Genomic DNA, 71,779 nt, shown 5'->3' on the forward strand with positions numbered 1-71,779 from the left:
ACAACACCACTTGGACTGATATACAATTGTATAAGAATTGGAGGAAATGGCACGCCTTGGATCATGGCAGCCCGCCCAGGATTGTCTCTTTGGAATTGTGTGGGTAGAAGGCCTAGTAAACAAAGGCAAAGAACTGATGAGACGACGGAATGTACTATAAATGGTTGCCTATGATTTCTGCAAATTTGAGTCGTTTATTAATCCAGAGTCCTGTGTGGATATAGATGTGGTTTTCGCTGGCTCCCCACATCTTATGTTCTTATAATCGGAAGGCATCTCGACTGGCCACCAGGACCATTCCGACCTTTGGACTCTGGTATAGTATGTTTGGGGTGTGAATGTGGAGTGAGTAAGGTTTGTTTTGTAATCAGTAAAGAGCATTTAGAGTATTATATACCAACACTGTGTCTGGTATCTGCTTGCTCCTCATCCCATAGGAAGACCTCTATTGCATGTCTAACACTATAGTCCCTAGGCAAAACAAATGATATATTTCCTGATGAATTAGTTTCTCATGAGAAGGGTCACAGAATCATAGAAGATTAGGGTTGGAAGAGACCTCAGAAGGTCATCTAGTTCAACCCCCAGCTCAAAGCAGGACCAACCCCAACTAAATCATCTCAGCCAGGGCTTTGTCAAGCCAGGCCTTAAAAACCTCTAAGGATGGAGATTCCACCACCTCCCTAGGTAAAGCATTCCAGTGCTTCACCACCCTCTTAGTGAATTAGTTTTCCCTAATATCCAACCTAGACCTCCCCCACCTCAATTTAAGACCATTGCTCCTTGTTCTGTCAGTTGCCACCACTGAGAACAGCCTAGCTTCATCCTCTTTGGAACCCCACCCCCCGTCATGTAGTTGAAGGCTGCTATCAAATTCCCCCTCACTCTTCCCTGAAGGGGGACAGGGAAGGAGGGTTGGAATCGGGGAGGGACATGAATGGCGTAACCATTTGAAATAATCTCCAGGATCCATCTGTCAGAGGTGATATTCTCTCAACTGCTGTGAAAAAGGGCCAGGTGCCTGTTAAAGGGGCATGACAGGTGTGTAGATGGCAGCTGATGTTGCAAGGAATAATTGTTCAGGCCCTCGACCAACTCGTCAAAAGTGCTTAGAAGAGGCGGTCTGAGAGGTCACGGATTCAGGTGCGGATTGCTTCCACTTTTGAGCCCTGGTCCTCTCACGCTGCTGCTCATAAAAGCACTGAAATAGTGGGTATTGAGGAGGTTGTGACCTGTGGTGTTGCTGAGAGGTATATCTTCTCTTCTGTCCCGCAGTGTAGATTCCTAGGCTATATCTACACTACCATGGTAAGTCGACCTCAGTTATGCTACTCCAGCTACCTGAATAATACAGTTGGAGTCGATGTAGCTTAGGTCTACACTGTACTGGGTCGATGGGAGAAGCTCTCCCGTTGACTTACCTTACACCTCTCGTTCCCGATGGAGTACCAGAGTCGAACAGAGAGTGCTCTGCCGTTGATTTAGTGGGTATTCACTAGACCCGCTAAATCAACACATGCACACCTGTGCATCGATCGCAGCAGTGTCAATCCCCTGGTAGTGTAGACATAGCCTTAGGGAGCACAATGTGGCCTGTGAATCCTTCAGAGTGTGGAGAGAAGAACCGGTCTTCTCCGTGAAGAGTTTTGGCCCTTCAAACTGGAAGTCTTCTGCAGAAAGGTGTAGCCAAGAAACCTGCTACTACTCATTACTACTGTCATGGAGACCAGGCAGGCCGCTCTATCAGCTACATCCAGTGCTGCCTCTAGCACAAGTCTGGCTATTAACTGACCCTCTCTGAGAATGGCCTGAAACTGCTGCTTTTGTGTCTCCAGTAAATGTTCCAGAAATGCATTGAGTTTCCCATAATTAGTAAAATCATATTTGGCCATTACAGTTTGGTAATTCACAGCTCTGAACTGTAATGTTGCCGACAAATACGCCGTCCTGCCAAGCCTGATCATATGGGGTCGACTTGGCATGACGTTGCTTGCTTCGTGCATTAACCACATCCACTACGATGAAGTTGGGTTGTGGATGTTGAAACAAGAAGTCTGCCTTTTGGGGAGGGATGTAGTATTTTTTTGGCTCTCTTGCTGGTTGGTGCAATGGAGGCTGGTGTCTGCCAGATGACTTTGGTAGGATCTAGAATCACCTCATTAATTGAGAAGGCAATTCTGAATGAGGAGGAGGTGTGCAGAATATCCATCCACTTGTGATGTGTATCTGCCACCTGCTGTAGGGGAATCTGCAGCTTATCTACCACCCTCTTGATAAGATCCAGAAAGTTCTTAAAATCATCACCTAGTGATGGGGGGAGGCATTACAGACTCATCTCGTGGAGATGAGAAGAAGTTTGCTGAAGGGGTAGCTTCCCCTTTGAGCCCTTCTTTCTGTTCTGAAAAAGCTTCCTCCTCCCCTGGCTTGGGGGCTCTGGACAGCTAGGCTGTAGGAGACCATCTGGTGGACTCTCTCTGAGAAACACTGGATGGCCGCAACATGTGGGATGTGTACGTCGCCCAAGGATCACAATACGGCCATAGGGGGTGGGAGGGCATGGGCAGTGGAGTTACCCCAGGGGGCCCATACCACGATCATGGGTTCGCTCAATGGACGGTGGGCCACAATGAGGGGCCACGAAAATGACCTCCTCCTGGCCACTGTCAGACTCGGCACTGAGTAACAGTGGCGCTGACTGGGGTATTGGTGGTACATGACCCGGTGCCAAGAGTGATTTTGGGTGCCAGGATGTGTAGGTACCAAGTAATGGGGATTGCGGTTCTTCCCCACCCATCAGGTCTCTTTTAGAAATGGTATGGTAATTGTCTTTCCCTAGGTACTGGGGCCACAGGTCTCCAGGGTACCAGAGCTTATGGGTGCTGGCTGGTGAGTCTTGCCCACATGCTCAGGGTTTAGCTGATTGCCATATTTGGGGTCGGGAAGGAACTTTTCTCCAGGGCAGATTGGCAGAGGCCCTGGCAGATTTTCGCCTTCCTCTGCAGCGTGGGGCATGGGTCACTTGCTGGAGGATTCTCTGCACCTTGAGGTCTTTAAACCACGATTTGAAGACTTCAATAACTCAGACATAGGTTGGCGTTTGTTACAGGAATGGGTGGGTGAGATTCTGTGGCCAGCGTTGTGCAGGAGGTCAGACTAGATGATCATAATGGTCCCTTCTGACCTTAACGTCTATGATTCTAACTACTACTTATGGTAATGGTGCAGCTAGGGAAGGGAGGGCTGCTTGCTCCCTTGGAGGTCAAAGGCCTGTTGAGGAGGAACTGAGGGAGGGTTCGCCCATGCAGTAGCAGCCTCGAGGCAGATGAGGTGTGAACACCAAGGGAGGAGAAACTGCTTCTGTAGTTGGATAGCCATTCACAGTCTTTGTTTAATCCTGATCTGATGGTGTCAAATTTGCAAATGAACTGGAGCTCAGCAGTTTCACGAGGGAGGGAGAGTACACATGTGGGCTCAACGAACACTGCTACCAAAAATCTCTGATTAGAGGCACAGGGGTGCACATACAACTATAGTAACTCCTCGCTGCAATAATGATTGTGGAGCTTGGTTGAGGTGGTGGAGTCAGGGGGTGGAAGAGGGTGGGATATTTCCCAGGGAATGCCTTACTGCTAAATGATGAACTAGCACTTGGCTGACACATTGCTCAAGGGTTAACATATTGGTGTTAATGTAGCCTCACACTCTACAAGGCAGCATGAATGCGGAAGGAGACACAGCATGGCAGAGAGAGACAGAGATACACACCGTGTGCATGTGCGTGAGAGAGAGAAAGAGAGGGAGAGACAGAGACATACACTAGGTGTGTGAGAGAAATGTGCATTTCCCCTTTAAGTACGTTGATTCCACTCTAAGTACACTGCCTTTTTAAGTAGATCAGCAAGCTGAGACAGCAGCTGCTGCCAGCAAGCTCCCTCCATCCTGAGCCCTGTCATGTCCCCTCCTCCCCCGCTCTTTGGAGATGGGGTACAGGAGTGGGGGAAAGGGGGACACCAGACATTAGCACCCCTCTTCTCCCCTGTTCTGCACAGCAAGCAGGAGGCTCCCGAGAGCAACTCCAAGGCAGAGGGCAGGAGCAGCACACAGCAGTGGGGGGAGGGACAGCTGAACTGCCCAACAATTGATAGCCTGCTGGGTGGCTGCTGCACAGGGAACTTAGGGGAGCTGATGGGGGGCTGCCGGTCCACCATGGTTCCAAGCCCCTACCAGCTAGCTCCAACGGGCTGCTCTTCCTGAAAGCAGTGGACAAAGCAGGCGGCTGCCAAATGACGTTATAAGGGAGCATTGCACAACTTTAAACAAACATGTTCTCTAATTGATCAGCAACGTAACAATGAAACAATGTTAACTATTGTTAAACAATTTTAAGTGAGGAGTTACTGTACAGTGGAGCACCCATATGGACACTACTTGAAGAAGAACCAGGGATGACTTGTCTGCTGAAGGTTTCTTAAATCAGGCCTTTAAACTGGTACAGTATAATAGAGAGACATTTTGATGGGATATTACACCTTGTTGTGACAACTGTAAAAAACAAGGGTGGAGCTGGCCATAGAGTTTTAAATTCTACCCCCAATAGTCTAATCATCAATAAAAAGAGACAGTATTTAGTAGACCTAACACCAGTAATAATCTGTGTCTTGGCTGTTGAATCTGATGGGAAACCCTCAGCTGGAGAATGAGAAAGCTGCATGAGAAACTGGGGTGATCAAATAAAAAGAAAGGTCATGCTTAGCCATGTAGCAGTGTTTGAACAGCATTTACAGGTCAACATACAGGTGGTGCTTTATACGCAGGAAGTGAGATGGCGGGTTTGCATCCTGAAATTTTTTTCAGCCTGCTACATGATGAGCATTAGTTTGGGGTTCTGGATGTAAAAAAGCTTTTTGATTTGAGAAATTATTGGGTTTTGCTACAGGTTGTATAGTCACAGACACACGTGCAAGTTTGAGCGCTGACTCTGCTTGATCACAACATGTGCAGACAATACAGATGTGCAGCTGAGATGCCCTAGCTGTATTGCAGGTAAACACTGTATTGCAGTGTTTAGACAGACACGTAGACTTGGCATCAGAAAAATAGGTTGAATGCCTGTCCTAAACTTTAGGTGCCAAGTGTCATCTCATATGAACACCGGGCACAAATGCAAATGGAGGAGTTTTAAGCAGTATTAGGCCCTGATCTCTGGTGATGTAGACAGTCAGCTGTGTTTTATGGACAACATTAGAAAGGTTGAATTATAAGAAAAGTATATATTTTATTATTTTGAATGCATGCAGGAGACAGGGTTGCATGTGCCTAAAGCCAGACAAATTCTGGGAATTTAAGAGAGAAAAACATCTATCTTTTTTAAGACCTTTATTGGAAAAAAATTTCCAAGACTACCCATTCATAGCACTCAAAAGGCTATGATGCATTGTGACATACTGGGGCACATTCCAGACTAGCGGAGGGCTATGTCACCCCTGCCCTGCAACCTTGGGTGCCTTACAATGTCTTGCTGTAGTAGCTCCCACCTGGGCTGTTCACAAATAGCCGTCCAGTATGCAAGCCACACCCTGAGTGTCTATGTGTAACTGCAGCCTGTCAGCTACACCCTTGCTCTAACCAGATTTGATTATACTGCAGGGTGACCCCAACACACCCCCAGCCCTGGATCTTCAAGAAATGTACATCCAGAAATATATGTCCTGTACTGCCCAGCACTCTCCTGGACAATATAAATATATTAAGACTGTTATTCATTTAAATTTAAGGGAATGATATGCCATCTTACTTCCTTAAAGTTACCCAGACACTTCAGTTTAAATACACTGGACTAGATAAAACAGTAAAACAAATTTATTAACTACAAAGAGATAAATTTTAAAGTGAATATAAGTAATGAGATATAAAAGGCAGAAATGGTTACAAGAAAAGTAAAGATAAAATGCTTACTTTTATCTATTTAACAAATTATATTAGTTGCAAAGAAAACTCTCTCACCACATGCTCCAACAGATTACTGACCAAACTCTCAGGTTAGGACCGCTTCCGTAGAGTCCAATGGCTGTTTCCTTTTGTCTTCTCAGGTGTGGAGAATGAGGTGGGCGGGAGGAGAGGGAGGGGTGCCTTGGGATATTGGTCCCTCCTGTTTATAGTTTCAGTCCCCTCTTGAAAAACATTTCCAGCTGGGTATCAGGAGACAAAACGTCCATGGGAAAGGATGTTCCCTGCTGATTTTTCTTCACCTATTTGAGCTTCTTTTGTTTTCTCTCCCTGCTTGATGACTCTGTTTACTGCTTAAATGCAAATTAAGGAAAGCACACATTCCTTCCATTGTTTAAGACAGACTTGCCTTTTGCCTGGGCTGTGGGATTTGGAACATTTGTTAATAACATCATACAGGGGAATCTTATAACTTCATATACAATGTTGCCACACAGATTTTAGACAATACTGATCAGCAAATTATGAATTTTCAAATATCTCAAAAGGATTCTTTGTACAAAGATGATTACAATAGTGTGTAGGGAGTGAATAAAGGAGTGTATTCTGTCACATGCACACTTCGTTGTTAGACAATTACCGACAGAAAAGATGTGTGCAGAACTGATCACTCATGATGGTAAAATAGTATTCGTGAAAGTTAAAGTCCTTAGGCATTCATTGTATAGGCCTGGTCTACACTACAGGGTTAGGTCGAATTTAGCCGCGTTAGGTCGATTTTAAAATTACTGTGTCCACACAACCAACCCCGTTCCCTCGACCAAAAGGGCTCTTAAAATTGACTTCTGTACTCCTCCCTGGCAAGGGGAATAGCGCTAAAATCGACCTTGCTGGGTCGAATTTAGGGTAGTGCGGACTCAAATCGACATTATTGGCCTCTGGGAGCTATCCCAGAGTGCTCCATTGTGACTGCTCTGGGCAGCACTTTGACCTCCAATGCACTAGCCAGGTACACAGGAAAAGCCCCGGGAACTTCTGAATTTCATTTCCTGTTTGGTCAGCGTGGTGGCAGCACTGGTGACCATGCAGTCCCCCCAGAATCACAAACGAGCTCCAGCATGGAGCGAACGGGAGACACTGGATCTGCTTGCTGTATGGGGAGAAGCATCTGTGCAGGCCGAACTCCCATCAAAAAGAAGAAATGTAAATATATTTGCCAAAATCTCGCAGGACATGTGGACAGAGGCTACAACAGAAGAACACAGCAGTGCCATGTGAAAGTTAAGGAGCTCAGGCAAGCCTACCAAAAGACAAAGGAGGCAAATGGTCACTCTGGATCAGAGCCCCATACATGCCACTTCTATGACCAGCTGCATGGCATTCTAGGTGGGGACCCTACCACTATCCAACCACTGTCCGTGGACACCTGCAAGGGGGGAATCTTACGCAACATGGAGGAGGATTTTGCGGATGAGGAAGAGGAGGAGGAGGAGAATGCGCAGCAGGCAAGCGATGAATCCATTCTCCCTGGCAGCCAGGAACTTTTCTTCACCCTGTAGCCAATACCCTCCCAAGGTGGGATCCCCAACCCTGAAGCCAGAGAAGGCACCTCTGGTGAGTGCACATTTGTAACTACAGTACAGGGTTTAAAAACAATAGTGTTTCATGTTTGATTTGCCCTGAAGAACTGGGATGCATTCGCGGCCAGTACAACTACTGGAAAGGTCTGTTCACATGTCTGGGGATGGAGCAGGAATCCTCCAGGGACATCTCCATAAAGCTCTCCTGGAGGTACTCTGAAAGCCTCTGCAGAAGGTTTCTGGGAAGGGCTGCCTTATTTCATCCTCCACGGTGGGACACTTTACCACACCAAGCCAGTAGCAAGTATTCTGGAATCATTGCAGCACAAAGCATGGCAGTGAATGGTCCTGGGTTTTGGTCACATTCAAGCAACATTCGGTCTATATCTTTCTGTGTTAGCCTCAGTAGAGTGATATAATTCATGGTCACCTGGTTGAAATAGGGGAATTTTTGTAAGGGAACAGTAAAAGGACCCCATTCATGCTGGGCTGTTTGCGCTTGGCTAAAAGGGATCATCCCAAAGAATAGTCACGCGGTGGTGGGGAGGGGTGAAGGGATCATCCCGGAGAATAGCCATGCAGCGGGGGGGAAGGGAGAAGGGATCATCCTAGAGGATAGCCACACGGTGGGGTGGGGGAAGTGTGTGCCGAACATCCACCCGAAAACCACAGCCCCTCCTTTTAAATGTGAAGCCCAAGCCATTGCTTGCTCTGGGAAAGGAGGGCGCTGAAGTTTGAAAACATTCTCACATATTATCAAGGCGTTAGAAGCCAAACCCGTGTACCCTTTGGCTTACCATAGCTGCCTGGAAACTGAATTCTGTTGCCCAGCCGTGTGTGATGTGTCACCATACTGGCAAGCGCTCAATATAAAAGGCAAAATGTGACCTTGTACCTAAAGCACATGTGCTGTCTGCTGTGAATTGCTTGATTCACTGTGAAAGAGTCTCCCTTTTGTTCTCAGAAATGTATCCTCTTAAATTTTATTCACCCTTTTTATCTCCCCCCAGGTACAAATGTTTCTATGCTCCCCCATCATCTCCGTCCCTGAGGAGATCGCAGATTAGAAGGCAAAAAAAACCGCACTCACGATGACATGTTTTCTGAGCTCATGCAGTCCTCCCACACTGATATGGCACAGCTTAGTGCATGGAGACATTCAGTGGCAGAGGCCAGGAAAGAATTAAGTGAGCACGAAGAACGGAGGCAGGATGCGATGCTGAGGCTAATGGGGAAGCAAACGGACATGATGAAGCATCTGTTGGAGCTGCAGGAAAGCCAAGAAGAGCACAGCCCCCGGCTGCATCCACTGTATAACTGCATGCCATCCTCCCCAAGTTCCATATCCTCCTCACCCAGACGCCGAAGAACGCGGTGCGGGAGGCTCCGGACACCCAGCCACTCCACTCCAGAGGATGGACCAAGCAACAGAAGGCTGTCATTCAAACAGTTTGATTTTTAGTGTGGCTACAATAAACAATGTGGCCTTGTCCTTCCCTGCTCCCCCACCCCATCCAGGCTACCTTGTCAATTCTCTCTCTTTTTTTTTTTTAATTAATAAAGAAAGAATTCATGGTTTCAAAACAATAGTTACTTTATTTCGAAGGGGAGAGAGTGGTTGGCTTACAGGGAATTAAAATCAACAAAGGGGGCAGGTTTGCATCAAGGAGAAACACACACAACTGTCACACCGAAGCCTGGCCAGTCATGAAACTGGTTTTCAAAGCCTCTCTGATGCACAGCGCGCCTTGCTGTGCTCTTCCAATCACCCTGGTGTCTGGCTGTTCAAAATCGGACACCAGGCAATTTGTCTCAACCTCCCACCCCGCCATAAATGTCTCCCCCTTACTCTCACAGATATTATGGAGCACACAGCAAGCAGCAATAACAATGAGAATGTTGTTTGCGCTGAGGTCTGACCTACTCAGCAAACAGCGCCAGAAAGCTTTTAAACATCCAAAGGCACATTCTACCACCATTCTGCACTTGCTCAGCCTATAGTTGAACTGCTCCTTACTACTGTCCAGGCTGCCTGTATAAGGCTTCATGAGCCATGGGAGCAAGCGGTAGGCTGGGTCCCCAAGGATAACTATTGACATGTCAACATCCCCAACAGTAATTTTCTGGTCTGGAAAGTAAGCCCCTTCTTTCAGCTGCTCAAACAGCCCGGAGTTCCTAAATATGCCAGCGTCATGCACCTTTCCTGGCCATCCCACGTTGATGTCGGTGAAACATTCCTTGTGATCCACCAGTGCTTGCAGCACCATTGAGAAGTACCCCTTGCGGTTTATGTACTGGTTGGCAAGATGGTCCGGTGCCAAGACAGGGATATGCGTTCCGTCTATCGCCCCACCACAGTTAGGGAAACCCATTGCAGCAAAGCCATCCAGTATGACCTGCACATTTCCCAGAGTCACTACCCTTGATAGCAGAACATCAATGATTGCATTGGCTACTTGGATCACAGCAACCCCCACAGTAGACTTGCCCACTCCAAATTGATTCCCGACTGACCGGTAGCAGTCAGGCGTTGCAAGCTTCCACAGGGCTACCGCCACTCGCTTCTCAACTGTCAGGACAGCTCTCATCTTGGTATTCCTGCACTTCAGGGTGGGGGAAAGCAACTCACAGAGTTCTAGGAAAGTGGACTTATGCACATGAAAGTTTCGCAGCCACTGTGAATCATTCCATACCTGCAACACTATGCGGTCCCACCAGTCTGTGCTTGTTTGCCTGGCCCAGAATCGGCATACCAGTGTATCAACCAGCCCCACTGCCGCCATGATGTCCCAATTGCCACAGCCAGTGCTTTCAGGAACGTCTGTGTCCATGTCCGCATCAAAATCCTCCTCGTGCTGGCGTCTCTTAGCCCAGATCTGCATATACTCCAGGATAATGTGCGAGGTGTTTACAATGCTCACAACAGCAGCGGTGACGGTGAACTGAGTGGGCTCCATGCTTGCCATGGTATAGCGTCTGAACGGGTAACCCAGGAAAAAAGGCGCAAAACGATTGCCTGCCGTTGCTTTCACGGAGGGAGGGGCGACTGACGACATGTACCCAAAACCACCCGCAACAATGTTTTTGCCCCATCAGGCGTTGGGAGCTTAACCCAGAATTCCAGTGGGCTGCGGAGACTGCAGGAACTGTGGGATAGTTACCCATAGTATACCACTCCGTAAGTCAATGCTAGCCACGGTAGTGAGGATGCATTCCGCCGACTTAATGCGCTTAGTGTGGACATACGCAATCAACTGTATAAAACTGATTTCTAAAAATCGACTTCTATAAAATTGACCTAATTTCGTAGTGTAGACATACTCATAGACTCTAAACTTTTCGCCTATGAAGCTTATCACCTGGGAGATGGGAGTTGGATGGTTGTGAAGGTATTTCCCATATCTTTTTTTAATACTTTAAAAAAACCAAAATTATGTGGGATCTATGTCACGGGTGGGGCACCGTGGCATTGACAGCATGTTGGGTAAATAGCAGAATGTCTAGATTAGTTCTGGGACAACCAATATAAGACATTTGACTTGCAGAAAGCACTTGTATATTATTGTCAGCAGGATGTTAAAATTTTGACATGGGCCTGCAGCCTATACAAAGAAGAAATCATGAAAATGACAAATGGGAGATATCATAGGCGCCGACTCTGTGAGTGCTCCGGGGCTGCAGCACCTATGGGGAAAAAATGGTGAGTGCTGAGCAACCACCGGCAGCTCCTCAATCAGCGCCTCCCGCTCCTCCCTGCACCTCCCACCCATTGGCGGCCCTGCGGATCAGCGATTCCCCCTCCCTCCACGTGCCTCCCACCTGCTGCAAACAGCTGTTTCGTGGCATTCAAGGAGGCTGGGAGGGATGGGGAGGAGTGGGGACGTGGCACGCTCAGGGGAGGGGGCGGAACTGGGCGGGAAGAGGTGGGGTGGGGGTGGAGCAGGGGCAGGAAGAGGCGGGGTGGGGTGGGGCCTTGTGGGAAGTGGTGGATTGGGGGCAGGGCCTGGGGCAGAGTCGGGGGTTGAGCACCCCATGGCAGTTTGAAAGTTGGCGCCTGTGGGAGATATTGCAGGGAAAGGTCTGGTAAATTCAGAGGTGTAAAGGTAAAATTGTTTATAGATGATTTCCAGTACATAACACTGGCATCTGTCTGCACAGTTACATATAGGTTTATATTTTTTACAGTCCAACACCATAGCACTTCTCCCTCCAGACTACTATTACAGACAAAAAAAGAGATATTTGACTCCAGCTATTCAGTGGCTGTTGTATACTGCACGAAAAGAAAATATTCAGATATTGCATGCATTACAGGATGGGTATAGACCCCTAGTTTCTGGATGGTTACACTGTCACTGACAGGGAATGTATGGCCTACGAATGTAATGGGTGTTTTTCCCGTGGCTGTGTCACTTGTTATTGTGAAAAAATGTAGAACATTACAATAGGGACAACTTTCAGGTTTTTTTATTACAAGAAACAGCTCATGACTGATTATCTAAGGGGTATGTAGTCAAAATCTCAGGGTGCATGAGTGGAATGTGATGATAGAAACAGATTGGGAGCTTTCAGATTTCTTAAACAAAGCCCAAATGACTCAACTTCTAATGCCTAAGAATGTTCTTATTGGGGGGAGGACTAATGCTATTTGCCTGTATTACAAACCTAAACCCGGGGAAGAAATCCACAATTATGATTTTATCAGTTTGTACCCTTTTGTAAAAACAACCAAAGAATACTGAACACTCCAAAATTGTTCATGACAAATTTGGCTCCCTCACAAATAATTTTGGAATTGCAAAAGTTAAAGTGCACCCCTTATAAGACATCCTTTTCCCCATTGTTACTTATCAGAATGGGTGGCAAACTTACATTCCTGGTATGCCGTACCTGTACAGAAATTGAGCAGTAGGAGACATGCACCCACACTTAGGGGACAGGGCCATCATGGGGATTTGCTGCACTGTGGAATTGAAGGGGGATATCAAAGAGGTATGTGGTGGCGAAAATCTATTAAATTTGGAATATTGAAAAAAAAATTGACAAACTCTTTTCTGAGAACATAAAATTACACCTTGTAGTAGGTTTGGGCCGAGGTTCGGCCCTCAGCGGGGCTGTGGGGTATCCCACCGCCTTGCTCTGGTCCGGCGGCAGTCTGGGACAACAGGCACACGGTTAGGGGCTCAGGCCCTGTCATAACCATTAAGGGAAGGGTAACAGCTGTCCTGTGTACAGTACTATAAAATCCCTCCTGGCCAGAGACTCCAAAATCCTTTTCCCTGTAAAGGGTTAAAAAGCTCAGGTAACCTGGCTGGCATCTGACCCGAAGGACCAATAAGGGAACAAGATACTTTCAAATCTTGGGGGGGGGGGGGGGAAGGCTTTTGTTTGTGCTCTTTGTTTGGGTTTTCGTTCGCTCTTGGGACTGAGAGGGACCAGACATCAATCCAGGTTCTCCACATCTTTCTAAACAAGTCTCTCCTATTTCAAACTTGTAAGTAAATAACCAGGCAAGGCGTCTTAGTTTTACTTTGTTTTCTCAACTTGTAAAGGTACCTTTTATTAGAGTGTTTATCTTTGTTTGCTGTACTTTGAACCTAAGACTAGAGGGGAGTCCTCTGAGCTCTTTAAGTTTGATTACCCTGTAAAGTTATTTTCCATACTGATTTTACAGAGATGATTTTTACCTTTTTCTTTAATTAAAAGTCTTCTTTTTAAGAACCTGATTGATTTTTCCTTGTTTTTAGATTCAAGGGGGTTGGATCTGTATTCACCAGGAGTTGGTGGGAGGAAGGAGGGGAATGGTTAATTTCTCCTTGTTTTTAAGATCCAAGGGGTTTGGATCTGTATTCACCTGGGAATTGGTGAAAGGTTTCTCAAGGCTTCCCAAGGAAGGGAATTAGCTTTGAGATGGTGGCAGCGGACCAGAGCTAAGCTGGTAGTTAAGCTTAGAAGTCTTCATGCAGGCCCCCACATTGTACCCTAAAGTTCAAAGTGGGGATACAGCCTTGACATGGTGGCATAGCGGTGGGATTCATTTTAAACCCAAAAGCCAGTAAGATTTTTTTTTCCCTTCTAGCTACTTCGAAAGCAGAGCTGAAGGTAGATGCATTATCTTATCTCTCCTTGCCTGAAGGCAGAGGTGTTAAGTTTTTTTTAACAAGAGCCTTTGTTAAGAGAAGGGTTCAATTAATGAGCAAACGACTGGTAAAAGGAATTTACAAGCTGAATTGGTTTTTTTCTTTTTACATCCTCGGGAGTAGCTAGTTAGAAAGTCTCTGTTAACTCAGCAGCAGCCTGAGCTAAGTGCATTCCAGTTTCAGTCAACTGCAGAGGGGGTGACCCAGCACAAGAAAACAGGAAAATGACTACCAAAGAAGTAGCTAACAAAATAGAACTGGCCAAACTAGAAGCAGAAGAAAATGAAAGAAAACATCAGAGACTGCTTCAATTAAAAAAAATTGAGACAGAGCAGAGAGCAAGAGAAGAGAAAGCAAAAGAGGAGGCCCATGAAAGAGAAGAGAAAGCCAAAGAGGAGGCCCACAAGAGAACTATGGAGCTGCAAAAAGCCAAAGAGGAGGCGAGAGAAAAAGAAAGGAAGCATGAACTGGAAGTAGCAAGGACTAGGCAGGATGCACCAGCCCATCCTAGCAACTCCTCTCCAGGTACCACTTCCCATCCCAGAAAATTCCCCACCTACAAGGCAGGCGATGATACTGAGGCCTTCTTAGAAAATTTTGAAAGGGCCTGCCTTGGATACAGTATCACTGCAGACCAGTACATGGTAGAGCTGAGGCCGCAGCTCAGTGGACCCTTAGCAGAGGTGGCGGCTGAAATGCCTAAGGAACACATGAACAGTTATGAACTTTTTAAAAACAAGGCCAGACTCAGAATGGGGCTAACACCCGAGCACGCCCATCGATGGTTCAGAGCCCTAAGGTGGAAACCCGATGTGTCATTTACCTGACATGCCTACCACATTGGGAAAAATTGGGATGCCTGGATTTCAGGAGCAAATGTTAAATCTACAGAAGAGTTGCTCTTCCTAATGCAAATGGAGCAGTTTTTAGAGGGTGTTCCTGAGGAAATAGAAAGGTACATCCTAGATGGGAAGCCCAAAACTGTAACCGAGGCGGGGGAGATTGGAGCCAAATGGGTGGAGGTGACAGAAAAGAAAAAAGCTAGTAGCAGTTGGAGCGAATATCAGAAGGGGCAAGCCGAAACAAAACCTTACCACCGGGGACAACCCAAGGCCCCAACCACATCCCAAGAGAAACCCCAGGCGTCTTCTCACCCCACCACACCAGTCTCCACCAACCAACATCGCCCCGGTGATACCTTAGCAGGGCGATGTTTTAAATGTAATGAACTGGGACATATAAAGGCTCACTGCCCCAAGAACCCCAACCGATTACAGTTCATTACACCCCAATCACACCAAAGATCCCCAGACTCAGATGCCTCTCTCATACCTTCGGAAACCTTGAGAGTGGGCGGAAAGAAGGTTATCGCTTGGAGGGACACTGGGGCACAAGTGTCAACTATCCACCAATCCCTAGTGGACCCCAAACTCATCAACCCGGAGGCTCCAGTGACAATCCAACCCTTCGTGTCACAGTCTGTAACCTTGCCTTCAGCCAAGTTGCATGTCCAGTACAAGGGCTGGACAGGAATATGGACTTTTGCAGTCTATGACAATTATCCCATCCCCATGCTGCTGGGGGAAGACTTGGCCAACAATGTGAAGCTAGCCAAGAGGGTGGGAATAGTCACCCGCAGCCAGGCTAAGCCAGCTTTCGCCCCCATCCCTGTTCCTGAGCCGTCCCCCAGGGCCCCGTCTGTGTTATCAGAGACCCAAAGGTGGTGGAACCGGATCCCCTGCCAACGACTGCAACAGCCGTAGTGGATCCAATCCCAGAGACCCAGCCAAAGCCAGTCCCAGAACCGGAACTGGCAACACGACCAGCAACAGACCCATTGCCAGCACTGAGTCCAGCGCTTGCAAACCCGTCTACAACTTCAACGCCAGAGAGCACCAGCGAGCCTGAACTGGCAGAAGCAGCAGATAACCCTACCCAAGAGGCTCAGGCAGAGCCTGAAATACCACATAGTGCACCAGCGGACAGCGGTTCACAGTCAATGGAAACAGCCCCAGCACCTGCATCGCTTCCAGAGGGACCAAGCCCCAGTCCACAGTCCAAGGAGGAACTGATGTCTCCAGCATCAAGGGAACAGTTCCAGGCTGAGCAGGAAGCAGATGACAGCCTTCAGAAAGCTTGGGCGGCGGCACGGAGCACCCCACTGCCTCTCAGCTCTTCGAACCGATCCCGGTTTGTTGTAGAACAAGGACTTTTATACAAGGAGACTCTGGTGGGCACCAGGAAGACTGGCATCCTCAAAGACAGTTGGTAGTTCCCACTAAGTATCGGGAAAAGCTCTTGAGCTTAGCCCATGATCATCCCAGTGGCCATTCTGGGGTGAACAGAACCAAAGACCAGTTGGGGAAGTCCTTCCACTGGGAGGGAATGGGCAAGGATGTTGCTAATTATGTCCGGTCTTGTGAGGTGTGCCAACGAGTGGGAAAGCCCCAAGACCAGGTTAAAGCCCCTCTCCAGCCACTACCCATAATTGAGGTCCCATTTCAGCGAGTAGCTGTGGATATTCTGGGTCCTTTCCCAAAGAAGACCCCCAGAGGAAAGCAGTACGTACTGACTTTCATGGATTTTGCTACCCGATGGCCGGAAGCAGTACCCTTAAGCAACACCAGTGCTAAAAGTGTGTGCTAGGCATTAACAGACATTTTTGCCAGGGTAGGTTGGCCCTCCGACATCCTTACCGATTCGGGAACTAATTTCCTGGCAGGGACCATGAAAAACCTGTGGGAAGCTCATGGGGTGAATCACTTGGTTGCCACCCCTTACCACCATCAAACCAATGGCCTGGTGGAGAGGTTTAATGGAACTTTGGGAGCCATGATATGTAAATTCCTAAATGAACACTTCAATGATTGGGACCTAGTGTTGCAGCAGTTGCTTTTGCCTACAGGGCTGTACCACATCCCAGTTTAGGGTTTTCACCATTTGAACTTCTGTATGGCCACGAGGTTAAGGGGCCATTACAGTTGGTGAAGCAGCAATGGGAGGGGTTTACGCCTTCTCCAGGAACTAACATTCTAGACTTTGTAAGCAACCTACAAAGCACCCTCCAACACTCTTTAGCCCTTGCTAAAGAAAACCTCAAGGATGCTCAGGAAGAGCAAAAGGCCTGGTATGATAAATATTCCAGAGAACGGTCCTTCAAAGTAGGAGACCAAGTCATGGTCTCAAAGGCGCTCCAGGTCCATAAAATGGAAGCGTTGTGGGAAGGACCATTCACGGTCCAGGAGCGCCTAGGAGCTGTTAACTATCTCATAGCCTCCCCCACCTCCAACATAAAGCCTAAGGTACACCATGTTAATTCTCTTAAGCCCTTTTATTCCAGAGAATTAAACATTTGCCAGTTTACAGCCCAGGAAACAGATGACGCGGAGTGGCCTGAAGGTGTCTACTACGAAGGAAAAAAGGATGGTGGCGTAGAAGAGGTGAATCTCTCCACGACCCTTGGACGTCTGCAGCGACAGCAGATCAAGGAGCTGTGCACAAGCTTTGCACCAATTTTCTCAGCCACTCCAGGACGGACCGAACGGGCATACCACTCCATTGACACAGGTAATGCTCACCCAATTAGAACCCCACCCTACTGGGAGTCACCTCATGCCAAAACTGCTATACAAAGGGAGATCCAGGACATGCTACAGATGGGTATAATCCGCCCCTCCAATAGTGCATGGGCATCTCCAGTGGTTCTAGTTCCCAAACCAGATGGGGAAATACGCTTTTGCGTGGACTACCGTAAGCTAAATGCTGTAACTCGTCCTGACAACTATCCAATGCCACGCACAGATGAGCTATTGGAGAAATTGGGACATGCCCAATTCATCTCTACTTTATACTTAACCAAGGGGTACTGGCAAGTACCACTTGATGAACCCGCTAAGGAAAGGTCAGCCTTCGTCACCCAGGCAGGGGTGTATGAATTCAATGTACTCCCTTTCGGGTTGCGAAATGCACCCGCCACCTTCCAAAGACTTGTAGATGGTCTCCTAGCGGGATTGGGAGAATCTGCAGTTGCCTACCTTGATGATGTGGCCATTTTTTCTGATTCATGGACAGAACACCTGGAGCACCTGGAAAAAGTCTTCGAGCGCATCCAGCAGGCAGGACTAACTGTTAAGGCTAAAAAGTGTCAAATAGGTCAAAACAGAGTGACTTACCTGGGACACCTAGTGGGTTGAGGAACTATAAATCCCCTACAGGCCAAAGTAGATGCTATCCAAAAGTGGCCGGTTCCAAAGTCTAAGAAACAGGTCCAATCCTTCTTAGGCTTGGCTGGATATTATAGTCGATTTGTACCACACTACCGCCAAATCGCCGCCCCGCTGACAGACCTAACCAGAAAGAAACAGCCAAATGCAGTTCAGTGGACTGATGAGTGTCAAAAGGCCTTTAACCAGCTTAAGGCAACACTCATGTCTGACCCTGTGCTAAGGGCCCCAGACTTTGACAAACCGTTCCTAGTAACCACAGATGCGTCTGAGCGAGGTGTGGGAGCAGTTTTAATGCAGGAAGGACCGGATCAAGAATTCCATCCTGTCGTGTTTCTCAGCAAGAAACTGTCTGAGAGGGAAAGCCACTGGTCAATCAGCGAAAAGGAATGCTACGCCATTGTGTATGCACTGGAAAAGCTACGCCCATATGTTTGGGGACGGCGTTTCCAACTACAAACAGACCATGCTGCGCTACAGTGGCTTCATACCGCCAAGGGATACAACAAAAAACTTCTTCGGTGGAGTTTAGCTCTCCAAGATTTTGATTTTGAAATACAACACATTTCGGGAGCTTCTAACAAAGTGGCTGATGCACTCTCCCGGGAAAGTTTCCCAGAATCAACTGGTTAAAAATTGTTCTTGGAATGTGGAACATATTGTTAGTTTTTATATAATCACTAGTATGCCTAAAGGTGCATGTGTCTTATTAACTCTGTTTTCTCCTAGAGCTCCAGGAAGAAATCACAGCCAGTGTGGAACCGGCTGTCCAACACTATCTGTGATTTGGGGGGCGTGTCATAACTATAAAGGGAAGGGTAACAGCTGTCCTGTGTAAATCCCTCCTGGCCAGAGACTCCAAAATCCTTTTCCCTGTAAAGGGTTAAAAAGCTCAGGTAACCTGGCTGGCATCTGACCCAAAGGACCAATAAGGGAACAAGATACTTTCAAATCTTGGGCCGGGGGGAGGGGGGGGCTTTTGTTTGTGCTCTTTGTTTGGGTTTTTGTTCGCTCTTGGGACTGAGAGGGACCAGACATCAATCCAGGTTCTCCACATCTTTCTAAACAAGTCTCTCCTATTTCAAACTTGTAAGTAAATAACCAGGCAAGGCGTCTTAGTTTTACTTTGTTTTCTCAACTTGTAAATGTACCTTTTACTAGAGTGTTTATCTTTGTTTGCTGTACTTTGATCCTAAGACTAGAGGGGAGTCCTCTGAGCTCTTTAAGTTTGATTATCCTGTAAAGTTATTTTCCATCCTGATTTTACAGAGATGATTTTTACCTTTTTCTTTAATTAAAAGCCTTCTGTTTAAGAACCTGATTGATTTTTCCTTGTTTTTAGATCCAAGGGGGTTGGATCTGTATTCACCAGGAGTTGGTGGGAGAAAGGAGGGGAATGGTTAATTTCTCCTTGTTTTAAGATCCAAGGGGTTTGGATCTGTATTCACCAGGGAATTGGTGAAAGGTTTCTCAAGGCTTCCCAGGGAAAGGAATTAGCTTTGAGATGGTGGCAGCGGACCAGAGCTAAGCTGGTAGTTAAGCTTAGAAGTCTTCATGCAGGCCCCCACATTGTACCCTAAAGTTCAAAGTAGGGATACAGCCTTGACAGGCCCATAAGCAGGGGCTGAGTCAAGCGGTCCGAAACCCAGTCCCTTAAGCAAGGGCTGAGGCAAAGTCTATACCGGCCCAGGCCCTAAGTCAGGGCGAGCAGCAAGCAGTCTGTCAAAGGCCCAGGTCCTTAAGCAGGGGCTGGGTCCATTTGTGATAGCCAGGCCCTAGGTCAGGGCGGGGCAGCAAACAAATAGTCAAGCAGTGGCCCGTGCCTTGTAGCAGGGGCTGGGTCAGTTTGGGGCAGCCCAGGCCCTAGGTCAGGGCGGGGCAGCAAACAAATAGACAATCAGTGGCCCAGGCCTTGTAGCAGGGGCTGGATCAGTTTGGGGCAGCCCAGGCCCTAGGTCAGGGTGGGGCAGCAAACAAATAGACAATCAGGTACCCAGCCTCTCTAGGCCAGGGGAAACAGGGGGAGTCTGCCACCCAAGGAGAGGGTGGCAAGGGGGACGCAGGCCCTCCCACTCCACTGCGTCCCAGCCCGGGGCCCTAGCAGCGACGGAAACTCGCTGCTGTCAGTGGGGATCCTGGCCGCAACACACTGACATCGGCTCTGGCAGTGCAGCAGCCAGACTGGGGTCGGCTGCCCCCGGGCTACTTCCACACTCCCCCTCGTATGGTACCTGGACCGTCTTGGTGTCGTCGGTTCTCTCCACCAGCATTGGCTCCTCTGGGTAGGTGGCGAAGGGCAGGCTCGGCTCGTCCTTGGGGTAGCTGGCACAGGGCAGGCTCGGTTCCTCCTTGGGGTAGCTGGCATGGGGCAGGCTCAGCTCCTCCTCGGGGTAGCTGGCACGGGGCAGGCTGGGCCAGTCCTCCTCGGGGTACCTGGCACGGGGCAGGCTTGGCCAGTCCTCCTCGAGGTACCTGGCGAGAGGTAGGCTCGACCGGCCCGGTGACTCAGCAGGCCGGTCACGGCCTGCGGCTGTTTCTCAAGCGGGAGCTCGGCCACGGACGTCTGCTCTCTCCGCCGGCCTGGGCTTCACTGAGCTCTGCAGGTGAGCTTTTATACATCCGGGTCGGGCCGTGACCTCGGAGGGGCGGGCGCCGGACCTGGTGGCTCCACCCACGTTGTGATTAGGGGAGGTTCAGCGCTCAGCGGGGCTGTGGGATGTCCCACTGCCTTGCTACACACCTCCATCAGAAAGAAGAGACTTCAGGGTATCCTAAATCATGCATGGAGGAAGAAAAACAAAATAAGTATATTAATGATTTCTACCAGAAAGAAGTCACACATTTCCACCAACGTGAGATCATAGTGAACCCTGCAAAGTGCTATATTGCTAAAACTGGTTTTTTTAATTCTCTGTGGGGTAAATTTCACCAAAGAACAACCTGCCTAATACCAACATTGTGAGAGACCCTCACAAATTCTGTCAGTATCTATTTTCCCCCCACTTATGAGGTTTCATCTTATGAGTTTATTGATGATGAAACAGCCTGTGTTCTTGGAAGTATGCAAAAGAATGCTATACAGTCTCTGGCAATATAAACATCTTCATAGCTTGTTTCACCACCACTTATGCCCTCTTAAAACTATACAACCTGCTAAACAGGTTGCAAGAGTGTTGCCTATATCATGACACAAACTCGGTGGTATTTGTGAGATGGAAGGGAGACTGGAATCCCTCTGGGGGGGTGTTACAGGGAAACCCTACTATAACGCGCCCCGCGATAATGCGAATTCGGATATAATGCGATCATAAGGTGGCTCCCGCCGCCCCAAGCATGCAAAAAAAAAACCAACACACCGTCCGGAGCGCCGCCAAAGAAAAACAAAAAAACAAAAAAAGGAACGTGCCTTCCCCACTGCCTCTTCCCCCTTACCCCTGCTTCTCCTTTTGGCGGGAAAAGCCATTCTCCTCCCCAGCTGCTCCTCACTCTTCCTCTGCCCCTTGCACATCTCCCCTGCTATCTGCCCAAGAGAAATTGACCGGCTTGAAACTGACCGGCTTGAAATGGTAAACTTTTCGTAACCCTGCTATACCACGACCCCGTATTTATCGCGATCGAATTTTTTGGACCCCAATCATCGCATTATAGCGGGGTTTCACTGTATTTAGTGAAATCCCACCAGAGCAACACATCATGGAGTTTTTGTCAGCAGGTACAAAAATGTTCAGGTGCAAGCTGTCAGCAGGTACAAAAATGTTCAGGTGCAAGCTGTATGAAAGTCAAAGGGATTACCTTGAACGTAGCAAGTTATGAAAAGATTGATTTTGACAGTTTGAAAGATCTAGTCCTGGACTATAGCATAGCCTTAGGAAAGAACACCCCTAAAAAGATAGAGGTGCAGCAACCCTGTATCATGAACAAAAATCAGTGGCAGATAGAGACAAAGCCCCTTAAGAAAACACAGAAAGTCATTCACAACAAGAAAGTTGTCACAGAAGAATTCAAAAGCCTGCCCTGTGGCTTTTGAAAATGGATACACAGGCTGTCATAACTATAAAGGGAAGGGTAACAGCCCTCCTGTGTACAATACTATAAAATCCCTTCTGGCCAGAGACTCCAAAATCCTTTTTCCTGTAAAGGGTTAAGAAGCTCAGGTAACCTGGCTGACATCTGACCCAAAGGACCAATAAGGGGACAAGATACTTTCAAATCTTCGTGGGGGGAAGGCTTTTGTTTGTGCTCTTTGTTTTGGGGGTTGTTCGCTCTTGGGACTGAGAGGGACCAGACATCAATCCAAGCTCTCCAAATCTTTCTGAACAAGTCTCTCATATTTCCAACTTGTAAGTAAACAGCCAGGCAAGGCGAGTTAGTTTTTATCTTTGTTTTCTCAACCTGTAAATGTACCTTTTTGCTAGAGTGTTTATCTCTGTTTGCTGTAACTTTGAACCTAAGGCTAAAGGGGATTCCTCTGGGCTCTTTAAGTTTGATTACCCTGTAAAGTTAGGCCTGGTCCCCACTAAGCCCCCACTTCGGACTAAGGTACGCAAATTCAGCTACGTTAATAACGTAGCTGAATTCGAAGTACCTTAGTCCGAACTTACCGCGGGTCCAGACGCGGCAGGGAGGCTCCCCCGTCGATGCCGCGTACTCCTCTTGCCGAGCTGGAGTACCGGCGTCGACGGCGAGCACTTCCGGGATCGATCCCAGAACATCGATTGCCTGCCGCCGGACCCTCCGGTAAGTGTAGACATACCCTTAGTTTCCAGCCTGATTTTACAGAGATGATTTTTACCTTTTTCTTTAATTAAAAGCCTTCTTTTTAAGAACCTGATTGATTTTTCCTTGTTTTTAGATCCAAGGGGGTTGGATCTTGATCCACCAGGAGTTGGTGGGAGGTAGGAGGGGGGGATGGTTAATTTCTCCTTGTTTTAAGATCCAAGGGGTTTGGATCTGTATTCACCAGGGAATTGGTGAAGAGTCTCTCAAGGCTACCCAGGGAAGGGAATTAGCTTTGAGATGGTGGCAGCGGTAGTTAAGCTTAGAAGTCTTCATGCAGGCCCCCACATTGTACCCTAAAGTTCAAAGTGGGGAAGCAGCCTTGACACAGGCTAACACCAGGAGGCAACTATGATGGGCAGAATCAAAGAAACTCCCTTGGGGCTGCCAACTGATGTGCCAAGACTACTTCTGCCCCTGCTTTCCTGCTTAGGACTTCAGTGCCCTGCCTGGTTTGAGCCAGACCTGCTAGCCTGCTGCAAACCCAGACCCAGGGTCTGAACCACATCCCCTAACAGCTGTAGGTATAACTGAATGCAACTTACAGAAGCGTTCCTGTCTTTAACACTCAGATGTCCAATTCCCAACGGGGTCCAAACCCCAAATAAATCCATATTACTCATAAATTGTTCGCCCTCTGTAACACTGATAGAGAGATATGCACAGCTGTTTGCCCCTCCCCCCCCCAGGTATTAATACATACTCTGAGTTAATTAATAAGTAAAAAGTTATTTTATTAAATACAGAAAGTAGGATTTAAGTGGTTCCAAGTAGTGACAGACAGAACAAAGTGAATTACCAAGTAAAATAAAATAGAACACGCAAATCTATGTCTAAGAAACCGAATACAAATAAAACCTCACCTGTTCCAGTAAGCATCCTTTTACAGACTAGTCTTCTGCTAGTCTGGGTCCAGCAATCACTCAAACCCCTGTAGTTACTGTCCATTGTTCCAGTTTCTTCAGGTATTCTTGGAGGTGGAGAGGCTCTCTCTTTAGCCAGCTGAAGACAAAATGGAGGAGTTTCCCAGGGGTTTAAGTAGACATTCTCTTGTGGGTGGAGACCCCCTCCTTACTCCTATGCAAAGTCCAGCTCCAAGATGGAGTTTTGGAGTCACATGGGCAAGTCACATATCCATGCATGACTCAATTTTTACCAGCCAAGCCACAGTCCTGGGAAGGCTCAGATGTGGATTGGCATCTTCAAGTTCATTCTTGGCTTAAGTGATTTTTGATTGGGCACTTAATTTGCACTTTGCTCAAGAAGCTGACCTAATGCTCTACTAGGCTAGTTAAAATCAATACAGTACACAGTCAATATTCATAACTTTGAATACAAAAATGATACATGCATATAAATAGGATGAATACATTCAGTACATCGTAACCTTTACATAGATATGTTACATGGCATATGTAGCCTAAAACATATTCCAGTTATGTCACATATACAATCATAAGCATATTCCATAAAGCCTTATGGGGGGCACCGTCACAGCAACACACACCATGCTTCGAGGTGAGGGTGGGGAAGGGGCCCCAGCCACTAGGGATGGTATTCCGGGAGGTGGCTAAGTCAGATGGCAAGGTGGTGAGTGGAGGGGTTTGCAGCCACCTGGGCGTATGCTCTGGGGGCTGGGAAATGGTTGCCCCCCGAGAAGGTGGAGGGAACAATGGGAGAGGAAGGAGGGGGGCCGCAGCAGACAGCAGGGCCACAGCAGGAGGTAGAGCCTCCGCCATTGGTGGTTGCACCTTCCAGGCGGGGCTCTTACCCTTCTTTGTTCCCCGGTCCTTCCTACCGGCCAAAAGTCTTCCCCCGGAGATGGAGTTGGCAGAGGTCACAGCAGCAGCGGAGTCCCTGGAGTCCCTACCTGTGCCTGCCATGGCTGGTGCCTCAATGGCGGAGATGGTGGGTGACCTGGCAGCGGCGGTCGGGAAAGCTATCATAGAGGTGGACAGGGGACAGGCTGGGGGAGGTCAACAGGAGGACTCGGGGAGGTCCCAACCTCAAAAACACCTGCCATGCAGGAGGAGGGACAGGAACAACCACTGGGGAGATGATGTGGAAAAAGCTGAAGTACTCAATGATTTTTTTGCCTCGATCTTCACAGATGAGGTCAGCTCCCAGACTGCTGCACTAGGCAACACACTATGGGGAGGAGGTGAGCAGCACTCAGTGGTAAAAGAACAGGTTAAGGACTATTTAGAAAAGCTGGTTATACACAAATCTATGGGTCCAGATCTAATGCATCCAAGGGTGCTGAGGGAGTTGGCTGATGTGATTGCAGAACCATTGGCCATTATCTTTGAAAATTCGTGGTGACCGGGGGTGGTCCCGGATGATTGGAAAAAGGCAAATACAGTGCCCAAATTTAAAAAAGGGAAGAAAGAGAACCCAGGGAACTACAGACCGGTCAGCCTCACTTCAGTCCCCGGCAAAATCATGAAGCAGGTCCTCAAGGAATCCATTTTGAAGCACCTAGAGGAGAGGGAGGTGATCAGGAATAGTCAACATGGATTCACCAAGGGCAAGTCATGCCTGACCAACCTGATTGCCTTCCATGATGAGATAACTGGCTCTGTGGATATGGGGAAAGCGGTAGATGTGATATATCTTGACTTGAGCAAAGCTTTTGATACGGTCTCCCACAGTATTCTTGCCAGCAAGTTAAAGAAGTATGGAGTGGATGAATGGACTATAAGGTGGATAGAAAGCTGGCTAGATTGTTGGGCTCAATAGGTAGTGATCAACGGCTCGATGTCTAGTTGACAGCCAGTATCAAGCAGAGTGCCCCATGGGTCGGTCCTGGGGCCGGTATTGTTCAACATCTTCATTAATGACCTGGATGATGGGATGAATTGCACCCTCGGCAAGTTCGCAGATGACACTAAGCTGGGGGAGGGATAGATATGCTGGAGGGTAGGGATAGGGTCCAGAGTGACCTAGACAAATTGGGCTAAATGAAATTGATGAGGTTCAACAAGGACAAGTGCAGAGTCCTGCACTTAGTACAGAAGAATCCCATTCACTGCTACAGGGTGGGGACCGACTGGCTAAGCAGCAGTTCTGCAGAAAAGGACCTGGGGATTACAATGGATGAGAAACTGCATATGAGTCAGCAGTGTGCCCTTGTTGCCAAGAAGGCTAATGGCATATTGGGCTGTATTAGTAGGAGCATTGCTAGCAGATCGAGGGAAGTGATTATTCCCCTCTATTCAGCACTGGTGAGGCCACACCTGGAGTACTGTGTTCAGTTTTGGTTCCCCCACTACGGAAGGGATGTGGACAAATTGGAGGGAGTCCAGCGGAGGGCAACGAAAATGATTGGGGGCTGGGGCACATGACTTACGAGGAGAGGCTGAGGGAACTGGGCTTATTTAGTCTGCAGAAGCGAAGAGTGAGGGGGGATTTGATAGCGACCTTCAACTACCTGAAGAGGGGTTCCAAAGAGGATGGAGCTACGCTGTTCTCAGTGGTAGCAGATGACAGAACAAGGAGCAATGGTCTCAAATTGCAGTGCGGGAGGTCTAGGTTGGATATTAGGAAAAACTATTTCACTAGAAGGGTGGTGAAGCACCGGAATGGATTACCTAGGGAGGTGGTGGAATCTCCATCCTTAGAGGTTTTTAAGGCCCGGCTTGACAAAGCCTTGGCTGGGATGATTTAGTTGGTGTTGGTCCTGCTTTGAGCAGGAGGTTGGACTAGATGACCTCCTGAGGTCTCTTCCAACCCTAAAATTCTATGATTCTATGAAACAAAAGGGGAGAGAGGGAGGGGAAAGGAGGCCGCTTCTCCTCCCCGCTAGGCTGGAAACGGGGCGGGGGGTGGGGGGGACAGAGAAGGACACAGGAAACCAAGGGACACAAACTCCAGCACAAGATTGTAGAACTGGCTCCTCTGGCTGCACTGGGGAGGAAAGAAACCAAACTAACATAAGGGGGTGAAAAGCAGTGAGGGAGACAAGTAAAAAGGGGAAGGGAATCACAAGCTCTAGAGAAAGGGGCACAGGTGGACAAGCAAACTGGGCCAAATGGGAGGGGGCGAACAGCAGGGGATAGGAAAGAAGGGAGGGGTGGGGTAACCACAGCTGGGGGACCAATAACAGGGAGGGCTCAAAGAAAACCAAACTATGAGACTAGGGGTGGGGCTAGCAAAAAAACTAGCGTCCTGGGATTAGGGCAGGGCAAACAAAGAAAGAAGCCCCTAGGGAACCAGGGCGGGGCAAAAGGGAACAAACAGAGCAGCCAAAAGGGAGTGGACGGGGCAGGCAGCATGGGGAAAGGAGGCAAACTGCTGCAAAGGGGGGGCCGGCAGGCAAGGCAGGGGGGAAGGAAACCCACCAACAAAATGCAGCTGGGAGAGGGAGGACAAAACCAAGAGTATGTAGAAGAAAACTGCGCCCACGAGTGCTCAGATAGCAAAGCTTGCTTGCTGCTGCAAAACCCCAGGTTATTAGAGGGAGGAGGCGAGCAGCTGGGCCACAGAGTGGAAAATGGCCTCTAGCAATGTTTGTGGTGGTGGATGGGGCAGCAACAGTGGTGGTAGCTAAAAGGGGAGAGATGGACTGGGGGGAAGGGGTCTGCACCAGTCCTCCGCCTCCCCTACACCAAAAACAACAGCTGCCACCACAGGAGCAAAATTGGAAAAGCTCAGCACAGACCCCACTCACTTCAAGCTGTGGCAAACCCAAACACTGCTCTAGAGTACAGGTTGCGACCCAGTATTGGGTCACGGAATGGCAGGCACTGGGTCGCCTTGCTGATTCAAATTACAATGATCGTTGCCACGCAGCAGCTCTAAAGGGACCTGGAAAGGAGAGAGGTAGAGGGTGGGTGGGAACTGGGGACGGGAGCAAGTTGGGGCTTCCAGGGCTGCTGCGGGCTTCTCCCCTGGCCCCAGAGCTTGCTGCTGCCGGCAGGGAGAGACGCCCTTCCCCCGGAACTCTATGCTGCCTGTCAGCATGGGGAGAGAGGGCCCCTTCCCCCAGAGCTAGCTGCTGCCAGCAGGGAGAGGGCTGGGGGAATTCTCTGGCCCCAGCCCTGGGGCACCCTGCCTGCACCCAAACTCCTCATCCCTGGCCCCACCCCAGAGCCCGCACCGCTAGCCAGATCCCTCACCCCCCCGCATCCCAACCTTCTTCCCCAGCCCTGAGCTCCCTCCTGCACCCTGAACCTCTCATCCCCAGTTCCTTAGAGCCCTCACCCCCAGCCAGAGCCCTCACCCTCACACCCCACCCTCTGTCCTACCCTGGGCCACCTCCCACACTCCGAACTCCTCACCCAATTAATTTTGTTATGTGCACCAATATGTAGGTGATTTGTCACACATCACCTCCATATTGATGCAAATAACAAGATTAGTTCCACACATGAGTAGGAAAAATTAGAGGGAACACTGATTACACCACCATTAGAATAACATTACAATTATACATGCATAACATCGTGTTTCCGGTATTTGCACAGAGCTACATCTTACACTTACTACGTGTTACGCACTACACGCAGTTTGAGTATAATCCCCTAAATTGTTTTTCTGATCCACCCACTGCTGTGTGGAAACTAAGATTTTTGCATGATTTTGGATAAACCCCCCAAAAGTTGGAAAATATGGAGCATTTTGTAATAAGAAAAAGAAGTTCGGAAACACAGCCATCAAATCCATTAACATCTGCGAGGGAAAATGAAAGTAAGCTATGCACAACAGAAAATTCTAGCAGTAAAATCGAACAGGCTGCTTCCAACTCATCTGAACAGCCAACTAAAAAGAAAAAATCATAACTGAGGCAGTTTAGTGTTGATTTCTTGAAATATGGCTTATTCAGTTGTGCTATAGCAAACCAAGAACCAAAGCCCCAATGTGTTATTTGCACTGAAGTACTTGCAAACAAGAGTTTAAAGCCATCAAAGTTGAGGAGACATTTAGAAACAAAACATACAGAACTTGCGGATAAACCATTGGACTATTTTCAACGGAAGCAATGGGAACTTATCAGGTCATGTTCTCAGTGGTCAACCACCTTGAATGATAAAGCACAACTGGCATCGTATTTGCATATCGTGTGGCAAAAGCGAAAATGACCCAAACAGTTGCTGAAAAAGTTATTCTTCCAGCATGCGTGGATACGGTGTGGACATTTTTGATGAGAAAGTCCGCTGAAAAATTGAAAAGTATTCCTCTCAGTGATAACACAGTGTCTCGGCGAATACATGATACTGCAGAGAATTTGGAAGTTCAAATTGTAGTCAGGGATTTTGCTATACAACTTGATGAAAGTACTAATATTTCAGATTGCGCAACGCTGTTAGTTTATGGTACATATGGCAAGATGATTTTAAGGAGGATTTGCTGTGTTGTCTGACTCTCCCAACGAATACAGCAGGGGCACAAATATTTGCCGCACTGAATGACTGCATAGTTGGAAAATACAAACTGGAATGGAATAACAAGTGACAGTGCAGCAAATCTGACGTAAAGAACAGTGCAGTTGTGAAAAAAATCTGAGAGGCAGCTGGCAATGACATTGTTTGGAATCATTGTTTCATTCACCGCAAAGCTTTGGCGTCCAGGAAGCAGTCAAAATCGTAAACTTCATTAAAGGGAGCTCACTTAACAGCAGGCTTTTTGAAGCGCTATGCTCAGACATGGGAGCAGAACACATGCATTTACTGTTTCACACTGAAGTAAGGTGGCTGAGTGCTTACTAGGGTATACGAACTCAGGAACGAGACTCATGTTCTTTTGGTGGTGAAACGGTCTAGTTTGGCAACTTTGTTTGACTATGATAGTTGGTTAATAAAGTTGTCATACCTTGCTGACATTTTCTCGATTTTAAATGAACTAAACTTGAAGTTACAAGGAAGATCCAATGATTTGTTTCAACATTGTGAAGAGATACAAGTAATTCAAAAGTCATTGGCACTGTGGCAAGCAGGTCTGAACAGTAATCGGCCCAGCTACTACATGTTCCCAACACTGTTACAACACATTGAGAAAAACACCAGTGAGGAAAAAGTGAATGAAATGAAAACTATCATAGAGTTACATCTCGCTGCTCTTTCTGACACTTTTAGTTGCTATTTCAATAAACAAGTTTGAATATCTGAATGAAAAACACTGGGTGAAAGATCCTTTTGCTTTTGAAAACCCTGAGGCAACAATGGAGCTAAATCTGACACCTGAATAAGAGAATGAAGTGCTGCATCTCACCTGTGATAACACTCTGAAAACACAGCACAAGTCAATAAACTTGTCATCATTTTGGATCAGTGTTTCCAAAGAATATCCACTGCTAAGTAAAGTAAGTGTGCTCTTGCTACTGCCGTTCACAACAACCTACATGTGTGAAGTGGAATTTTCCACTATGACAAGATTAAAAACCAAAGAAAGAAACCGACTGAACGATGGATCTGATATGCGTGTACCCTTTCATCCTGTGATCCTGACTGGAACGAGATCATGAGGAACAAACAGGCCCACCAGTCACCTTAAGTAAGTGAAACTCAACCTGATCACCTTTATAGGGTTTTGTTTAAAAGTAATGGCTTTGTATAGGGTTAGTTATGTAAAGTGGGTTAAGCTGGAATGTACTGCAATATTATGATTTTACAAAAACTCTAGTCAAAAGATATAATTATGTTGGATCATGGGCATCAACAATTTTCTCCAACTGGGTCACAAGAAAAAAAGTTTGAAAACCACTGATCTAAGACATTCCCAGCTATAGAAAACATGAGTGGGGCATTCTTTGTAACAACCAACAGAGGCGGTACCTCAATTTATATGCTTTTCTCAATGCCGGCCTATGTGGGAGCTATTTGAAACAAGTTTAGTTTGAATTTGATGCACTCTTCAGATCCACAGTGAACAAAAGCCATGTTGATTAAAAAGCCATGTTAATTATCAGGTGGACAGTGTTTTCTCTTTCTCCCAGGTTTCCTTTTGGTCTTCCACTTATGGCTGGCCCTGCATGTCAAAGCCCTTCTTTTTAAAGAGTTTTGGGCACCCTGTGCATCACACCTCTCTTTCTCTTAAGTCTTCTTTTAATATACATTAGATCTTGCCATCCTGTAAGGCCAAGTGGGTAACCACCTGCCTTATCCAGAGAAGCTTAGGAGACATGGCCTACTATATTTTTGGCTATGTTTTGTGTGTGTTTTTATGTGGGGTTTAATAATTGCTGCTCCCTTCTTAAATGACAGGTTTCAGAGTAGCAGCCGTGTTAGTCTGTATCCGCAAAAAGAACAGGAGTACTTGTGGCACCTTAGAGACTAACAAATTTATTAGAGCATAAGCTTTCGTGGACTACAGCCCACTTCTTCAGATGCATACAGAGTGGAATAAATATTGAGGAGATATACATACACACATATACAGAGAGCATAAACAGGTGGGAGTTGTCTTACCAACTCTGAGAGGCCAATTCAGTAAGAGAAAAAAACCTTTTGACGTGATAATCAAGCTAGCCCAGTACAGACAGTTTGATAAGAAGTGTGAGAATACTTACAAGGGGAGATAGATTCAATGTTTGTAATGGCTCAGCCATTCCCAGTCCTTATTCAATCCTGAGTTGATTGTGTCTAGTTTGCATATCAATTCCAGCTCAGCAGTCTCTCGTTGGAGTCTGTTTTTGAAGTTTTTCTGTTGTAATATAGCCACCCGCAGGTCTGTCATTGAATGACCAGACAGGTTAAAGTGTTCTCCCACTGGTTTTTGAGTATTATGATTCCTGATGTCAGATTTGTGTCCATTAATTCTTTTGCGTAGAGACTGTCCGGTTTGGCCAATGTACATGGCAGAGGGGCATTGCTGGCACATGATGGCATATATCACATTGGTAGATGTGCAAGTGAACGAGCCCCTGATGGTATGGCTGATGTGATTAGGTCCTATGATGATGTCACTTGAATAGATATGTGGACAGAGTTGGCATCGGGCTTTGTTACAAGGATAGGTTCCTGGGTCGGGACGGTTTTGTGGCCTGCAGCATGCAGGGGGTCAGACCAGATGATCATAATGGTCCCTTTTGACCTTAAAGTCTATGAGTCTATGAGTCTATGGGTCAGTGGTTTTGTTCAGTGATGTGTGGTTGCTGGTGAGTATTTGCTTTAGGTTGGGGGGGTTGTCTGTAAGCGAGGACAGGTCTGTCTCCCAAGATCTGTGAGAGTAAAGGATCATCTTTCAGGATAGGTTGTAGATCTCTGATGATGCGCTGGAGAGGTTTTAGTTGGGGGCTGAAGGTGACAGCTAGTAGTGTTCTGTTATTTTCTTTGTTGGGCCTGTCTTGTAGGAGGTGCTTCTGGGTACTCATCCCCTAACGCCCCTACTCTACTTGCGCTACATTGATGACATCTTCATCATCTGGACCCATGGAAAAGAAGCCCTTGAGGAATTTCACCATGATTTCAATAATTTCCATCCCACCATCAACCTCAGCCTAGATCAATCCACACAAGCGGTCGATTTCCTGGACACTACTGTGCTAATAAGCGATGGTCACATAAATACCACCCTATACCGGAAACCTACTGACCGCTACACTTACCTACATGCCTCCAGCTTCCATCCAGGACACACCACACTATCCATTGTCTACAGCCAAGCTCTAAGATATAACCGCATTTGCTCCAATCCCTCAGATAGAGACAAGCACCTACAAGATCTCTATCAAGCATTCTTAAAACTACAATACCCACCTGCTGAAGTGAAAAAACAGATTGACAGAGCCAGACGAGTACCCAGAAGCACCTCCTACAAGACAGGCCCAACAAAGAAAATAACAGAACACCACCAGCTGTCACCTTCAGCCCCCAACTAAAACCTCTCCAGCGCATCATCAGAGATCTACAACCTATCCTGAAAGATGATCCTTTACTCTCACAGATCTTGGGAGACAGACCTGTCCTCGCTTACAGACAACCCCCCAACCTAAAGCAAATACTCACCAGCAACCACACATCACTGAACAAAACCACTGACCCAGGAACCTATCCTTGTAACAAAGCCCGATGCCAACTCTGTCCACATATCTATTCAAGTGACATCATCATAGGACCTAATCACATCAGCCATACCATTAGGGGCTCGTTCACCTGCACATCTATCAATGTGATATATGCCATCATGTGCCAGCAATGCCCCTCTGCCATGTACATTGGCCAAACCGGACAGTCTCTACGCAACAGAATTAATGGACACAAATCTGACATCAGGAATCATAATACTCAAAAACCAGTGGGAGAACACTTTAACCTGTCTGGTCATTCAATGACAGACCTGCGGGTGGCTATATTACAACAGAAAAACTTCAAAAACAGACTCCAACGAGAGATTGCTGAGCTGGAATTGATATGCAAACTAGACACAATCAACTCAGGATTGAATAAGGACTGGGAATGGCTGAGCTATTACAAACATTGAATCTATCTCCCCTTGTAAGTATTCTCACACTTCTTATCAAACTGTCTGTACTGGGCTAGCTTGATTATCACTTCAAAAGTTTTTTTTCTCTTACTGAATTGGCCTCTCAGAGTTGGTAAGACAACTCCCACCTGTTTATGCTCTCTGTATGTGTGTATATATATCTCCTCAATATTTATTCCACTCTGTATGCATCCAAAGAAGTGGGCTGTAGTCCACGAAAGCTTATGCTCTAATAAATTTGTTAGTCTCTAAGGTGCCACAAGTACTCCTGTTCTTCTTAAATGAGTTACAGAACATTCCCCCCATGATATCCAGGAAGGGTCTATCGAGCCCAGGCTTTGTGAAGTTTCTGTAGATGGTTGGGTCTCTGTAATTTTTCAGGTCCACATAGCATTTTGCTTTTTAAAAACACTTCTCTCTCCAGGAGTAGGTGCAGCTTGATGATCACTTTGCCAAAAGCATAATGAGATGCCTGTTCGGGTCTGTCTTTATTTCAATGGTGATGATATTGATGTGATGTTTACTGACTGTGATATAATGCTGTTTATCATACATGATGGTGACAAACTCTTTGATCCTTCCTCAGATGGGGACGCAAGGTAATGTAAAGTCCCTCACAAACTGGTGATCTACAATGTCTGTGTATAGATACATGGAGTTGAAACCCCCTATAATCTCTCTTGAGAAGGGGCTTTTTTTGACACTGCAGTTGGGGGCCAAACCCAATAGAGTAACTTACAAACCCAATACAATACTTAACGTTGTAGTTACGTCCCTGAAAAATGCAACTTTAAATGAAACAATGTTAAACAAATCCAATTTTCCCATAAGATTTAATGTAAATGTGGGGGGTTAGGTTCCAAGGAATTTTTGGGGGGCAGACAAAAGGCATCATATACTGTACAGTACTGTACTGTGGTGGGGAGGTGCCCCTGGCTTACCCCTGGGGCTCAGGGTAGAGGTGCCGGGTCTGGGAGGGAGTTAGGGTGTAGGAGGGCACTCAGGGTGGTGGTGTGGGAGGAGGCTCAGGGCTGGGGCAGGCAGGAGGTGCAGAGTACTTACCTGGGGCAGCTCCTGTTTGGTGCATGGGGTGTGCAGGTGGCTCTGCGCAGCGCAGCACCACCCCCCATGGCTGCGATTCTGGGAGATGCGATTCTGGGAGCTGCCCCTCCCCCCCCACAGGCAGGGCTACCTGGAACGCAGGGGCTTTAGGAGATGCAAGGCCCTGGGCTAAGGGGGCCCTGGCTTGCAGCTCTAAAGCCCCTTTCGGAATGTGGCCCTACGAGCACGGGCCGGAGGACTCAGAAGGAGCAGGGGCAGCGCATGACCGGAGAGAAGCAGTGCTTTCCCCTTCAACGTGCCGCTTCTCTCCAGACGGCTTTGAAGGGGAAAGAGCCGCTTCTCTTTGGCCATTGGCCACACGGCTGCCCTTGCTCCTCCTGAGTCTTCTAGCCCATGCTCGCAGGGCCGCATTCCAAAAGGGGCTTTAGAGGTGCACGCCAGAGCCCCCTTAGCCCAGGGCCCTGCAGCCCCTAAAGCCCCTGCATTCCGGGTGGCCCTGCCAGGTGGGGTGTGGGGGGCAGCTTCCCCACTCGCTCCCTCTGTCCTAGAAAGTCCTAAGTGGAAGTGCTGGGAGGGAGGGAGGAAGTGAGGGGGAAAAGAGGTGGAGAAGAGGAACTTGTGCAATGCTCCCTTGTAAAGTCAACCAAACGACATTATAAGGGAGCATTGCACAACTTTAAACGAGTATGTTCCCTAATAGAGCAGCGACGTAACTTTGAAACAACGTTAAGCGGGAGGACGGTAAGTGAGGAGTTACTGTATATTAGCTAGCTCCCTGCCTATAGAAAACGCATAAGCAACATCAGAGGATTTAAGTCTAACTTTTGTACCTGCAGGGTCATACTTCATGACCACCTCTGGTAGCTCCCCTGGATGATTAGCCACGGTATTATTCATATAATCCAGTAATTTGGGTATGGACAAGTAACAGCCTTGTCACAGGTTGAAACTCCATTTTTTCTCTCCAACGCCAATTTCAGAAGGGGTAGCTCCATTGACACTGCTCCAGCTGTGGGGGTATTGTATTTCCATTATCCTCCGAGGTCTCTGCGAGATCCAAGGGCTTAACTTGCTGTACTGCAAAGTTCAAGCTACTGTTTTGAAGAAAAAACTCATAGCTGGAATTGCTACACAAAGCGATATAAAAACTCCCATCATTCATTTTTTCCTCTCTTTACAGAAATAATTATTTTCTTTTGCAACTAAATGTCAGAGTTGAAAATGTGTTCCACCCAACAAATTTATCAGGCCACTCCAACCATTTCACCAGTAGCCACTTCTGTCCTCACCCTCTCTTTCTCTGCTAGGACTTTTTCAATTCTGTAAATCCTATCCTGTTGTGGGTTAACTTTTTGTAATTCTTCAGAGTAAAAAAATCCAGTAACTGTCACCTCCATAATCTTTTAATTGGTATACAATTCTCTAGCCCATGGTTAAGGCTTCATCCACTACAAATATTTCAGTGATAAAAGTTTGTTCATAGCCTTTTTCAAAAGCTCCTTTTGTTTTTAAATACAGTGGCCTTCTCTAAACGAGGAAGCAATCTGATTTATTTTAAAACATTCTCCATAAACCATTTTCCATACTTTTAGAGAATTTGAGGGGTTAACATCAAAAGGTCTGATACATGTAGTTCTTTGAAAACTTTGATTGTAACTTTTTATAAACTCCAGTAACACGTCATCAATGTAGTAAAAAGTATTGTTGGTTGTAATATATATCCCAGTCTTAGATTTTAAAGTTTCATTAAACCACTCCACAACCCCTGCTTTGACTTCATTAGTAACAAACTGGTAGACATGTTACTTTAACAATTTGCTTAAAGGTTTGTTTAAAAATTCTTTCCCCCAATTGGTTTGTAATTTTCAAGGTACACAACTGTCCTTGAAAATAGTTATAAAGACCTTGGATATTTCACCACCCATCTTGTCTTTTAGGCCCAAGCATATTTACATAAAATGTCTATCACTGTTAAGATGTACTTAAAAGCACTGTTGTGTTTGGAGAGCTGCTGCATATCCACTTAAAACCACTGCCTGCAATTATGCATCACATCTGAAGTAAGTCTTATTTCTTTAAAAACGTATTTGTACTGGTATGTGTAAGCATCTTGCTCTGAAATCGAACCTTTTACCTGTCTTCTATTCAGAGAATTACTATGTTTTTTGGCTGCTTGAAAAAGAAGCTTCCCTGGAGATGTAATATTTTCTTTACCAGAGCCTCCTGTGTACACATGGCTGTTGGTTGTAAATTCTTTTACAAACACTAGTATGGAGGGGTCACACTCAAATTTAAACAAAAATCTTTTAATCACGTGGTTTAACACATTTTCACAGTCCCTGCTGTGGAAATGGACATTGTGAACCCACACCATTCGTGGGTCCAAGCTGGCTCATTCTTCCATTTTGTTCTTATCCAGGGTTGCCTCTTGACCTCTGTTGGAGGCATTAAAAACAAAAAACAAAAACAAAAACCACCACACCCAGCTGATTCAAGATAACATGCCCACTGAGAGTGAATCTGTTCCAGGATGTCCTAGGGTATTCTCAAAGGCCTCTAGAAAGGTGATGGCAAACTGTTCCCAGATTTTTCAAAAAATAAATAGCTTTAAGTCCTATTTTAGATTTACAAAACCGCAGGTCATTTCCTGCCCCATTACAACCCCCCCCCCCCCCCCCCCAACTTCCACTTGTATAGTTTATTTACCAGAGCAACATCTTCTTCATTCATTTTGTCCGATGGTGACTCCAAGGAAGCTTGGTTGCCTTCCTCCATAGGCTCAGATGGTGGGCGGGCGCATCACACTCAGTGACTCTCAATAGCATGGGTCTTGCTGTCAGATTCCAGCGTACCCAGCCAACAGTTAGGCCAAAGGGATACCCGTGGCCACTCCCTCCTCCTCAAAACTGTTGCTAATGTAACACTTTGTGAGCTATTTAGCACCCTTAGAGCTAAAACAAATCTCCTAGTTTTCACAGGGGTGGTAAAAGGCTACCATGTTTCTTCTCAGCATTTCCATGATTTCTGAAAACACACCCTTGAAACAAGATAGCTCCTTGCTGCGTGGAATAGGCTGCTGGGGGTAATGCTGCTAACCAGCCACTTGTTAAACTCCAGAGGGTGGAGTATCTGGCCTAGCTACTTGTGCAATACCTATTCTGATTGGTACACATTTCCCTTCCAGAATGTCCTATGGGGCTGGAATCTGCTTGGATTGGTATAGAGCAGTGGGAGGAGTTCTTAGAGGGAGCACACCACTTCCAGACAGGTCATCCCACCCTGAAACTTGCCCTGATAGACCTCTCCAAAAGCAGGAGTGACCATAGAGGGCTGGGACAGACACCAATTTGTAGAGGGTAGCAAGGTGGGGGGGGGGAAGGAGGGAGAAGAGTCTTGCAATATGTAAACTTATTATTGAGAGGTGTTTCTCTGTCATAGGAATGTCAAAGCAAGTTTCCTATAAACTTTGGCTTGAAAAATTGGTTTGGTGTGAAAATTACCAGATTTACTCTTTGGGAAAAAAGGAGAATGTTTTCACAGAGATTGCAGAATATTTGAAAATCAGATCAAAATCAGTGATATTTTGTATAAATTGATTTATAACAAATTTAAATTTAAAGTTTTAATTTAGAAAGTAATCCTTTTACAGTTAAATTTGAATTTATGGCAAGCTGGCGTTAAGCCCTAAACATAGTATAATCTATTCATCATTTAAATAAATACAAGAGATACTGAATCAATGAGACCGCTTCACAAACTTTAAGTAATGAGTTAAAAATGGGGTTTTTTATACACCGATCCAGGGGAAAAACAGCTAATTTAAAGTCAAGATTTATAAATATGGTACATTTTGTCATGTAGTGCACAAAATACATACATCATTTTTACTCTTTACAATGGAGTTAATGCTAATATTCTGTTTCAAAATGTCAGTACTTTCAGCTCTGATGTACAGAAACACTTTGTTTCATCGGTTGTATGTATCCAGTACATTTGTTAGTTAATAAACATTTAAAATGCTGTCTGTACAATTTAATTGAATTCCAGTTTCCATCCAAATGAAGCTTGATACAAATCACAAGTAAAAAAGTTAATTATCTAGTAAATTCAATAAAAATGCAGAAATCAAGAATCTGAACAAATGTGTGTTAAATGTATAGTTAATGTAACCTCCTGGTTAACAAAAGTGGTGTCAAATCTAGTGTAAAAACTGCATTTAGTTTTAAATTAAATCAATGAAAAACGCTTAGGAAAAGAACTACAAAATACAAATGGAAAACATGATTACAATTCATTTATATCAAGATTTTCTACTTGCTGATTTTAATTGGTGATTAAACCAATCCAGCCATCTACCCTGGTTGGAGGCGATTATATAAAACACCAACAAAATAAAACTCGCTTCTCTGTAGCTCAGGCCATATTGACCTCCCAGCTTGTAACTTCAAACAAAAAACCTCCTTGCTTTCAAATTCAAGTTACACCTCCTGGATAAGGGAATTGTTCTGAAATTTTGATTACACTAAGTTGCGATGATAAAGTACAGAAATGCATATAACTCATGTGTGTGGGCAGCTTAATTGTTCATTTCCTTACATGCAAAAGTTTAGGCAGGCCTATTTTTCAAATTAAGAGTTTTGTTTTTGAAGTTAGTTGCTCATCATGCTAATCAATAAAACTGGCTAAATTGTATGCTAAGCAAGAGTACTTTGAACATGGAAACAAAGCCAGAAGACTTAGGCTGGGTCTACACTACCCGCCTGAATCGGCGGGTAGAAATCGACCTCTCGGGGATCGATTTATCGCATCCCGTTGGGACGCGACAATTGATCCCCGAATCGACGCTCTTACTCCCACCTCTGCTGGTGGAGTAAGCGCCGTTGACAGGAAGCCGCAGAGGTCAATTTTGCCACCATCCCTACAGCGGGGTAAGTCGGCTGCAATATGTCGAATTCAGCTATGCTATTCGCGTAGCTGAATTTGCATATCTTAAATCGACCCCCCCACTGTAGTGTAGATGTAGCCTTAGACTACTTATCATCATGTATAGATGCCTGTTCCTGTGTTAATGTGGGTTTTGTTTTGGGTTTTTTGGGGGGGAAATTTCAAATTTTCATTTGAAATGCAAAGACAAAAGTTGCTGAAGCATTATTGCATTCAACTGAAGTTTACATGGAAAAGGGCAGGTAGAATCAGAAAAGAATAAACTATTACTCTTATCTGAATAAGCGCAAAAGCATTCAAAAAGTTAACTCAGCACAAACAGAACATAAAATTTTCAGAAAGAATTACCAAACAATGACTTGAAAAATAAAGGACCACACCCTGACAGGTGTAATGATAATTTCTTTTAAAATCTGTATCCTTGTTTATTTTGGAAGCAATTACTGATGGTATACAAAGAAACAGCCTGCCCAATGCATGGAGAACTTCCACTATTTAATTGATCTTGAAGGAAGGAGTGGACCAAATAAATCACACCTTTCACAGGCCATCATCATTAAATGTTTGAAAGTATAAAAGTTGTACAAGATTTTAATATTAAAGGTGTCTAAAAATGTAGGCTAGCCTGTCTCCCTCAAACAGCAATATTTTATATTTTGATTAAAAAGCTTGTTTTATTTTTCCAATTTATTCTGCCTTAGGCAAAACAGGTTTCTTGGTAGAATTCATAGTATGAATGCTGCCAAATAACCCACCCCTTCTGCCAAGACTGAAAGACAAGTCAAGGTCTAGAATTCAGGATGTTCTTTATTTATTTACTTTTAAATCATTTCAGATTTACTCTTGTAAGCCTTGGAGGTATGAACCAAAGTAGGCTTGGCCTTGGCAGAATAGCAACACACCAGGTATTAGCTAACCAAGTAAGCACATTTCTGACCAGCGAGGATGGTACTAGAAAACGCAGACCTCTCCAGTAACTAGGTAAACAAACACTTGAGATGTTACAGACCCCTGATTATTCCCCTCTATTCAGCACTGGTGAGGCCACACCTGGAGTATTGTGTTCAATTTTGCCCCCCCCCCCCACTACGGAAGGGATGTGGACAAAATGGAGAGAGTCCAGCGGAGGGCAATGAAAATGATTAGGGGGCTGAGGCACATGACTTACGAGGAGAGGCTGAGGGAACTGGGCTTATTTAGTCTGCAGAAGAGTGAGGGGGGGATCTGATAGCAGCGTTCAACTACCTGAAGGGACGTTCCAAAGAGGATGGAGTTAGGCTGTTCTCGGTGGTGGCAGATGACAGAACAAGGAGCAACGGTCTCAAGTTGCAGGGGGGGAGGTCTAGGCTGGATATTAGGAGGGCAGTGAAGCACTGGAATGGGTTACCTACGGAGGTGGTGGAATCTCCATCCTTTGAGGTTTTTAAGGCCCAGCTTGACAAAGCCCTGGCTGGGATGATTTAGGTTGGTCCTGCTTTGAGCAGGGGGTTGAACTAGATGACCTCCTGAGGCCTCTTCCAACCCTAGTCTTCTAGTTTTGTATATACAAATCATAGATTTTGATCCCAATAGGGAACATCATGAGTAAGTGACAAAATGGTCAGATCATTGGTTAGCTAGAGATACACCATAAATCACATTTTTCTCTTACAGGGCATTTTTAATGCATGTGAGGCAAGAATAAGGAAAACAATTAAACAAGTCTTTCCAGGGGACTGGGAGAACATACTGCTTGTCTCCATGAACAACAACAACAGTGTTCCTTGGAGGTAAGTGGAAGATTGTGTTTATATTCTATATTATTTTATGTTTATATTCTTTACCACAGAGTTTTATAAACCAAAATAGATTCAAAATTCAAGAGGTAATGACACAGAGTTGGATCCATTGCATCTTTGATAACAGTTTCAAACTGAAAGATTTCGGTTCTGATTTAAAAACTGGATTCAGGTGTAATTTCAAAATGGCGACACTCCCTAAATTATTAGTTTTATGTAACTGTGTAAGTTGACTGAAATTAAACAAAGCAGATATGTTTAAAATTTATTACTATAAATAAGACAGTCGCTAACTACAGTGAGAAAGCAAATACTCATCGTGGTTGATTAGAAAAGAATTCGGAAAGGGAACTTATTTGTTTCAGATTGATAATAGAACCATTTGAGGAAGGATAAACCAAGAAAGATGATCTGGCTAAAAATAAATGAATGCAACTTAAGGCAGTATAAATTCCAGATTGCAATAAGTATACAGACTCTTAACTCACTGTATTCCTACCATCTCTTTTGTTAATTAAGAAAACTTGTACCGTCAACATTGCTGTTTCTAGTTTTATTAAATATAAACAGGAGCTAGAACAGTTGCTGTAAAGCTCATAGCATATACAGAATACATGCGTGTGCAAGTGTAGCATTCATGAGTTATATAAGTGACTTGAACCAAATGCAAACATAACATTTGTATTCTCTATTTATGCTGTTGGTAAGTGAGCTGCTTTACGGTAACAAGTGCGATCAAATAATTCAGCAAGATTTTAAATAAACAAATTAAATCTCAATATACAGACCAACATCAGTGAAATGTTAAGTATTATAACAAAAGGCATATCTGCTACTATTTGAATGCCTCCCTAACACAGTAAAAGTAGGGACGTTTTCAGCCTTTTCCACTGTGAAGCTAGCCTTTCACTATGTACAGTACAGCACTGCATGGTGATCCTGTTAAACTAATCTTTCAAGCACCTACAACAAACAAATAGCTGTGAACATGTAACTACATGACCTATTAATCTCAAATGAAACTAGTTTCAAAACCTAGTTTGGACCACTTAAATGCATACCACTGTAATCAAGAAAGTTACCTACCACCATGAGAGAATTTTAAAATTTTTGGTTAAAAACAAAGATAATCCCAAGTAATAAGTTATTTTCAGGTGTAATTCAGTCTAATCTACGACTTCTCAAAAGATTTAGATATGCTAACATGATTTCTATTATTCTGAGCCTTGTGCTAATTTATACAAGCTTTCTCTATTATTTTCTTGAAAAATATATTGGGATGGAATGAACAGAAACATACTAGAAGAACTAGCTACAAAATTCACTTCAAAGTGTTTATTATATATTTTGCCCAAAGAAAATGCAATACACTTAATAAAAGATTTGTTTCTGCATCAAATGCTGTACAAAATATAAAGCACTAATGGGAGGCCATCCTTGAAAATTCAATTTTTCCATCATCAGCCACCTGTCCTTCCATTCACAGGTCTGAAGGGGACTTTTTGGTTGTGGTTGACAAAGTTACATGGAAGTACAGCACCTGGCAATGGATTTCCATTTCAGCAGAAATTTAGCAAAAAGAAAAGAGTCTTGTCCAGTTATGCTTTTATAAACTGTCAGGAACAGCTAGGTAATAACAGTCAATTCTTACTCCCCCCGCATGAGATAGGCTACAGCCTATTTTAATGATCAAGTATAACTAGCTTCCAAAAGAAGTGTATTTATCCACAGTCTGGCACTTGATCATTCTATAGTTAGAGTGACAGACCCAGACCAGTGGGGTACAGGAGTCTGGTAGAGGGCAAATATACTGGTCACTGGATGAGTAATTTTCTGTTCCCTGAGTGACCAGAGCAGGGGCTGCACTAGAGTAATCAGGAAACTGCTAGAATCAATTAGGACAGGCTAGCTAATCAGGGCACCTGAGTTTAAAAAAGGACCTCACTTCAGTTGTGGTGTGCATGTGAGGAGTTGGGAGCAAGAGGCACTAGGAGCTGAGAGTGAGAAGACATATTGCTGGAAGACTGAGGAGTACAAGCATCAAACACCAGGAGAAGTGTCCTGTGGTGAGGATAAAGAAGGTATTGGGAGGAGGCCATGGGGAAGTAGCTGTTGTGCAGCTGTACCAAGAGGCACTCTAGACAGCTGCAGTCCACAGGGCCCTGGGCTGGAACCCGGAGTAGAGGGCAGGCCCGGGTTCCCCCCAAACCTCCCAACTCCTGATCAGACACAGGAGGAATGGACCTGGACTGTGGCTTCTACCAGAGGGGAAGGTCTCTGGGCTGTTTCCCGACCCACATGGTGAATCTGTAAGGCAAGCAAATTTGCCAATAAGCCCGGGACCCACCAAGGTAGAGGAGGAACTTTGTCACTAGAAGTGTACTTTGTGGGAAATGATGTATAATAGCTTGCAAGTCACACACATGCCTCAAACAACTTTTGTGGAAAGAACATTAGCACAGGAAGTTTCAAATGCAATCTTTAGACACGAGTCTGTAGGAAAACATTATGGCTTCCAAAAAAAAAAAAAAAAAAAAAAAAAAAATGAGTTGTAATCAGGCTCCCTCACAGCCAATAACCACGACATACATGAACACACCTAGTAGGAAGACTTAAGTTCTTCCTCTGTCCAGTGAGCTCAACAATTTTCATAACAGGAGATTATCAGTTCCATGAAAATATTAGGCATCTTAGAACATACCAAAGGCAGTCTTAAGGAGGAGGTTCTTCTCCTCGAATAGCTTTGTACTTGGCCATGTCCTCTGGGAAGACTTTAGTCAGTTCTTGAATCAATAGGCTTTTAAATTTCTAGAATGAAAAAAAGATTTTAGAATATTTAAAAAAATTGGCCATTTACTGGAGCCAGTCAAACAGAATAAGTTACTCACTGAAATATTTGCAATAGTCAACCACGTCTACCATTTCTTGATCCCCACGGAATGGTAGTCAAGTCAGAAAAACACGTCCTACAAGACCCGTATTCATAGTAACTGCCTGAAATCTATTTGCCGAGTCAAACTCAAGTATTTTGTATTTTCTATAAACTAGCAATCAAACTCATTCAAGAAACGTAAGGAAACTGGACTCTTGATAAGCTCTGGCGCAGTGGTGTCCAATTTGTGGCCCCCCAAGTCTATCATTTTAAAGAAGAAAACTGGCACTTACTAATTGAAAATGTGCTGAACCATGTCCTGAAGCTTTTAAACTAAGGGCTTGTCTATACTTGGATTTTACAGTGCTCAGGCTTGCTGTGCTCAAGGGGGTGATTTTTGACCCCCCCCCCCCCCCGAGCCGGGGAGCATTCCCGCGGCAGCGCTTTGAAGTTTCCAGTGTAGGCATAGCGAAAGAGGCCTGAATCAGCCCCCTTTCCACCATTTCCCCTAGTGCTGCCTAGCTCTTCTCTTCAAGCCCCAAGAGCAACTCTGACATGAGCCAAGTTCCTCTGACCAACTGCTGTCCCTTCCCTGATGCAGCAGCTCAGCAACTCATCCACTAGTTGCTTGCTACACCATAGGGGAAGGAGAGAATAGTTCTGACTTCCCTGCCAGGCTGTGGGAACTGCAGGGAGAAAAGGATAGAAGTTTGATTGATACTGCTTGAGACCAGGGAAGCACCTAGCAAAGCATGGCTGTTTTTCTTCCCCCAATCACCAGGACAAGGGTAAGGAATCTTTAGTAAGGGAGGGAAAGATGCGGAGAACCAACCCATTATGGCTTCCTGAATCTTTACCCCAGCCCTGAAACAGTTAGAGCAGCCTAGGAGCTTCTCCAACTTGTGCTATGGTGTCCAATAACTGGATATAGCCAGCTTACAGCATGCTCCAGTCACACCCACTCCATCAGAAATACAACTTGTATAGTTAAACATAAAACTATTATGCTAGATCACAAGAGGTTCACCAAGTCTGATATTCTACCCAGAAGGCGCATCTTACACCCAGCACTTCAGAAGGAATAAAAAGAATGCACTTAGACAAGTATGTAAGGCTACAAGTCATGAGGATGAAGACAGACCACTGAAACCTGGAGATCAATATATGTCTCGTAGCATGCATGTTGCTGTCCTCTGTGCCTATTTAAATCTAGCTATTCTTCAGCTGACGATTTTTTCCTGAATCTTGATAAACTGTCTCAATATCTTTCAGTAATGAATTCCTAAGGCTGATTAAACACTATGTAATAGGATGCCCATGATCTTACTGAAAAGAAACTAATTCGAGAACTGTAAGTCAAACACTTTTTTTTTTTTAAAAACCAACATCAACTTGAACTTTCATTTAATATCATCTGCCACTGTGTGCCTCATCTCTCACTGAAGATAGTAAAATCTTACCCAACAACAAAATTAATAAAAAACAGTTTTTCGTTATACATCTATAACTTATCTACACACCAGTGTTCCAAATGCAATGAGGCCAAACAAGATTTGGAAAACATAACAATGCTTCTATTTAAGGGGAATAAGTGCAGACTGCTGTTACTGCTAAAACTTAATTGTCCTCCACTCCTGGAGTAAGAGGGTTGTGGGTTTTTTTGTTTGATTTAATGCCTTTAGCATCACACAAGGGGAAAATATTGTTATGGGTTGGGTTAAACCTTGTTGAAACTGATGTTGTTAAAGCTGTACTTCACTCAGGAAAAGTGGAAGAAATATTCAACTCCTTTACAAAACCAGAAAGGTGGAACAATAGCAGCCTACAGCCAAAACACGGAGACATGTAAGGCACATGTGGGTGGAGAGGCTTTGCTAAGTATTGCTTTAGCAGCGGTGTATGAGACAGGGAAGCAGCAAGGACACACAACAAAAATCAGCAAAAGAGCAGAAAGTCAAGGACAAAGGCTTGCCTGGGAGCATAATAAAATCCTAGAGAGATTTTTGGGCTGAGCGCTGGTTGAAAGAGGTTTGGAACTGTGAGCAAAGAAACTCTCTCCCGTTTGATTCCTGCTGTGTTTGGGGGAAACATGACTCTCTAAATTCTTTGTAAATAAAGAGGCCTGCATCGAAGATATCCGGCTCCATCATCAGTTTCTTCTCCTGACCAATACAACCCACAGAACCCTGAATTTTGGTGACCTGTTTGGGTCATACAAGGGTAACTATCAAACAAAAACAACGAGGAGTCTGGTGGCACCTTAAAGACTAACAGATTTATTTGGGCATAAGTTTTTGTGGGTAAAAACCTCACTTCTTCAGATGCACTATGCATCTGAAGAAGTGAGGTTTTTACCCACAAAAGCTTATGCCCAAATAAATCTGTTAGTCTTTAAGGTGCCACCAGACTCCTCGTTGTTTTTGTAGATACAGACTAACACAGCTACCCCCGATACTTGATATCAAATAACAAAGCATCTTACTTTATTAGAAAGAGATAATTAGAGAGTATCCTTCATGTTTTTCTATTCATAGAACTGTTTTATGGTTAATGTGCATGCCATAGCCATACTTAGGAAATTACACATATTCAGTGTCTATGGAATAGTAGTAGTAACAAAACCAATTAGCTCTCACAGCACACTTTCCATCATTAGATATCAAAGCACTTTACAAGAGGTGGCAGCTCTATGAACAGACTGTATAAAGATTAGATTAGATGTATGTAATGGCTAAAGAAATGAAAGCTTGATTTTGTATTTAACCTTACCATAGAATTAGAGACCATAACTAAAAGACAGGCTGCAGCATCATCAGTTAAAACAAATAGATTCGAAATAAGCCCCAGTGCAACCCATTTTATGAAGAAAATCTGATAATCACACAAACAAACAAGATGACAAGGCTTACAAATACTTAAATATGGTTCCTATTATTATAAAGAACAATTATACTTTAAATACATTATACCCATCTTACCTTCATCGTGTCAATTTTGCCTTTTACTTGTTCATTTTTAGCCAAAGCCCTTTCCAAACACTCTTTAGTGTAAAGCTGGGGATTACGGCCTTGATCTATGTATCTGGAAAGATGAAAGATGCCATGTAAGTGTATCATGTAGGCTAAGATATTCCTCATCTTCACTAAATACAGCAATGAGAAGCTCAATTACACTGAGTAAAAGTAATAAACAAGCATGCTTTGTATTCCGCCATCTGAAGCATGCATTCTAATATGTGGATTAGGCCAGCAGCTCCCAAACTGTTATCCAAGGAGCACCTGCCTGGTTTTCAATGGCCAGCTGCTCCTAAGTGTCCAGACTTTTCCTTGTGGAGAGTCTAGAGGGTTGTAGAATGTGCTGGGAATCAGTACCATGTGACTAGCTAACTCTCTCCAGACCACCAGTAAGTACATGAAAGCTGGAGAAGAAACAGGAGTCACCATCAGCAAATGGACCAGCAGTGAGTAAAGCAAAGTGATGTGACAATCGTAGCAAAGTGGTATACAGGGAGAAAGGAATAAAGCAGCTAGAAGATCAAGAGGAACTGAGTAGACAGAACTGGGGAGAGGTATGTTGACTTCTTTTAAAAAAGGTAACACTTACTTTATTAGTGCTAAAAAGGCATAAGTATTTCCCTAATTTTACTATGCCATAGAAACAATTACTTTAGCCACAAGGATGTTGTGTGATTGAAATAAATTGAAAGATATGGTCTCAAACTATTAAAATGTGGACTGAACTAGAAGAAAGTTTTGAGACCACCTGGTTTAGCCAGCTACAATTAGCAATATTATACACATCTCTCAGCTTGTCACATTTGAGGCAATTTAGAATTCATTAAATTGGATGACTAATGTGCTAACTCAGTGAACAATATAAGTTGACTCACATAGCTCTGCCATTCACCTGTTATACTCTTACTGATCTAGTTTGGGCCAATTAACAGCTGACTGCCAATTATGTAAATATATGCAGTGATTATGGTGTACAAAAACAGGGGCTCTGATAAAAAAAACTAAATGTCACTTGTAATCGAAAGCAAGATTTGAATCCTGAATAAAGAACCAGAGTGAGATGGAAAGCTATGTACAGTACCAAGACACTAAATTAGATAAGAGCTTTCCAAGCCTTGAGTTATGCAATTTTATGCAAACATAAGTGACAAAATAAACAGTTGTGAAAATAGATGGATAATTCATAATTTGTCTTATTCCAAAAGAATTTGAAGGAAAAAGTATTTTTAAAGTCAAATTTACAAAACAAAAACTGCAGTGGAAATGTCTAACACTACAAGATTAACTGTCTCTTCAATTTGACGGTGTGGAGGTTGCTCCCTAGATGTAAAATTACTTACTCAAAAACCTCTAAAGGTACGCTTATATCGTGAAGTTGCTGTCGGCACTTGTCAATATCTTGCAAGCCTGTAACCATAAAATTCCTGGGAAGAGAAAAATCATGTGGCTATAAAACCAGACCCAAATTAGTTACAGACATCCTTCTATATTTTCTCAGCTACAATGCATAACTGATCTCACTGTTATTGGGTTACTGCCTACAAGAGACTGCATGAATAAACAAGGCAATGGAAAGGTTCCCTGGAGGTTCTCACGGCACCTTCTCCATGTGTAGCCCTGGATTCCTAAGGCACTTCTAAATCTAGGTCTTCGGTACATAACACATCATACTGAGTATATGAGTCCCTTCCAAACAGGTAAATTATAATCATGAATCCCACCAGGGCAGTCACAAAACAGATTATTGTTGCAATCACATGTCCCAGATTTGAACATACTACAAACACGTTTGGAAATCAGTATATTTTTCTGTGGGACTGCACACTTGGCACCACTGCATCTTGTTGAATCACTGCTAATATACCATTCTTCAAAGTTTAGTTTACAGTTTATTTAGACATAAAGTATTGCTCTTCACACAACAATGCAACTGCATGTTAGAGACCTACTCTCTGTTGATCACCATGCCACGTGACAGGTGTTACTTGAAATTTGTACACTGGTCCATCACGGACAGACCAGTCCTCACTATTCCTAGGCGAGACAGCGCCTGCAGGCTAGGAGGCACCACGGCACTCCTCTCCCCACGCCACCCACAGACTGTTACAGGCCGGCTCTGCTCCGGGAAGTGCCCCCACACCCGCTTCCCACAAGGCCCCACAGCGCCTGCAAGGGGTTGGCGCTGCTCCGTTGGGCTCAGCCACCCTCCGACCCAGCCGCACAGCGTGGGGGGGCACTGAACCGGAGAGGGGCGGCGCGAGGCCGGGGCGGAGGGGGTCTCACAGTTTCTGGTTGAGGCCGGCCTGGCTGCTGGGCTGGAAGTCACTGACGATGATGCCGAGCTGCCGAATGTTCTCCACGAACTTCTCCAGCTGCTCCTCCAGCGAGTCGAACTTCTCCGCCATCGCCCAGCGCCGCCGCCACTTCCGGGTCAGCCGCCACTTCCGGTCGCGCGCCTGAGAGCGGCAGGGGCGGGACAAAGCCGGGATTCCCGCGCTGGCACTCCGCCCCCGACTCGGGACCCTCTGCCGGCAGCGGTGGCCCAGGCCCGGGGACTCGCCCAGTGGCACGAGGGGCTCGGCTCCCCCCAGGGACAGAAGGAGGCCGAGCCCAGCCTTAGGGGAAAGCGTCCCTGGGAAGGTGGGCAACTTCCCGGGCTCGCAGGCTCCTGCTAGGCCCTGGAACCGAAGACGAGCTCGGTGGGAGTTGCCAGGTGTGGGCCTAGCTACGGTCCGGTCACCTCCCCAACTCTTTATGTGCGTGGAGAAACCACCTGACTGAGGGCGTGGCGTCGTGGTTGCCATGCTGAGGATGATGCGGTGGGAGTGTGGACACTGCTTGGTCTGTGTCAAGAGTAATAGGCCTCCTGCAGCTATCCCATAGCATCCTGTGCTCTTGCAACTCTGTCAGTTCTTCACGCCCGTGCTCAGGAGTCACAGAGAGAGGAAGGACATAAAAGCGGCTATAGTGGGTCAGACCAAAGAGCCATCTAGCCCAGCCCAGTATCCTGTCTTCTGACAGTGGACAGTGCCAGATGCCCCAGAGGGAATGAACAGAACAGCTAATCATCAAGTGATCCAGCCCCTGTTGCTCATTCCCAGCTCCTGGCAAACAGAAGGTCACCACCCCTGCCCATCATGGCTAATAGCCATTGATGGACCTAGCCTCCATGAACTTATCTAGTTCTTTTTTATCTTATAACCCTGTTATAGTCTTGTGTCAGAGGGGTAGCCGTGTTAGTCTGAATCTGTAAAAAGCAACAGAGGGTCCTGTGGCACCTTTGAGACTAACAGAAGTACTGGGAGCATAAGCTTTCGTGGGTAAGAACCTCACTTCTTCAGATGCAAGGCATCTGACTTGCATCTGAAGAAGTGAGGTTCTTACCCACGAAAGCTTATGCTCCCAGTACTTCTGTTAGTCTCAAAGGTGCCACAGGACCCTCTGTTCCTGTTATAGTCTTGGCCTTCATAACATCCTCTGGCAGGGAGTTCCACAGGTTGACTGCGTGTTGGGTGAAAAATACTTCCTTTTGTTTGTTTTAAACCTGCTGCCTATTAATTTCTTTTAGTGACCCCCTAGTTCGTGAGTTATGAGAAGGAGTAAATAACACATCCTTATTTACTTTCTCTACACCAGTCATGATTTTATAAACCTCAATCATATCCCCCTTAGCTGTCTCTTTTCCAAGCTGAAAATTCCCCAGTCTGATTAATCTCTCCTCATACAGAAGGCATTCCATACCCGTAATCATTTTTATTGCCCTTTTCGGAACCTTTTCCAATTCCAATATATCTTTTTTGAGATGGGGCCAGAGGTGAAAATAAGCCGATATGCCCCAGTACTGCGTACCTGCAAGAGCTGGTTTGCCATACCGGGGCAGCCCAGCTTCCCCAGGGGGCAATTTAAAGGGCTTGGGGCACCCAGCAGGGGCTGGAGCCCCAGGCCCTTTAAATTGCCACCAGAGCCCCATGGCTGGAGCCCTGGGGTAGGGCTGTGGGGCTCATGGGGCTATTTAACAAGTCTGGGGCTCCCGCTGCTTCTACCACCCGGGCCCTTTAAATAGCCGCCAGAGCCCCACCGCCACTACTCCAGGGCTCCAGCGGCTATTTAAAGGGCTGGGACGGTAGAAGCAGGGGAGCCCCAGGCCCTTTAAGTAGCCCCCGGAGCCCAGGGGTAGTGGGGGGCTCCAGGGGCTAATTAAAGGGCCCAGAGCTCCAGCTCCCTCTGCCGCCCCGGTCCTTTAAATAGCCCCTGGAACCCCGGGCTGCTGTTGCTGCCCCGGTGGCGGGGGCACTTACCTTACAGGGTGGGCTGGGGCTGGCTCTGATTCCCTCAGCCACGCCCCTTCCGCCTTAGGCCCCACCCCTTCCGGGGGCCAGAGCTGGCCCCAGCATACCAGTAAGTCACTGGACTTACTTTCACACCTGGATGGGGCAACCACATCTGCACGCAGTTTTCAAGATGTGGGCGTACCATGGATTTATATACAGGCAATATGATATTTTCTGTCTTATTATTTATCCCTTTCTTAATGATTCCCAACATTCTGTTCCCTTTTCTGACTGCCGCTGCACATTGAGTGCATGTTTTCAGAGAACTATCCACAATGACTCCAAGATCTCTTTCTTGAGTGGTAACCGCTAATTTAAACCCCATCATTTTATATATATATAGTTGGGATTATGTTTTCCAATGTGCATTACTTTGCATTTATCAACATTGAAATTCATCTGCCATTTTGTTGCCCAGTCACCCAGTTTTGAGAGATCCTTTTGTAGCTCTTTGCAATCTGCCTGGGCCGTAACTATCTTGAGTAGTTTTGTTTCATCTGCAAATTTTCCCACCTCACTGTTTACCCCTTTTTCCAGATCCTTTATGAATATGTTGAATAGGACTGGGCGCAGTACAAACCCCTGGAGGACACCACTATTTACCTCTCTCCATTCTGAAAACTGACCATTTATTCTTACCCTTTGTTTCCTATCTTTTAACCAGTTACTGATCCATGAGAGGACCTTCTCTCTTATCCCATGACAGCTTACTTTGCTTAAGAGCCTTTGGTGAGGGACCTTGTCAAAGGTTTTCTGAAAATCGAAGTACACTATATCCACTGGATTACCCTGGGTCCACATGCTTGTTGACCCCCTCAAAGAATTCTAGTAGATTAGTGAGGCATGATTGACCATGTTTACTCTTCCCCAGTAAATCATTTTCATCTAGGTGTCTGAAATTTTGTTCTTTACTAAGTACTGAAGTCAAGCTTACCAGCCTGTAATTGCCGGGATCACCTCTGGAGCCCTTTTTAAAAATTGGTGTCACATTAGCTATCCTCCAGTCATTTGGTACAGAAGCTGATTTAAATCATAGGTTACAGACTACAGTTAGTCATTTTCACATTTGAGTTCCTTCAGAACTCTTGCCATCTGATGCTGGTGATTTATTACTGTTTGGTTTATCAGTTTGTTCCAAAACCTCTTCTAATGACACCTCAGTCTGGGACAGTTCCTCAGATTTGTCACCAAAAAGAATAGCTCATGTTTGGGAATCTCCCTCACATTGTTATACCAATAAAAACTAGCAGGGTCTTATTAAAGGGGACAAGATAAAGATGCCACATTTATTATGATAATTTGATTTATGACCAATAACTAATATTTTAATTCTTATACACACACATTATACTTAATACCTATACACACACACACACATCCATTAGATGTTTTGCAGCTGCTGCATAGTTACCAGTCCAGCTTGAGTCTGTGGCTTGAGTTCAAGTATCAGGGGGTAGCCGTGTTAGTCTGTATCTACAAAAACAACAAGGAGTCGGGTGGCACCTTAAAGACTAACAGATTTATTTGGGCATAAGCTTTCGTGAGTAAAAACCTCACTTCTTCGGATGCACCAGACTCCTTGTTGTTTTTGGCTTGAGTTCGTAGCTTTGTGGCCACTAACTGGCCAGAAAAGCCGGGCACAAGGACGAGCTGGGTCTCTGTTGGGCATGCACCGATACCCTTCCATGTTGGCAGCAGAATGTTACCCTTTTCCAAAGTTTTCCATTTCACCCATCCTTTTTGTAGGCTTTCGTTTGAATCCAGAGTTTATAGGTTTTGCTGTGTCACGCTGCCTTTGGGTTTGGTGATTGATCACCCGTTAATTGCAGACATGACTTTCAGCCTCGGACCGGGCTTTGATCTTCCTTCTATTGTACCTTTTCTTTTTAGGGTGGATTCTTTTTACTTTGTTAGGGCTCTTGTCTCCATCTTCAGCCCTTGGTGTTTGAACTCTATTTAATCAGGACAGGCTGGGGCTGGAGGTTGATTCCATCATCCATACATACCTCATTCACACATCTAAACTAAACTAATAAGATTACAGCAGGGTTTGCAAAAATGAAGGTTGCAGCAAGCCAGGGCCGGCTTTAGGCCGATTCAGCCGATTCAGCTGAATCGGGCCCCGCGCTAAGAGGGCCCTGCGCCGCAGCTCTCCACCCCGCCCCAGCTCACTTCTCCCTCCTCCCCTTTCTTGAACGCTCCGCCCCCTGCTCCTCCCCCTCCCCTGCTTCCCGCGAATCAGAGGTTCGCGGGAAGTCTGAAAAGAAGCAGAGGCGGGCAGGCAGCACCAGGTAAGCTGGGGTGGCGGGGGGCGCCAGAAGGCCTCCAGGGAGGCGCAGCGCAGCCCAGTCCAGCCCCGGCCAAGCAGCTCACTCTGGCCCCAGTTCTGGCCGAGTGCGCCGGCCCAGCCCCGGCCGAGCACCCCCGGCCTCAGCGGCTCTGACCCGGCTCAGCTCCGGCCTGACCTGGCCCCCACGGCTCGGCTCCGGCCCGGCCCCCACGGCTCGGCTCCGGCCCGGTCTGGCCGCCGCGGCTCGGAGTGGCGCGGCTCGGCCCAGCTCCCGTGGCGGGGCGCGGCTCCGACTCGGCCCCCGCGGCTCGGCTCCGGCCCGGCCCGCCCCCCGCGGCTCGGCTCGGCTCAGCTCGGGCCCAGCCCCCTCAGCTCGGCTCTGGGCCGGACCCAAGCCCCGTGACCCTGGCTGGAGCTCCGGCCGGAACGCGGCCCGATTCCTGGGGGCGGGGCTTGCCGCAAGCCCCGCCCCCAGGAATCGGGCCCCGCTCTTTCTAAAGCCGGCCCTGCAGCAAGCCCTTACAAAATGGAGTAAGCGTTTTAAAATAGGGTTTGAATTACAATATGGCAAACAGTGAACAGAAGTTACAATATAGACAAGTGTAATAAATGGTGAACAGAAATTACAATACTGAAACAGTGCAAGTCTCAGTGATTTAAGCAGGAATTGGATTGATAGTGAAACTTACAAAGGCAGCTGACTGAACAGCTATGGCTCTTAACAAGCATCTTAACTGTTAATTAGGTTATTGGGGTAACCGGTTTTATGAATGAATATTGTTTCATTCATAAAACTTTACTTATGAAGTTACATTAATAAAGTGAACAATTAAAAACAATTTCATTCATCAGTCCTACATTGTCCCTCATTTGACCCTTCAATCCAGGGGTATTGAATGGGTCACACTTTATGTAATTGTTTTAAGGCAGAACCAACATAACAGTTAGGATTACTAACAGGACAATGATGGGATGAAAAATTATATTTAGACCAGGTGGTTGCTGGTTATATGCTGACCAGGTGGGCTGCTCCTACAACACTCTGCCCCTTTATTTATGATTATTACAGCAGTTGTTGTTATTGTAGGGCACAGGTGATTTGTTGCAAACAAACCAAACAATTATAAAACCATTACAATTACAATAATTGGGTACATTGACAAACAAGATGAGGCCCAAGTTTGATGTTGCAATAGCCATCAAACAATAAAAGTCACTGAGGTCAGGACCTTTTTAAGCACACACAACAAATAAGATTTTGTAGGAGTACCAAAGTTGTTATGCAAGGTTAAGCTGATTTGGACTTAAACTAACATTTAGTTGCTAAAATGTTGCAGAATTTTCTATTTTTAACAGTTGTTTTTAAGAGGTTTTGGGGGGCCTGAAAGATGGGGCCCTACAATTATGGGCCAAGGTTTTACAGGTTATGGGGGCCCAAGAACTACCCTTTAGGGCTTGGGGAAATAGAACCAGAGTGCATAGAGGGAAGTGTGGAATTAACAATACAAGCAAATGTAACTAACAATACAAATGTATTAATAACAAAAATTAACAACAAAATGACTATTAGAGAACCTAACAAAAAATAAACCTGATGCATTGGGGACCAAAGTCCTTTGGGCGCAAGTGGTGATTGATAAATTGGATGGACATGGGGGAAGTAGAGAGAGGAAAAGACATTTGCCCTGTCTAGTGTAGTATCCCCTCTTTTTCTGGACCCAATGCTAGCCCAGGACACCACTAGAGACAGACACAGAACATGCAACACAGAACACTGAACACAGACTTTGTTATAACACTATAACCATGGTATTTCATAACTTTTCAGCTGGTACCAGCTCTCCTGATGTTCTGGTTTAGAGCCTGAAAGATAGAAGCTTGGAAACAAATTAGCACAGTGCTTTCACCATGGCAGAACCTGCTTAGTCTCTGCCACAGTGTGTTTGGTACTTGGGGCTGCACAAATGCTAATTAAGTGGTGCATTTTTTGTGAGTGTAAATCCTCCCTTTCTCTCAGTAAAAGGGCATTAACACTTCATTTAGAAAAAAAAAATTGTTTTAAAATCTCCAGCCATTTTGCCATGGCCTGGAGATCTGAGGCAGAAGCAGGCACTGTTGTTAACTGTTTCAATGGCATTTTGGCCCTGCGAGGAGGAATTTACCCAAATATCCCCCTTCCCAATTTCCAGAGGGGTCCCAAAGCTCTGCCCCCTTCTGGGGTCTCAAATGTTTTTTTTTCCTGATGTTACTGCTGCTGTAAGATTTGAGAGTGCTGTTTTAACTCTTTGTACCCAACCTGTTTTCCAGTTTCTTTATCTGTTGCTTGCCTGGGCCCGATCCTGCTTTTTCCAATAAACAGTTCCTTTCCATAGGCACAAGCCTTGTTTCACTACCAATTTAGCAAGGAGGGTGGGCTTTCCAACTAGCCCCCACCCTTCCTGGTTCCGTTTCTTAAACATTTTCTTTAAAATTGTGAAATTACCACAATATTACTTACAAAAAAACAAAACAAACAAACATAAACCACACTACACTGCCCAAACTCCTATATCCTTCAGAGTTTGGTTTAACAGAACAAGATTTGTATCTTATGTTTTTAACCCACTCTGGGCCAGAGGGAGAGACGCTAAGCTTCCCTCTGTATTGCTTGGGCATCTACCACCGAGGGTTCATACACCAAATATAAAAACCCTTTTTAGGGGCAAAGTGAGAAACCCTAAGTTCTCCTCTTATGCTCAGGCATGCTCCGACTGAGGGTGTATGCACCAGCTTATTTAAACTTTTTTGTTGCTCCTGATATCGTTTAGCGAGTGACACAGCCTAGATTCTGAAATTGTAGCTTATATTTGTTATTTTTTTTGCTACCTATTCGGAGGCCAGCAGGTTTGGTTAACCAGATTGTATTATGCTAAGTTTACTTGGTGGTGTGCACACCAATGTTTACAATAACTGAGGCATTTTACCAATATTCCCCCTTTCGCAATTCTCCACCAAAATGTTATACCAATGAAAACTAGCAGGATCTTATTAAAGGGGACAAGATAAAGATGCCACATTTATTATGATAACAATTTGATTTATGACCAATAACTAATATTTTAATTCTTATATACACACATTATACCTAATACCTATACACACACACACACACACATCCATTAGATGTTCTGCAGCTGCTGCATAGTTACCAGTTCTGCTTGAGTCTGTGGCTTGAGTTTGCAGCTTGGGTTCGTAGCTTGTGGCGGCTAACTGGCCAGGAAAGCCGGGCACAAGGACGAGCTGGGTCTCTGTTGGGCATGCACCGATACCCTTCCATGTTGGCAGCAGAATGTTACCCTTTTCCAAAGTTTTCCATTTCACCCATCCTTTTTGTAGGCTTTCGTTTGAATCCAGAGTTTATAGGTTTTGCTGTGTCACGCTGCCTTTGGGTTTGGTGATTGATCACCTGTTAATTGCAGATATGACTTTCAGCCTCGGACCTGGCTTTGATCTTCCTTCTCTTTTCTTTTTAGGGTGGATTCTTCTTACTTTGTTAGGGCTCTTGTCTGCATCTTCAGCCGTTGGTGTTTGAACTCTATTTAATCAGCACAGGCTGGGGGTGGAGGTTGATTCCATCATCCATACATACCTCATTCACACATCTAAATTAAACTAATAAGGTTACAGCAGGGTTTGCAAAAATGAAGGTTGCAGCAAGCCCTTACAAAATGGAGTAAGCGTTTCAAAATGGGGTTTGAATTACAATATGGCAAACAGTGAACAGAAGTTACAATATAGACAAGTATAATGGATGGCAAACAGTGAACATAAGTTACACGGTAGGCAAGTGTAATAAATGGTGAACAGAAATTACAATACTGAAACAGTGCAAGTCTCAGTGATTTAAGCAGGAATTAGATTGATAGTGAAACTTACAAAGGCAGCTGACTGAACAGCTATGGCTCTTAACAAGCATCTTAGCTGTTAATTAGCCAGTTATTGGGGTAACCGGTTTTATGAATGAATATTGTTTCATTCATAAAACTTTACTTATGAAGTTACATTAATAAAGTGAACAATTAAAAACAATTTCATTCATCAGTCCTACAACATCCTCAGCATGAAGACCGATGCAAAGAATTAATTTAATTTCTCCACAATGGCCTTATCTTCCTTGAGTGCTCCTTTAGCATCTCGATTGTCCAGTGTCCCCACTGGTTGTTTAGCAGGCCTCCTGCTTCTGATGTACTTAAAAAAATTGTTGCTAGCTGTTCTTCAAATTCTTTTTTGGCTTTCCTAATTATATTTTTACACTTCAGTTGCCAGAGTTTATGCTCCTTTCTATTTTCCTCACTAAGATTTAACTTCCACTTTTTAAAGGATTACTTTTTGCCTCTCACTGTTTCTTTTACTTTGTTGTGTAGCCACAGTGGCACTTTTTTGGTTCTCTTACTATGTTTTTTAATTTGGGGTATACATTTCAATTGAGCCTCTATTATGGTGTCTTTAAAAAGCTTGCAGGGATTTCACTTTTGGCGCTTTACCTTTTAATTTCTGTTTAACTAACCTCCTCATTTTTGTGTAGTTCCCCTTTCTGAAATTAAATGCTACAGTGTTGGGCTGCTGTGGTGCTTTCCCTGCCACAGGGATGTTAAATTTTATTATATTATGGTCACTATTGCCAAGCAGTCCAGCTATATTCACCTCTTGGACCAGATCCTGTGCTCCACTTAGGACTAAATCAAGAATTGCCTCTCTTTTTGTGGGTTCTAGGACTAGCTGCTCCAAGAAGCAGTCATGTAAGGTGTCAACTTTATCTCTGCATCCCGTCCTGAGGTGACATGTACCCAATCAATATGGGGATAGTTGAAATCCCCCATTATTATTGCGTTATTAATAGTCTCTCTAATCTCTCTGAGCATTTCACCGTCACTATCATCATCCTGGTCAGGTGGTTGGTAATATATCCCTACTGCTATGTTCTAATTATTCAAGCATGGAATTACTATCCATAGAGATTCTGTGGTACATTTAAGATTTTTACTTCATTTGATTCTACGCTTTCTTTCACATATAGTGCCACTCCTACACCAGCACAACCTGTTCTCTCCTTCCGATATATTTTGTACCCTGGTTTTACTGTGTCCCATTGATTATCCTCCAAGTTTTTGTGATGCCTATTATGTCAATAGCTTTATTTAGTATGAGGCACTCTAGTTCACCCATCTTATTATTTAGACTTCTAGCATTGGTATATAAGCACTTTAAAAACTTGTCTCCTTTTAGCTGTCTGCCATTACATGACGTAATTGAATGGGACTTTTTTTCATTTGACTGTTTTTCATCAGTTCCTACCTGTATTTTATCATCTTCCATACTCTCCTCCTTACTAGGACATTGAGATCTCCATTAATAGATCTTCCCCTAAGGGATGTCTCTGTCTGAACCACGTGCTCCTCCGCACCTTGTCTGCTTTCCTCCAGCCTTTAGTTTAGAAATTGCTCTATGACCTTTTTAATTTTAAGTGCCAGAAATCTGGTTCCATTTGGTTTAGGTGAAACCTATCCTTCCTGTATAGGCTCCCCCTTTCCCAAAAGTTTCCCGAGTTCGTAATAAATCTAGTGACAGGTTTCAGAGTAGCAGCCGTGTTAGTCTGTATCCACAAAAAGAACAGGAGTACTTGTGGCACTTTAGAGACTAACAAATTTATTTGAGCATAAACTTTCGTTGGCTACATCCCACTTCTTCAGATGCATAGAATGGAACATATATTGAGAAGATATATGTACACACACATACAGAGAGCATGAACAGGTGGGAGTTGTCTTACCAACTCTGAGAAGCCAATTAAGTAAAAGAAAAAAAACTTTTGAAGTGATAATCAAGATAGCCCAGTACAGACAGGTTGATAAGAAGTGTGAGAGTACTTACATGGGGAGATAGATTCAATGTTTATAATGGCTCAGCCATTCCCAGTCTTTATTCAAACCTAAAGTGATTGTGTCTAATTTGCATATCAATTCGAGTTCAGCAGTTTCTCCTTGGAGTCTGTTTTTGAAGTTTTTCTGTTGTAAAATAGCCACCCGCAGGTCTGTCATTGAATGACCAAACAGGTTAAAGTGTTCTCCCACTGGTTTTTGAGTATTATGATTCCTGATGTCAGATTTGTGTCCATTAATTCTTTTGCTTAGAGACTGTCCGGTTTGGCCAATGTACATGGCAGAGGGTTCCCTCCCCTGGAGAGGTATCCTCAGCGCAAGAGAATACCACAACATCATCTGGAAGGAGGGTCTCCACTATGGGATCGTTTCCCTCTGCTCCAGTTGGATGTTCTCCTTCCCTGAACTTTCATCCTCCTCAACAGCACAGAGGCTATCAGACCAGGGGTGGGACCGTTCTACTGTGTCCTCGAAAGTCTCATTTATGTATCTCTCTGTCTCCCTGAGCTCCTCCAGTTCAGGCACTCTTGTCTCCAAAGCCTGTACATGGCTTCCGAGGGCCAGGAGCTCCTTGCACCAAATGCACACGTACGTCACCTGCCCATAGGGCAGGTAATCATATATGCTGCATTGGGTGCAATAAACTGGATAGCCCCTACTCTGTTGTTGGACTTCTCGTGCATTATCTTTTTACTCCTGAAGCTTGTTCCTTTGTTGTTGTTTTCTTTTTATCAGGGGGTGTTTTTGGCTTTAAGTTTAAAGAATGGTAAGTGTATCTAGCCCCCCGTCACAGTCCCCTGTAAACTCCTTCGCAAAACTCCCCAGTTAGCCGCTCCTCCTGTTCCCTAGCTCCTCTGGTTGCTTAGGAGCAGGCTTTTTAAATCCCTGGTCTTCCTGAGTAGCCCCACCCCCTGGTTAAGTGTTGATGGGTGCTAAAGGGCTTAGGGTTCAAAGCTTCCTTAAGAAGCTCTCAGCCTTGTCTAGCAGGCCACAAGGCTCAGCACATACATGATAGCACATGGTCCCCCAAACAAACAGACTACGTGGTCTATTTCAGTCAAGCAGCAAGCACACCACAAAAACAAACACACACACACTAAAGACAACAAACTTAACCCAAGGGTCATGTAATTGCTCCTCCTTCACACGGAGAACTCCTTCACAAAACTCCCCTGTTAGCCGCTCCTGTTCCCTAGCTTGCTTTCTTTTTTTTTTACTCAAATGGGCATCAATGTTTACTTGCTTGCTAATTTTAAATTTTCACCCTGATAAATTATAGTAAAAAGTTGTATGGCATTGCCTGAGGTGGGGCTTTTTGCACATCGATTTTCTGCACTGGTTTTCTCACTCAATAAAGTACTATTTTTGAGAATCAAATTATCTTTATTAGTTCTCAACAAATATTTCAGAATGAATAGTGGTAGTCAAAGCAAACAGTACTTGTAAATGCACATCAAGCACCACAGAATTCATAGCTTCAGGAAAATACCCAGTTTTATTTATAAATGTATAGCAAGCACTACACAGTTCTTAGCACAGGGATGGGCAAACGTTTTTGGCTTGAGGGCCACATCAGGGAATAGAAATTGTATGGCGGGCCATGAATGCTTACAAAATTGGGGTTGGGGTGTGGGAGGGAGTGAGGGCTCTGGTTGGGGGTGTGGGTTCTGGGGTGGGGCTGGAGATGAGAGGTTTGGGATGCAGGAGGGTGCTCCGGGCTGGGATTGAGATGTTTGGAGAGTGGGAGGGGGATCAGGGCTGGGGTTGGGGCGTGGGGAGAGGCTGAGGGGTGCAGGCTCTGAGCGACGCTTACCTCAAGTGGCATGTCCCTTCTCCAGCTCCTACACAGAGGCACAGCCAGGTGGCTCTGCACGCTGCCCTGTCCACAGTCACCGCCCCTGCAGCTCTCATTGGAGCATAGGAGGGGGCCATTGGAGTGCGTAGGAGCCAGTGCAGGGTCGTGCCACAGCTTCTGGGAGCCGTATAGTGCGGCTCCCGACCCAGTGCCCCGGCCGGAGCGGGCCAAGCCACATGGTGCAGTCCGTGACCCATCGCCCTGGCTGGAGCAGCCCCTAACTCAGCACCCTGGCTGGAGTGCCAAAGCAGGGCCAAGCCGCATAGTGCTGCCCCGTCCCTGCACCCCAGTCAGAGTGGAGTGGGGCCGAGCCACTTGGTCTGGACTCCGACCCAGCATCCCAGCTGGAGTGCCAGAGCAGGCTGAGCCGCGTGGTGCAGCCCCTGACCCAGCACCCCAGCCAAGCGGCACCAAGCCGTGTGGTGCGGCCTCTGACCCCACTCCCCAGTAGGAGATCACGGGCAGGCTTAAAACGGCTCACAGGCCGGATCCAGCCCCGCGGGCAGTAGTTTGCCCACCCCTGTCTTAGCAGCACCAAAACCTCCAGGCCAAGTAGCACTCCAGCATAGAACACTATTATGACTGACCATTAAAATACTTCAAACCCTCCCTTAACCACATAGATCCACATTGGACTCTTGTAGAAGTCCTTGTGTCTGGCTGCTCAAAGTCAGCAGATAGCCACTTCACCTCCACCCCTTTTCCCCTTTTGCCTCACAGATATTATGCAAAACACAATGGGCAGCTAGAAGCATTGGGTTATTTTTCTCATTGAGATCCCATTCTGTAAGTAAATACTGCTAGTGTCCCTTCAATCTACCAAAAGCATATTCATCTGTCATTCTGCACCTGCTGACCACGTAGTTGAATCTTTTATTGATGCTCTTGAGGTGGCCAATGTGTGGCTTCATGAGCAAGGAATGGACTGGATCCCCCAGAATCACTATTGGCATTTCAATATTGCCAACGACAATCTGCCACTTGGGAAAGATTGTCCCTCCTTGTAGCTTTCTGAACAGTGCTGTGTTCCTAAAGATGCAAGCATTGTGCACTTTCATTGAGCTGGCCACATTGATATCAGCGAAGCATTCCGGTGAGCCACCAATGCTTGCATAACCATGCAAAAGTAAAAGTATTTATGTACTCTGTGGCAAAGTGGGCTGGTGCAAAAATAGGAATATCTTGCCATCTATCAACCTACTGCAGTTCAGCAACCCTATTGCTGCAAATCCATCCACTATTTTCTGCACATTTCCAAGAGTCACAGTCTTGCATAACAGGAGACAATGAATGGCCCTATACTCTTGCATGGCAGTGGCCTCGCTGTGGATTTTCCAACTCCAAAATGATTGCCACTGACTGGTAACAATCTAGCATTACAAGCTTCTGGAGTGCAGTCATCACTTTTTTCTCTACTGTCAATACAGCTCTCATTCTGGTGTCCATGCTCTATAGTGCTCGCAAAAACTCAGCACACAGATCCAGGAATGTGAACTTTTGCATCCAAAAGTTCTGCAGCCACTGCTTGTCATCCCAAACCTGCATTACAATGTCATCCCATCAGTCCGTGCTTGTTTCTCAGGCCCGGAAGTGGCACTGAACTGTCTGCAGCTGCTCTATGAACACCAACAACAACCTTGAATTGGTTTTTGCTATGTCCCTTAGCAAAGTATCCTCAAAGTCCTTCTCATGTCCATGGGTGTTGCAGTAAATCTATGAGTCTGCAAATCCAGGAGAAGTGTGTGCTCTGTATTTGCAACATTCATAAGAATAGTATGGAATTCTGTGGACTCAGTGCTTCTGTCAGAGATGGCAGACACTGAGAAGTTCCATGTGGGTTTGTGGGATTTTTTTTCAAAGAGTGAAAATTATGAGATAAGGATGGCATTATGGGATGGAGAAGGTTACATGCTGGGAACCTGACCCTACCTCCCAGACAGCCCTGGGTGAGTCATTACTATCCCACAATGCATTGCAGAAGTGTCCCAAAAGGCATTGCACTGAACAGCAGAACATGACACCCTGGGATCCCTACCCCTGCAATTTACATCAACACAAGTGTAATGCCCGACCTGTACTGGCAGCTGTTGGACCATAAAAGAAATGGGAACAGCACAGATTGGCTTCTCAAAAGCAGCCTCATGGTGTTAAGATTTTTTTAAAGGGGGGAGCACAGAACAGCTGCTCTGGAGTGGGGGAGTGGCCCAGAGAACTCCAAGGATTATAGGGCAGTTGAAATAGGGTGAGCTCGAACCCAGGACAGGTGGTTTTTATTTTGGGGGGAGGGGGAAACAGGGAAGAACAGCTGGCCGCTTCCTCCTCAGCCTCCAGAGTGCTGCTGTGAACATACCAAACAGGCAGCTGGTGAAACAGCTGGTGAAGTCTTGAGGGAGGCTGCGCAGCATTGGGGGAGACAGAGAAGGTGCAGTAGAGAGCCAGGCAGCAAGCAGCACCAGAAAAGAAAGGATGCAGTAAGTGGGGAGCCAATGGACAGGGGCCCCTGGGGCAAGTTGCGTTGTCAGAGCTGAAAGAGAGAAAGTCCAGTTCAGGAGGGACAGGAAAGACATTTAGTAGGAAAAGTAGGGATAGCCTCATCCTTGAAAGAGGAAAGACAGTGGTATAAAGGGAAAAGAGGAAAAAGTTAAAGGAAGAACAGTACAGTTAAACAAGAGGAAAAACAACTTGAGTCTCTAAGTAAGCTAAGAAATTATTAGAAAAACAGAAAATGGTAAGAAAAGTAAAGCAAGAAAGAAATAAACCATAATAAAATATAAACTGTAATTAAAGAGAAACAGACTTAAGAAAGAAGAAATAAGCTGGAGCGAAAGTAAGAAAATAATTAGGACTGTAAAACAAAACTTCTGGACAGCATATTAAGGTATATGAGAATGAGAAGCGACAGGAATATAGAAATTGTCAGACAACAAAGAGGCTGTAAGCCAGAAAGGAGTGAAGGAATAATTGTTCAATCAAGAAACCAACACATAAGGAATATGTCTTTATTTATGCTGGAACTCAAAAGAGTAAACAAATATTGTACAAAAGGATAGCTGAAGATATAACAAAACATCCTAAGAACCTTTCCTCCAGACTCTGGGGTGACAGATGCTGAAAACTGTGAAACTGAAAAGTGAACATATAGCAGTGGGATTTATATTCTAGTGCATTGTATTTTCTAATTCAAAATTCTGTTTTTTATACATGTAATTTGTTACCTATAAAGTGAGTTTAATTAAGATAATAATTAATATACAGTAGATAACAGTAATAGTTCTAGTAGTTTACAATATAAGTCTAAGTGGGAATTCCTGCTAAAACAACTAACTCTGATTTACTTCTGATTATTCTCCACTTAACTTATTTCAACTTTACCCCAGCTGATTGAGATAAAACATAATTTGGCCTCTGCCTCTCCTTATTGCTCTGATTTAGAACACCCCTCCATTGGGCTCATTGCATAAGCACTCTTGGTGAATACGTGCAGCTCCAGCGCAAGCTGGTAAGTATACACCATTCAAGGGGTATACAAACTTTGGCAGCTGTACGCTGATGTAACTCACTTCCACCACAGTTTCTAGTGTAGACACAGCCTTGGTCTCTGCTTTCTCTCTCCCCCATCCTCATCCATAGCCCCTTTCATAGATCCCAACTTCCATAAATGTCCCATGGGCCTCCTCATCATGTCCACTCTCTCCTCTCTGTAAGTCAGCTTGATGAACCACCTAGATTTGTGAGACTGAGACCCCAGATTGTTCCTCAGCTGGGATGGCTGCCAGAGAAGCAGTGGGAACTATGCTCCTCTCAGCTCCACCTTCTTATCTTCCCCCTCAAAACAGCATAGTGACCATGGAGGGAGCAGTGGGAGCTGTTACTCAGGAGAGTTACTGTGAGGAGAGTACCTCATCAATTTGAGTTTTTATCAATTGAGTTCAATCTCACAAACGTTAAGAAATTTATTGTGACACTCTTGTGACAGGAACAGTGAGGGTATGAAGGGCAAAGTACAGGGGGCACTTGTGGACAACTTTAAACTTTACAAACCTTAATCATCTTTACGAAACTTTTACCATGTCAGCATAGTTCAACAATACAAACAAATTTGTTAAAATTAGTTCAGATTGCTAAAAAGGAAATAGCCTACAGTAAACCAGTAAAACCAGAAAATATATAGTAAATCCTAGCATCAACTTCTCAGCCCCACACACCTGCTCAGTAATACACTCCCATCTTTACTCCAAGCAAGTCAACAATTATCAACCACAGTCACCAAGGTGCCAAAAAGTTGCCACGCCTAACTTTTAGGAACCTAGAAAAATCACTGGGATTCACAAAACCTGAGTTACTATCTAGGATCCCTATACAATTAATTGGAAGAGGTAGCCCCCTCCTCATGGGATTCACAAAAGCCAGTATGCTGTAGGCGGCTCCTTGCCTACACTAGCCAATGGGATGTGCCAAGCTGATGGGTATGTGCTAAGTCCAACGCCTCTCTTGGAGATAACCCCCTAAGTCTGTACTGCAGGGAAACACCTCCTTCTCTTAGTGCTAGGTGCCTATGCCATTTCAGCAGGAAGCTGGGAGGGCCCTCCATCATAACTTTTAGCCCAGTGTTTAGTGTGTTTACCTGGGATGTGGGAGACCCCTGGTTTAAGTCCCCCCTCCACATAAGGGGAAGAAGGGATTTGAACAGGGATCTATAGCATCACAGATTAGTGCTTTAACCACTGGACAATGGGATAGTCGGATGCAGGACTCCCTCGGTCTCTCCAGTTGAAGATGTTCCACTTTCAATAAATAATTTAAAAAAAATTTAATTGAAACAGTTAGATACATATGGCCTTTTGTGAATGTAGCCTTTGCTACAAAAAGTTGTGAACAATAATAAGATGTATAATTCTTACCTTCTGTAAATTAGCACTGGCTTTGAGCATTCTAAATTTATCAAGTAAATAACTTAATATTGAGAAATACTTTTATTTCTCCTGAACAAAAATCAATACTATATAATAATTAGCATCATTTACAAATACCAGGTGATTATAGTTTGACAATATTCCTGTTTTTTCCTTTTGTTATGGATAACACTGTAGCTCTTTGCACTACTTTTACTTTACCTTTGTATTTTTCCTTTGTTATTGTTATTCATATTTTTTTTTAGAATATCTCTGTTTCTCTATTCTACAGAAACTAATGAAAGTAGGAAGCATACAATATAGCCAGTGGCTTCTCTACAATAAAATTTTGCCATTTGAAATGCTGAGAAGTGAAAACTCACTGCTAATTGCTATGGCCCAATCGACCACTCTTGCAGAAATACCCACACAATGGGCTCTGGAGGGAGTGAAAGTTCATGGGGTTATTCTTGTGTAGTTTTCTCTAAGTTCTTCCATCAAAAGCAAATATTCTAATTAATTAATTATGTGTGCACCCAACCCCATCTCAGCAACATTTAATTATGCACCTCCACCCCTGGCTCCACATCAGCTATCAACTTTGTCCCGCAAACACACATCAATTCTGCCTGCCTCAACACCTCTTCTGTCCCACACATCTGCTCCTCCTGCAGCTCCTGGGGTTCTTCACCCTGCACCTCAGCCAGGTTGGGGCAGTACATTGCCAAGGTTTCCTCTTCTCTGCCTTCCCAGGCTTGAAAGGAGGCAGACAGCTCCATGGGTTCTTCACTCCCTTCTAAGACCTGGAGTTGCGGGATTGAATTGGAGAGAAGCAGAAAGGAGCCAACACATTTTTCACAGGAGGATTGGAGAGGAGGGCAAAGAGACACTGGAGCTGCTGGAGTCTTTCTGTGAAAATGTTCCCTTTCTCTGCCTCCCTCCTCAGGAGCCCACAGTTTTGGGGTAGGAGAGGAGGGAGAGCTAAACCTGTCTCCTGCAGCAGCTCTGACCAGCTGTTCTTTCCCAGGAAGGCAGCCAATCAGTGGATGTTTTTTCCACGGGTAGGGCTGAAAAATCCCATGAAAACTGGAGCTTCTCACAGCATCACGAAATTGGCTCCAGCAGGGGCTAAAATCACAACTGAGTCACGAGAGTTGGCAACACCACTCATAGCACAAAAACAAAGGAAAATTCAATTAAATGAAAAGGTGGCAAATTCAACTGATAAAAAGAAATACTTTTTTTACACAATGCATCATTAAACTGTGGAACTCATTGCCACAGGATGTTTCGAGGCCAAGAATTTAGCAAGATTCAAAAAGGATTGGACACTGTGAAGGGGTCAACTTACTGCAGGCGCCTCCTCATTGCTGGGCATAGCATAGTAGTTCTCTCTCTACTGGGGGATCTGCTGGTGGCTGCACCACCTCTGCTGTGACCTGCCTCTTCCTGTGACTTGGCCCTCTGGTCAGGTCACTTCAAGTCTGTCCCCTTCCAGGGTAGTCCATGAACAAAAAGCAGAAGGAATTAATGCAAATAAACTGAATAAATAAGAGATAGTGGGAAATTACTCCATCTAGGTCTACACTACCCGCCTGAATCGGCGGGTAGAAATCGACCTCTTGGGGATCGATTTATCGCGTCCCGTCGGGACGCGACAATCGATCCCCGAATCGACACTCTTACTCCACCAGCGGAGGTGGGAGTAAGCGCCGTCGACAGAAAGCCGCAGAAGTCAATTTTGCCGCCGTCCTCACAGCGGGGTAAGTCGGCTGCGATACGTCGAATTCAGCTACGCTATTCACGTAGCTGAATTTGCGTATCTTAAATCGACTCCCCCCCTGTAGTGTAGATGTACCCTCAGGGTGTATCAGGAACTGGCCCACCCTTCTCTCAGGGAGAGGCCTTCAGGCTGCCCTTTCCTCATGTGCGGAGGGTTGAAGGTCTGCTCTCTTCCTAGGTCTGCTCACAAGTGAGCTGTTCTCCCCTTTTAAGCTTTTCCTCCAGCCTGTATATGCCTTCCAGATATGGTGGGGCCGTGCTGGCTGAGCCCAGAGCAGCTCCTTAACCCTAGTTCTCCAGTGTGGGGTTTGTGTACCCATTGCACACTCTTGCCCTTGAGAGGGCATCTGGGAACTGGGGCCAGCTGATTGACCCCTTCCCCCCGTGCTTTCCATGAAATAAATCAGCATTTTGGAGAGCTTTTCTTGCTCTATGCTGAATTTGAAAGGCGTACAGCTGGAGGGACAGTTACAAGCACATAAACTGGGGGTTCATGTCCTTCATGGCATTTAACCACCTTAAGGGGGCATGATCGGTTGCAAGCTTGAATGGATTTCCCAGGCCCATTTCATGGTGAATCCTTCCTTCTCTATCACGGAATATATGCCCACACCTGAGGGAACAGTTTGCAGCTCAAATATAGTACAGGGTGTTCCTCTCCATTTGTTTTCTGGGACAATACTGCACCTAGTCCCACTTCTTAGGCTTTGCAAAATGAACTCTTATGAGCAGCTGGGACGGAACAGGATAGGCTCTTCATACAGGTAGGCTTTCAACTTTTGAAAGGACTTTTCATGGGCCTTGGACCAGTGAACCTTCTTGGGGCTACTGTCCTTAAATAGGTCTGTGACGGGGGCTTCTATGGCTGAAAACCCTGGCAGAAATCAGCAGGGGTAACCTATGAACCCCCCCCAAAAAACCCAAACTTGTTTCTTCATGGTTGGGGTAGGGCTTTGAGGGCCTGGACTTTGTCCATAGGGCTGGGACTGAAGTACATCAGCAACTTGTACTAGATGTTCCTCCCAATGTTAGCTGTAGATGACCACATTATCTAAATAGGCATATGAGCTATGTGGTTGAAGAACTTGATTTATGAGCCATTGTAATATCTCTGGGGCACCATGGAGCCAAAGGGCATAGTATTAAAATGATAGAAGCCAAACGACATGGCAAAGGCAGGTTTCTCTTGTGATTCTGATGTGAATGGGATCTGCCATATCGCTTGGTTAGGTCTAACATGGTGATATATCAGGTCTCAGCTAGCCAGTCTAGTAGTTCTTCCACTCGGGGCATGGGTGAACATTGAATTTGGAGATGGCTTGACTTTTCTAAAGTCTATGCAAATCTGGATATTGCCATCTGGCTTACAACCAGACTTCACCATTTGTTGCGGGATTCTTCAATGGCCTCTGTTTCCAACATCACATGGATCTCTTGCCTCATGGCCTCCCATATTCTTGAAGGGAATGACCATAGGTTCTCCTGGACAAGGTACCCAGGTTATGTTTGGATATGGTTTTGCATGAGATGAGTCCACTCTGGGTGGGAGACAAACACTGTTGAGAAGACTTTTACAAGGCTTCTCACTTAGGCCTTCTGTTCTGAGTAGAGGTGTTCCCTCATCTGTATAGGGTCTGGGTCCAATGAAGTGGACACCTGGGGACTGGGTCTGGCTCAGGGGGATAAGGAGCAATAAATAACCTCTCTTGCTCCTTCCATGGCTTCAGAAGGTTAACATGGTAGACCTAGGTTAATTTCCTCTTATTGGGCTGCCTGATTTTGTAGTTTACTGGCCCAACTTTGGGTACTACTTTGTATGGGCTTGACATTTAGGGCAAGTAACTTAGACTATATACTTGGAAGTAGAAGAAGAACCTGATTGCCCAGCTTAAATATGCACCAATACACCCTTTTGTTATAGGTTTGCTCCTGGGCCTGTTTTGCACTAAGGAGGTTTTCTATGGCAAAGGACCGTAGGATTTTGAGCCTCTCCTGAAGTTTCAGAATATACTTTATCACATTCCTCGTCCTAGGAGATTGTTCCTCCCACATCTCTTGGACCAGGTCAAGAATTTCCTGGCATTGTCTCTCATGTAAGAGTTCAAATGGGGAGAATCCAGTAGATGACTGGGGAATTTCTCAAATAACAGAAGAGGGATCAGCTGATCCCAATGAGCAATAATTTTTTTTAACATTCTTTTCAGGGTCTGGTTGAATTGTCCAACCAGATCATCCATTTGTGGGTGATAGATAGACGGACATAAAGACTTTATTGTTAGTAGATTGTATACTTCTTTCAGCCCCTAAGATGTAAGGTTGGTGCTGTAGCCCATAAGGCCAGTTTACTAGCTTGCTATATTGCACAATATGTTTTCTATTGGTTTGATTCATATTATTTTGTTATCATATCTTCTTATTAGCGAATCATAGTATTTTCTTGGGTTTTGTTTATGTTGTTCATAAGATTTATCCATAATAGTTGGCTGTAATGCAAGTAACCTACAGGCCTGTATCCTATATGATTAGCTAGAGTTAGTCTGAGTGTTTGCAACCTTTGGCATAGATAAATGTTCTACCGGTCACCCCCCTTTATTTTGGGGAACTGAACAAAGAACTGAACAAAGAACTGAATCTGTTTACTTTAGATCTGTAGCAGACTGGTAACCGCAGGGCACATCGCAGGACGTGGAAGTCATGAGTTAAGCCACGGTAACGGTAATGGGTAACGGTTTCGGGAATGAGATGATCAATACTAATATGTATGAGTATATGTCATAATATGTTAATCTATAGAGTAAGTGTACCCAAAGATGTATGTGGGTGAGGAAATAAGATTTGGGCATGGTAGGTTGGGCCTAGATTCTGGCAATGGGCAGCACCGGGACCCTATAAGAGGGCAAACAACCATGCAGCGTAGTCGCTTTTTCCTATCTTCTATCAAGCTATCAGCTCAGCTTCGCAATACAGCCTAGCTACTCAACACTCAAACCTAATCCCTACCAATTTGGGAAGCCTGAACGATCAGTTCCTAGGGCATGCCAGAGATGAGGTTGGTTCTCTGTCTCCTACTACCAGGTCTTCAGGGAAGGGTGTGAGTATGCTAGCTTAAATAGTCTTTTAGAATAGATATTTACCACCAGGGGTCATAGAATTGTATTACTTCTTTGTGATTCTATGTTTTGTAACATGTATTCTTCTTTCATTCATTTTAATAAAGACCTTAACAAGTTGGTATTGTCTTCAGTATAAATGTCCTTGCCATACATCCCAAGAGTCCTCTCACGATATTGAACTCTCTGTGTTCTCTATCCCTGTAGCCTGAATTGGGACAAGAACCTTAAATATCTTCTGATCAAATCAGTGGTGAGCCATAATAAACTAGCCCATAAATTCAGGTCAACAGTGCCTTGATCAGTGAGGATCTTCTTAGGTACTCCTACTCTGCGAAAGCCTTTTAGCAGTTCCACTACAATAGTCTTTTAATTGGGTTTGCACAGTGGGATTGCATCAGGATAGCGGTTAGTGAAAAATCAATTATAACAAATACGTGCTTTTACCTAGCTGCACTTTTTTCTAAGGGCCCAATAATGTCCATCCTGACCCTTTCAAATGGGATGCTGACAAAGAGAGTGGAACAAGAGGGAATTTTCTCACTCCTTTAGGTCCTATTAGTTGGCATTTGCGGTAGGATTTGCAGAAATCTTTAATTTTTTGTGGAATCCTGGGCCAAAAGAAGTAATTCAGAATCCTGTTCAGGGTTCTATCTGTTTTCCCAGACCCACTTCTGACCCCCTCTGTGGGACCCTTTAACACGAATATGGAAGGGACAGGTCTACCATCACCATCAGACCCCATGGGGTACTGGATCCCCAGGAGCGGGTCATGCAACATCAAACTGAGAACCATCTGCTGCAGTCCCAAGTGGTGCAGTTCCTAGTGGAAAATCACACACTC

The 71,779-nt window shown here is 45.2% G+C and overlaps 2 protein-coding genes and 1 pseudogene across 4 annotated transcripts; 1 reads left to right on the plus strand and 2 right to left on the minus strand.

The window, feature by feature from the left end:
• Positions 1-9,102: 9,102 nt before the first annotated feature.
• On the minus strand, positions 9,103-20,660 carry LOC135981485 (uncharacterized). The gene is made up of 3 exons (XM_065584181.1): positions 20,121-20,660; positions 17,839-18,012; positions 9,103-11,210 (listed from the first exon to the last, which is right to left on the minus strand). The coding sequence occupies exon 3, from the start codon at positions 10,580-10,582 to the stop codon at positions 9,212-9,214; it is 1,371 nt and encodes a 456-aa protein (XP_065440253.1). The 5' UTR covers positions 10,583-11,210; positions 17,839-18,012; positions 20,121-20,660; the 3' UTR covers positions 9,103-9,211.
• Positions 16,982-49,510, minus strand: MED10 (mediator complex subunit 10). Of its 3 annotated transcripts, none has more exons than XM_065584182.1 (5): positions 49,041-49,505; positions 48,098-48,181; positions 46,722-46,824; positions 43,573-43,679; positions 16,982-20,660 (listed from the first exon to the last, which is right to left on the minus strand). In XM_065584182.1, exons 1-4 carry the CDS (start codon positions 49,160-49,162, stop codon positions 43,584-43,586), a joined length of 405 nt encoding a protein of 134 aa, XP_065440254.1. In that variant the 5' UTR covers positions 49,163-49,505; the 3' UTR covers positions 16,982-20,660; positions 43,573-43,583. The 3 variants fall into 3 exon arrangements, with proteins under 3 accessions (XP_065440254.1, XP_008171223.2, XP_005294660.3); XM_008173001.4 differs by lacking the exon at positions 16,982-20,660 and adding an exon at positions 37,914-42,411 and having other exon boundaries at positions 49,041-49,510; XM_005294603.5 differs by lacking the exon at positions 16,982-20,660 and having other exon boundaries at positions 41,410-43,679; positions 49,041-49,500.
• Positions 24,487-30,156, plus strand: LOC135981200 (protein FAM200A-like; annotated as a pseudogene).
• Positions 49,511-71,779: the final 22,269 nt, after the last annotated feature.

The sequence above is a fragment of the Chrysemys picta genome, chromosome 2 (genome assembly GCF_011386835.1).
Source record: "Chrysemys picta bellii isolate R12L10 chromosome 2, ASM1138683v2, whole genome shotgun sequence".
Classification (NCBI taxonomy): Eukaryota; Metazoa; Chordata; order Testudines; family Emydidae; genus Chrysemys; species Chrysemys picta.

Excerpts from the sequence above, each read along its gene's own strand:
- LOC135981485 (XM_065584181.1), bottom strand. The coding sequence starts at position 10,582 with ATGTCGTCAGTCGCCCCTCCCTCCGTGAAAGCAACGGCAGGCAATCGT.
- MED10 (XM_065584182.1), bottom strand. The coding sequence starts at position 49,162 with ATGGCGGAGAAGTTCGACTCGCTGGAGGAGCAGCTGGAGAAGTTCGTG. Across the intron at positions 48,182-49,040 it reads GCCGGCCTCAACCAGAAACT|GAATTTTATGGTTACAGGCT; the intron begins GTGAGACCCCCT and ends TTCTCTTCCCAG. Across the intron at positions 46,825-48,097 it reads GTACCTTTAGAGGTTTTTGA|ATACATAGATCAAGGCCGTA; the intron begins GTAAGTAATTTT and ends TCATCTTTCCAG.